The sequence below is a fragment of the Phodopus roborovskii genome, unplaced genomic scaffold, assembly GCF_943737965.1.
Source record: "Phodopus roborovskii unplaced genomic scaffold, PHOROB, whole genome shotgun sequence".
Classification (NCBI taxonomy): domain Eukaryota; kingdom Metazoa; phylum Chordata; class Mammalia; order Rodentia; family Cricetidae; genus Phodopus; species Phodopus roborovskii.
The window spans coordinates 6443777-6512283 of record NW_026126407.1 but is presented as its reverse complement, the minus strand read 5'-3'; the positions used below and the strand labels follow the sequence as shown (position 1 = coordinate 6512283).

Here is a 68507-nt window from a genome sequence, read left to right as displayed (position 1 = left end):
GCCAAGGACATTTGAAGGTTTGGGAGAGCGCCTGTTCCTTAGATCACTGGCCAGAGATGTCTGAAGCCTCCTCGCTAGGGTGGGGGTTAGGGGACAAAGCGACCCAACGCTGGGAAGTGTTTTGAAGACCTAATTATATCCGGGCTATACATCCGTGTTTACACTCTTGATAAGCCTATGATCTTGAACAAAGTCCTCCCATCTGCCCTGCTTAAGCTACGTTAGATGGGGTGAGCATTAAATATTGGAAGTATTATGCAAATGTAAGCTGGTAGTACAGGAAATGTTAGGATGTCTAGCCTGGTACATCACAAAGACAGGAGCCAGATCACCCTGTGGAACCACTTTTCCAGCAGGCCCTGGAACAATGAGGGAGTTGTAGCCTAGGGAAGGTTGCTTTACCAGTTCAACATTGTGAAACCCTCGATGGAGGAATCTCTCTCTGGCCCTGCTGAACTTTTATTACGTTTCGAAATTGCTTCAGGAATATATATATATATATAATTTGGTTTTATTTTTCATTAAAAAATGTAGCAGTGTTGGGGATGGAACTTTATTGTAGTTTTATTTAGTTTGCAAAAATATATTTGTATGAGAATATAATTTTTAGCAACAAAGAAATACTTAAAAATATGAATTTCAGGAGGAGGGTGGGGGATCAGTGAATTGGTTCAGCCAGTAGAGCACTTGCCCCCCAAGCATCATGCCTGAATTCATCCCAGAACCACATGGAAAGAGAGTCCTGACTCCCGAAAGTTGTCCTCTGACCTCCACACAGTTGGCACACACACATATATTATTGACTCATAAAATGATGGTTCTTAAAATTATTTAAGGCATGGGAATATACACAAATGTATTTTGTAAAGTAGACTGTATATTTCTGAGAGCAAAATGGGCTCGGTATTGTGAGACTAGCCTATAATCCCAGCACTTGGAAGATGGAGACTGGAGGACAAGGAGTTTAATTAAGGCTGGCTTCAATGACAAAGTGAGTTTGAGACCAGCCTAGGCTACAAGAGACCCTGTCTCAACAAAAAATCGATAACAAGGAATTATTTTTTCTTCATGTTCCCACATGCCTACAATGAACATATAGTATAATCAGAAATTTTATGTGACAGCCTTTATTATCAGAAAACATTAGCACATGCCCATGGATATCAATACTCTGGAAACGGAAGTAGAAAGATGGAAACTTGGAGGCCAACTGGACTGTGAGGTGAAACTCTGTCTCAAAAATCAAAACCAAAGGCTGGAGAGATAGCTTAGCAGTTGAAAGTGCATTCTGTTCTTCCAGAAGACCCAGGATCCAAGTTCAGTTCCCAGGACCCCCATTGATCAGCTCACAACCACATGAAACATCCTCTTCTATCCTCCAAGAACATCCACATACATGAGGCAGACACATACATATACATAACTTAAAAATAAAGGGGCTGGGCAGAGGGTGGCAGCGAATGCCTTTAATCCCAGCATGTGAGAGACAGAAGCAGGGGGATCTCTGTGAGTTTGAGGCCAGCCTGGCCTACAGAGTGAGTTCCAGGACAGCCAGAGCTACACAAAGAAACCCTGTCTTGAAGAAAAAAAAAACTAAAAAAATAAAGAGGCTGGAAAGATGGCTCAGCAGTTAAGAGCACTGGCTGCTCTCCCATAGGAGACTGATTTCAACTCCCAGCACTCACATGGTGGCTCACAATGGTCTGTAACTCCATTTCCAAGGAATCTAGCACCCTTTTATGGCCCCTTGGACACCATGCACAAATATACATGTAGGCAAAACACCCATTCACATAAAATTAAGAAATTTAAAAATAAAGCCAGGTGTTGGTGGCCCACACCTTTAATCCCAGCATGTGGGAGGCAGAGGCAGGTGGATCTCTGTGAGTTTGAGGCCAGCCTGATCTACAGAGCTAGTCGCTAGTCCCAGGACAGGTTCCAAAACAATACAGAGAAACCCTGTCTTGAAAAACAAAATAAAACAAAAAGAAAGATGAAAGGGGGTACAAGTGGGTAGAAAGAGAAAGGGAGGAAACCTCATGTACCATTCCTAAAAGAAAACTCAGTTTTATCTATTCTATTTTTCTATTGTAAATTAGATGTAATTTGCATACAGTAAAGTTAGCCCTCTTCGGTTTCCAGTACCATGAGCTTTGACAAATGTATATAGTCAGGCAAGCACACCACAATCCAGTTAGGACATTTCCATCACCCCCTACTTTTCTTCATATCCACTCTGTTAGAGTTTTGGCTTTTCCAGAATGTTATATAAATTCCTTTAAATGGAATCATACAGTATATCACCATTTGAGTCTTTCTTCTCTCACTTAGCATAATGAATTTGTGATTCATCCATGTTACTGCTTGTGTCATCAGTTTGTTTCTTGTTTTGTAGTACTCCATTGACGTGTTTATCTACTCACTGATTTAAAAACATTTGGGTTGTTTTCAGTTCTGAGGAGCTGTGAATAAAGCTGCTATAAACATTCCTGTCTACATTTCCGTGTAAGGTTTCCATTCACTTAGGTGTATACCTAAGAAGTATGATTGCTAAATGGTATGATCTATTTGTATTTACAATTATAAGGTATTATGTTCACATTCCTACCGACAATGTTTAAGAGTTTCGGATATTCAGACAGTTTCTTTTTAATGATGATAATAGCTAATGTTTCCTAACACTATATGTCAGGTACATACCAAGCATACTATATAGCTTGACTCTTAATCCACAGAGCAATTCTGAAGTTTGCAATTACCATAATCCCAATTTAACAGTTGAGGGAATGGAGACCTGGTTCAAACAAACAAAACAACTAGATCCTATGGCTAAGTGTTTCTGTCACTCATTCACTCATTCAGTAACTATATCCAACACCTGTTCCTACTGGTGACAGGCAGCTAGGCTGGGTGCTGAACTCAGCAAAGAACCAGATACACCAAATTTCTGCCACCACAGAGCTAACTGCTTGTAAGGAGATAGTATGGATCCAAAGCCAAACAAGGACAGGGCCCATTGAGAGATGTACTGAGAGATCATGAGTGTGGATGCCACTGGGGAAGCTTTCTCTTTGGAAGTGATTTTTAAGCTGAAGCAGTGTTGAAGGGAGGGGATGACAAGCAAAAGTAACTTGTGTGCAGAGCCTTGAGGAAGGAAGGACCTGGCTAGGATGTAGGATTTTGAAAGTCAAGGGCAGAGTGGTGTAAGTAGATGCTAGAGAAGTAGACGCTAGAGAACTGGGTGGAGCCAGATGCTTTAGTGGTGAGAGTTGTCATAAGGAAAAGGATAGCATTTGAAGGACTAGGGGCAGAGGAGTGGTAACATTAGGTTCACTACTGTCATCAACACTTGCCCTTCTGGTTTCCTTTCTCTGTTTTTGAGCTGCCTATATTGTTACAGAGAATCTAGAACCAAAGTAATCATGTCCAGTGGTAATTGCTGGTGGTCCTTTGTATCCATCGTCAGTGGTCACTATCTGCTACCACTCAAAACTGTTCTTCCTTCTGAAGCTCCCAACTCCAATAGTAATATTAAATGCAAGTTCAGCTTAGGGGGGTTGTATAGTACAAAAAAAAAAAAAGTAGGCTGTTTAAAAGAGTCCAGGTAGACACTAGTTTAAAAAGTGCATTGTGGTGGTGCATGCCTTTAATCCCAGCAGTTGGGAGGCATAGACAGGTGGATCTCTTTGAGTTCAAGGCCAACCTAGTCTACAGAATGAGTTCCAGGACAGGCTCCAAAGCTACAGAAACCCTGTCTTGGGGGGGGGGGGGGAGTCGGGCTTGATGGCTCAGCAGGAAAGACACTTGCCACTAAGCCTAATCACCAAGTCCCTGATACTCACATGGTAAAAGGAGAGAACCAATAATTCCCACAACTTTCCTCCATCTAATTCTTACATTTCTTCAAAGACAGACTGCATGCACACAATTTTCTGATGGCCTGCTAATCCACTGAATAGGCTCTTGACATGCAATTCAAGGAGCTCAAATTGCCATCTTGTGACCTACACTCACTAAATAAAAAAATATAACAAGAAAAGGGTTTTTTTTTTTTTTTTTTTTTTTTTTTTTTTTTAGTGCATTAGGATAAGCAATGACATGCCAAGTTGTTTATAATAAGCAGAGAGGGAAGTACCTTTGGCTGGAAAAAAAACAGATGATGTGCTTTTAATATAAATATAGTGTGGATGTTTATGGATAAGAGGGATTATTTTGTTTGTTTGTTTGAGACAGGGTTTCTTTGTATTGTTTTGGAGCCTGTCCTGAAACTAGCTTTGTAGACCAGGCTGGCCTTGAGAACTCAGAGATTCACTGGCCTCTGCCCTTCTGCCTCCTGAGTGCTGGGACTAAAGGCATGTGCCACCAACGCCTGGCTGATAAGAGGGATTTGTATATGAAAATGAGCTTGTAATAGTCTCTCAAATGAAACTGGCTTCTAAAAATAATTTCCTGTTATTTTGTGGCATGGGCTACAGGTGATACAAGGTATTATAGAGAACTTAATGCCATGACATCCCATACATAAGGCATGTGTTCATCCTCTAAGACTTTGAAGTAAAGGAGCTGGGGGTGTAGCTCAGTTGGTGGAGTGCTACCTAGCATGCACAAAAGTCAGTGTTTGGTTCCCAGCACAGCATACACTGGGTGTGCTGTAATCCCAGCATTTGAGAGGTGGAAGCAGGAGGCTAAAGGTCACTTTCAGCTACATATTGAATTTCAAGTCAGTCTTGAATACATAAGGCAGTAAATGAAGCAAGACTAAATCTGGAGGAACATACCCTTTGACAGATACCTGGAAGCTAGGCATGATGGCGCATACCTGTAACCTCCATCAGTACTTTGGGAGGTTCAGGTAGGAAGATGGCTATGTAAATTTCATCTGAATTATATAGTGAGATCCTATTTCAAAAGATAAAGATACAGGGAGTGGTCTAGCAGGTTGTGAGGGAACAGTGTGTGGTCCATCTCTGAGGAAACATAAGAGTGACATAGAAAGATAACAGAAATCCCTAAAGAGGGATCCCCATAATGTTTCTTGCTGTGCCAGTAGAAAGTAGTGTTAAGGATACAGGAAGTGGCTGGGTGTTGGTGGTGCAAACCTTTAGTCCCAGCACTCGGGAGGCAGAGGCAGGCGGATCTCTGGCCTAAAGAGCTAGTTCCAGGACAGGCTCCAAAGCAATACAGAGAAACGCTGTCTTGAAACCAAAACAGGATACAGGAAGTGATTTGGACAGCCTTTACTAAGTTACAGCCATTTCTGTCAGTTTTCTGTTTCTAATGATTACTGCTTTGAGGGAGCTGCACTCTATATATTGAGTAGATGCTGTGCAGACTGTGTTATTTTTATAAGATCAGGACAGGGTCTTGGGCTGGGAGATGGCTCAGTGAGTAAGAGCAAGCATGAGGAACTGAGTTCAAATCCCCAGCACCTGTGGAAAAAGCTGGGCATAGCTGTCATGCCAGTAACAACATGGTGTGGTTGGGCAGGCAGATTGAGGGCTTGATGGCCAGACAGCCTAGGTGAAATGCCAAGCTTCATTTCAGTGAGAGATCCTGTCTCAAGGTAAGAAGGCAGAAAGTGATAGAGCACCCAAAGTCCTCAGTTGGTCTCCATGTGCACTCATGCATAGTGCATACACATTCCAAACACATACAGAGAGAGGGAGAGTGAGCCCAAGTGTCTACCCTGGGGATTAAACACAGAACCTGGTGCATACCAGGCAACTACTCTGCCGTGGGGCTATGTCCAACCCTGTATTTACTTTTAATTTTAAGACAGGGTCTCATTAATTTGCCAGGCTAGCCTTGAACTTGTGGTCTTTCTACCTCAGCCCCTGGAGTATTTGGAATTACAGTCCTGTACCACTAGGCTTGACTAAGACTTGTTATTCCATTTCAGCTCCCTTCTCTATAACCTCCTAAAGGTTTGATCCCCAGAACTACAACAAACAAATACGTCACAGGATGTTGAAATTACCTCGTCTATGCCCACTAAATGTTAATAGCACCTCCTTCTCCTTGGGTAGATGGTACACATCTTTAATCCCAGAATGCAAGAGGAAGAGGCAGATGGATCTCTGTGAAGGTGTTGCCACCAGTAATGACTGAACCAAATGTGACTGTGCTTAAGAGCCCTGAGAACCATTTTGGAAATGGGGTGGGGTGTGGCCTTTGGTTATATCAGTGTTAGAAGGAGGTACTATTAGCATTTTGTTTTGTTTGAGACAGGGTCTCACCTATTGTTTAGTCTGGCCTTCAGCTTGATATGTAGCTCAGGCTGGCACAAATCAACAATCCTCCCACTTCCATCCCAGGAAACAGGCTTGTACCACCACATCCAGTTTTCTGAGACCATCGTATAGTAGAATATATTGAGCCAGGGTGGTGGCACACACCTTGAATCCCAGCATTCAGAAGGAAGAGGCTGGCAGAGCTCTGAGTTGTAGCTAGCTTGGTCTACAGAGCAAGTTCCAGAATAGCCAGGGTGCACAGAGAAACCATGGTTCAAAAAAAAAAAAAAAAAAAAAAAAAGAATAAGAATATACTGGAGTTTAGTTCTTATGCCAAATCTTATTCTCAATTGGTGCTTTAAATTTTCTTTTTTAATTTCTATGTGTATGGATGTTTTGCCTGCATGTCTGTATATGCATATAGTAGCAGAACAGGCCAGAAGGGGGCATCAGATACCCTAGAATTAAGAGTTACAGACTTTTGTGAGCCACCATGTGGGTGCTGGGTATTGAATTTAGGGTATTTTGGAAGAATAGCCAATGCTCTTAACCTCTGAGCCATCTCTCCAACCTTCTCTTGATGCTTCTTCTTTTTTTTTTTTTTAAGATAGGTCTTACTATGTATATCTGGCTGTCCTGAAACTCACAAAATAGACCTTGAACTCACAGAGATCCCCTTGCCTCTTCCTCCTGAGTGCTGGAATTAAAGGTGTGTGCCATCATACCCAGCTTACCACACCCAGTCAGTCTCTTGGTGCTTCTTTACCAGCTGTTTTAGTGTATGGCTTATCATGATAACTGGTTCTTTTCTGTCCCGCATTCTTGAATCTACTGTACTATCTTGGCATTTGTTTTGATTGACATTTGGATGGTTCCACATATTCCCTATATACTAGACACCAGTTTTGTTTTGGTTGGTACTTTGGCTCACTGTGCATGCCCATTCTTGCAAAGCAGACCATAATCTCCAGTTAACCTCATTAGCTCCCATTCCCACAGCCACAGCAGAGGCACTCAGTCATGCATATATGCAAGCTCCCAGACATTTTAAACTTAGCCTTCTCAGTGGCTACACTGGGATAACTTTCCACAATGCTATCATTTGCTCAATCAAATATATAGATAAGAATGAGTGATGGCCCCATTTGTACAAGTTGCACACTGAAAAGTAGAAAAACACTCACTTCATAAAGTTGATGTTAATGAGCACAATCACTGCAGTATAGCTACCAGTTATATCTTTTACAAAAACCACTTACAGGCTGGGCCGGTATCTCCACTGAGGAGGTAGCTCAGTGGTAGAGCACTTGCCTAGAATGCATGAGGCCCTGGGTTCTATCTCCCAATACCAAACAAACCAACAAGCCCTTAAATTTCTTACTAGTACTATGGCTATTTCAGGCCTTCTTTTCTGTTTCTTTGACTCTTTTTCTACCTGATCAGTTATTTAAAAGCAAACAAATGAACAACAAAAGCAATAAACAGAAAAATAAATAAACCACAGTATCTCATGCACCCTAGGCTGGCCTCAGACCCCTTGTGGAACTGAGGGTGACACTGGACTTCGGATCTTCCTACCTTTACCTCCTCCCAAGTGCTGTAATTACAGGGGTACACTTCCACATCTTGTTTTATGGGTGCTGGAGATGGGATCCAGACCTTTGTGGAGAATTAGGGAAACACCACCAGCAGAGCTATGTCTCCTGCCAAGCACCTGTTGGACTCTGATACATTCATTCCTTGAGCCATATCCAATTCCCAGCACCCCAAAAAGCCAACCATTGTGATGTAGGCCTGTAATCTGAGTAGAGGCAGGAAGATCAGAAGTCCTAGGATTTGAGGCCAGCCTAAGCTACATGAGACACCTTCTCAAAAAGAAAAGAGGCCATTCTCACATCCATCCTTAGTTTCAAAGCCTTACTATCAGAAAGCATGGACTTTGCTCCTTCATGACAGTTGCACAGTCTCAACAGCCTATAAAATCTTCACTTTGCTTTTTCTGAGTTTTTCTTTGTTCTGACTGCCTTTGCCTTGGCTTGCACACTTAGCATGTTGTGTTTAGAGTTTTGCAGCTTGTAGACAGATATGATAACACACTACACTATTCAATAGCAAATGGTTTGGAACCAATACAATAGACTGGGTGCAGACAGCATTTAGCACAGCTACATGTTTCCATGTATATTATTCCTTAGTCTTTACCATAGTGCTGGAGATGAGACGGGATAATAAAAAGAGGGGCCTGACACTGAGGTTGGCTATGTGCCTGTCTCTTTGGACTTCCTCTTTGGACTTCAGTATCCTGTTACAGTCTTCTTAGAAAAATCCGAACAATTGCTGCATAGGCACTTATGTGATGTTTTCACACTTCCAAAAATGAGACCCTCATGGCTGGCAAAAGCAAGTGATATGCATGTATCTGCTCTGGAAACACTAAAGTCTATTTTCTAACTAGATTTCAAAACACACATACACACACACCAAACAGTATTTTCCAACATTTTTCTGAGTTAACAATTAGCCCATCATTTTTAGGTGCTTATTAAGTTCTCCCGTTCTACTTATGTAATAAGCAGCAAGTCACTTTTATTGAAAAACTTCTTACGACATGGAAGTAAATGGAGAAAATGCAGATGTCCTCCTTCATCCACCACCACATGTATGCAGAAACCGCACCTGGGCAGCTTTCTGCAGAGGCAGCACTGTCAGCAGTTAGATGTTCTTCCTGTATGATTATACGCCACAGCACGCACCCATCACATTTTAACCACTATAATCACAAATTATATTGCATTGAATTTATTGTTCAGTAATTTGCCCTCATCCATTTTTCCCCTTAGTATATTCTGGAGATCCTTCTCTGTATAGTTGGCCTAGTCAGTCAATCACCTCTTCTCTCTCTCTTCCCCCCAGTGGAGAAGATGGAATCCAGGGTCTTATGTATGCTACACCAGAAGTATACCCTATCCACAGTTCTCTTTTTAATATTCATTCCATAGTGAGAACATACTGCAAAATATTTAAGTACTGCATTACTAGTTATTTAGTTTTAAAATATTTCGCTACTATGGAAATATTCTTTTTTTGTTTTGAGACAGGCCTTACTATGTACCCCAGGATAGCCTTAAAAATTCATGATTCTCCTGCATCAGCTTCCCAAGTACTGCTGGAATTATAAGTGCATGCCACTTGCCTGGCACAAATACCTTTTTAATACATATTTATCTTACATTAGCACTATAAAAGAATTCCTCTATCTTTTAATTCTTAGCATACCATATAGTATTGGTTATTTAAATATTATAACGTTTGCATCATCCTGTTTGTATTTCTGGATTTTATAATTTGGGTAATTATTTATAAAAATTTGAAAGATATTAGTGTGTGCGTAAGTGTGTGCATGTGTGTGTCTGTAGAGGAAGCAGTTGTGGGGGATGTTTCTTGCCCGTGGATGGAGATGGAATTCAGGTTGCCAGTCTTGATGGCAAGCATATTAAACAGCTGAGCCATCTCCCTGACCCCACTGTTTGATTTTTGATGTATACATATCTGTTTGTCCTATTCTCTGTCACATCTGGGTTTTATGCCTTCTTTGGGAAATTTTTCTCAAGCCTATAAATTATAAAAAATAATTTTTGAAATTTCTTCACCTGCCTTTACAGTATTTAATGTTTATAACACCTGAAATTTGTTTCTTGCCTAGTGTGTGGCGGTGTTATGTTTGTTTCTTAGAGCTGGCATAATGCACTGCCATGCTTGGGGAGCTTACAACAATAGACATTTTTTTACAGTTCTAGAGACCAGAACCTTGTAACAGCATGATGGAGGGTTGGTTCCATCTTGAAGGCTGTGAGGGAGACATCTTTCCATGTCTTCCTCCCCAGTTTGTGGTGGCCACCAGTAGTCCTGGGCCTCTGCTGCCCACAGACTCAGCATCCCTGTCTCATTCCACTTTCCCATCCCTGTCTCCTCTGTCTTTGTGAGTCCTGTCTAGGGTATGTTCCACTTTAATCTAGTATGACCTCATCTTAGTCCTTACCAGAGTCACCAATGAGTGCACATTTGGAGGCACATGAGTTATGATGGATTAGTCAGCTTGTAGGGCTGAGGCTTAGTGTACACAAGGCCCATGTTCAATCCCTGATACCACAAAAATGTGCTCATACCATAATTCCAGCACCTGAGAGGCCAAGGCAGGAGAATGGCCAGCCTAGGCTACAGAGTGACTATGTCCCAAACAAATAAATTCAACTTCTAATTTTAGAATCAGTAGTTCTTTAGTTTTCTTGCTAGTTCTGACATACTTGCCACAAAGGTAACCTCAGAATTAAACAGCACCAGGGAGCGGGGACGGCACCATCTTCCTTAGTGCCTGCTCTCTGGCCTTCACTGTACTGATACTACTGAAAACTTTGCACATCCTTCTAAGGCCTCTGCCAGACAGCTCCTTCACGTTTCCCGGCAATGCGAGTAAAGGTATTTCAGCATGGCTCATGACTCCCAGTTCTTTCTGTGGACTGATCGTTAATACTCTCTGAGACCCATCAGTGTGACCACATTCTCCCCCGCATGGTGGTCTTACTGCCGAGGATCTTCTGCTCTGTGTGACATTCCTCCCTAATTAAGATGTTTAGGTATTTATAACTAATCAGCTTTCTCAGCCCTGTTTCTAGTCCCAAGCCATTTACCTGGAGTCTTGCTAAAATATGACTTTTACCGTTGAAATTAGCTGTGTGTGGTAAAAGCTACAGACTTTGCCTTACAAAGAATGGGTTTTTCTTCATTAGATATCAAGTGCTGAAATAAATATACCATTTACCTCCTTCAGATTAGTGGGTTTCACCTGAATAAAGAACAAAGTATGTACTTAAAAAGAAGCTTGGGTTTCAGTAGACACTGTGATGCTCATTCAGTTGCTGGATGCTAGTAAGGATGGAACTCTGAATATTTTTAAGATTAAAGTTATCAGAGAACTCACCTTGATTCATTGGTCTGTGAGTAAATGTGGAAGCCAGTCTGTTCAGTGGAGTGGTGCCTTTAATTCCAGAGCTCAGCAGCTAAATAAGGAGAATCAAGAGTTTGGGGCCAGCCTAACTACATAGTGAATCAAACAGGGCTGGGGAGATAGTGCAGTTGATGGAGTGCTTGCTGTGCAGACAGGAAGACTTGAGTTTGAGCTCCAGAAGTCACATTTACAAAAAGAAAAAAGCCAGCCAGATGGTGGTGGTGCACACCTTTAATCCCAGCACTCAGGAGGCAGAAGCTAGCAGATCTCTGAGTTCAAGACCAGCCTGGGCTGTGGAACGAGTTCCAGAATAGGCTCCCAAGCTACACAGAAAAACCCTATCTCGAAAACTAAAAATAAACAAAACAACACGGAACCAAAAAAAGAAAAGAAAAAAGCCAGGCATCTGGTACACACTTATACTCTCAGCACTGGAGAGGTAGAGGTAGGCAGACACCTGGGGCTCTATGGCCAGCCAGCCTAGCCTAACAGCAAGCCCTGAATCCCTGTCAAAAAGACACTACCAGAGGGATGACCTCTGCCCCCATATATAAATAAAAAAAGAAATACTTTCTTAAAAAGTAAAAGACAAAACACACACACAAAAGAAACAAACAAACAGTAAGAAAACAGACAACACTTGGGAAATAAAGGCAGATGGATCTTGGAGAGTTTGAGGTTAACCTGGTCTACATAATAAGTTCCCAGACAAACAAGGAAACATAGTGAGACCTTATTTTAAAAACAACAAAAAAGGAAAGTGGAGGCAGTCTCTTCTCTTTGAAAGATAAGACAGAGTAATTAAATTAAAACTTCAAATTACTTATGATTTATTAAAATGAAGTTTGTGAGATTTTAACATTGGAACTACTTACAAGTATTAGTATTCTAATTTAAAGCATTTTAATGAAATTTGTATCAAATACAAACATTGGCTGACCATGGTAGCACATGCCTTTAATCCTATCACTTGATTTAAATCCCAGCACTCGAGAGGTAAAGGCAGGAAGATCTCTAAGAGTTTGCAATCAACCTGGTCTACATAGAGAGTTCCAGACCAGGCAGAGCAACATAGTGAAATTTTGTCTCAAAACATAAAATAAATAAAATGAAGGTGACTGCAGAGAATTCCATCAAAATATGGCATTATTATTTCTGATTATTATTATCTATTATGGGCATATTTTATTTGTTTAATACAATCCACTTTATAATCAGAAAACAGTACAAAAGTCATCCGACTTAAGCAAACAATCACCCTGTTGTGGAGTTCCCTGTGAGAATTGAAGACATCAAATCTTGGTTTTATTTCTTACTCAGAAGGCAGCTGAATTTGTGCACAAGGATTTTTTTGGCTTTCCTCTTTTCAAGGTAATTTCCCTAATAGCTCAATGTCCTTGAATAGTTTTAAAACATGAATTTAGAAGTACTTGCTTTTAGGTCACTGTGACCTACAATCTAATGCTTTTGCTTTTTACAAAAGAAACGTGTATGTGAATGTCCTCAAAAATAAATACACAAAGGCAGGCACTTTATAATCAATTCTTTGTGTAAATTACGATTTTACTGACAAGATCAGTATCACGGTGCACAAGAGCAAAGACTGTCCTGTGGTGTGCGGCTCTGGACACTGTTTGCAGAAACCATGTACTTGGGGTGTGACCATGCTTCCTAGAGAACTCAGTTTGCTTTTGTAAATAGACCAGGATAGAACCCAGGAAAGCTGAAGTCTGGAACTGGTTTAGGCTAGTTAAGACTAGTCAAAGGTATCTGTAATCTAACAGGTGCTTATTATGTTAGTCAGCTTTCTGTCACTATTAAAAAAAAAAAAAAAAAAAAAAAAAGCAAAACCCCAGAAAGGTCAAGGCAAATTTTAAAGGATTCAGGTTGGCTCACAGTTTCAGAGTTTCCATTCATGGTCAGTGGGCACCACTGTTTGGAGCTTGTGGAGAGGCAGGGAACACACAGCAGAACAAAGCTGGTCATTTGGGGGGAGGGGAATGCTGAGAGGGAGGGAAAGAGAGGAGAGAGAGAGCACGCTCAGATAAAATACACCCTTATGGTGACCTTAAACCTAAGCCCTGCCTCCTAAAGTTCCCATCACACCCAACACACCCAGCTTCCCATTAAGCTCTGAGTCCATCAATGGACTAATCCCTGGATGAGGTCAGAGCTGAAAGCCCCACCTCTCCACATTACTGCATGGGTACCATGCCTTCCACATAAGAGCTCTCATGGTATTCCACACTCAAACCAGAATATCTACAACAGAGAATTTAACAGCAGAGAGCTGCTTCAGGCAGCCAGGAACAATAACCCTTTGTTGTGACCAGCACATACTTTAACACGGAGTTTTGATTTGTGACTCACGTGATTGTCCAAGACACCCTGTGAAGCAGGTAGACACCCCCCCCCTCTATGTTATGGTGGAACTGAAGTGCTTTCTCCATGTCACACAGTTTATGAATTAGTTGCAAAGCCAGGGTAGGATTCAGGTTCTCTGCAATGAATTCTTCCTGGATAGTCACTCACTACCTGTGCAAACAACAGGCTGATCTGGTGTTTGTTGAGTACAGGGTACAGGAGAAACTATGAGAAGGTGATTAATTTCTTCCTAGCCACACCCTCAGCTCTAATGGCAAGTCACCTCCATTTCTGCCATGTGGCTTTTGTGGGTGTTCACCTAAAGGAAACAATGGTCCACCAAAGGCTGTCACCCTCTTCGTTTTTTGTAAGCCTCATTGCATCTTCCTTGATGTCTTCCATCCTTTTCTCTTGCTTAGCTATTGTATTGTCATTCTGTGGATCATTAACTCTGTGTCTGTTTGCCCTTGAGTTGGGGTAGATCTTGGTTTACTCCCCAAAACTATTTTTGTATCTCAATAAAAGATATATTTATTTTTACTTGTGTGTGTTTGTGCATGTGAGGGCAGGTGCCCTCAGAGGCCAAAAGAGCTGCAGCTGGAGTTGCAGATGGTGTGAGCTGCTCTATGTAGGACTGAACTCAGTCCTCGGCAAGAGCAGTGTGTGCTCTTAACCACTGAGCCATTTCTCCAGCCTAACTTGTATCTTCCTGTATCTTTATCGCCTGACCTCTTCCCATCAATTCATCCTCTGGTGCTCCTTTCTACAAAGAAATAGGATCCCAAACAAAATAACTGACTTCAAGATCCCATGTTCTCTATTAGGACTTTTAAAAGGATATATGAAGGTAGTGTAGCACACATCTTTAATCCCAGCACTCAGGAGGCAGAAACAGGTGGATCTCTAAGAGTTTGATGCCACAGAGTGAGTTCCAGGACAGCCAGGGCTACAAAACAAAACAACAACAACAACAAAAAAGTATATGAATGGATGAAGCCTCCAAGTTCTCATTCTGGATTTCAAAATATAGATGTTTGTGTGTGAATCTCAATAGTTTCCTTGTAGGAGCATTTTCCTGGACAGGAAGCTGATCTCTCTGACGATGGGGAGTAGCCCACACAGCACATTATGGTAGTCACCTGGGAATTTGCAAACAGTTCATAAGGAAACAGATATTTTCAGTTTATGTCTGGGAAGCAGTCATAGGGAGAATCTCTTCTGTATCCTGTCTGCCAATGATGTGCTAGCAGCCTAGGGGAATGGCCTAGAAGATCCAAAACGGAAGACCACACACTTCAGCGGTAGACTCCCCACATGGCCCTCCCAAACTAGATCTTTATGGATTTCCTGTTCAAAGAGTGAGACTCCCCCTCTCTCCTCTCTCTCCTCTCTCTCTCTCTCTCTCTCTCTCTCTCTCTCTGTGTGTGTGTGTGTGTGTGTGTGTGTGTGTGTCTGTGTGTGTCTGTGTCAGCCAGAAGACAACCTCAAATGTCATTCAAGTGCCTTTCAGCTTGCGTTTTTAAGATAGATTCTCCCATTGGTCCAGGGATCTCTGATTGTCCTGCAAGTCCCAGGGATCTGTCCTGCCTCTCCAGATCTGGGGCTTCAAGCTCACCAGCCTGCATAGTTGATGTCTGACAGGGGTTATGAGGGTAGGATTCAGGTCCTTAAAATTATGCAACAGGTGCTTTACATCTTACCAAACTGTGTCTCCAGCTCCATAGAGACTGTGAATGTGATAAAGGAGCTTTAACTTAGTATCCAAGTTTCAGCCTTGCTTTTTTGAAACAGAGTTTTGTATATGGCCCCAGGTCACCTGGAACTTGCTATGTATCTCAGGCTTGTCTTGAATTTACTGTAATCCTTCTGCCTCTGCTTCCCAAGAGCTAGGATTACAGGTGTGTACCATCACATCTGACCCAAATTTCACTCTGAAAACCCATACAAGCAGCAAATTGTAAGCTTCAGAAATCCTACCACTGTGGTGTGAAGCTGTTGAAATAACCCTAGAACTCAAATCCGAGGTCCAGGTTTTAACTGGAGTCCTTTCATTTCACAGGGTGGCAAGTCAGTTTCCCATCCACACTGAGGTTTCTTTGTGTACAAGAAGTAATTAATAATATGTTTTCTTTTTAGTGTTAATATTAGGGCTGGGGGCAAAACTCAGGGGCTAAGAGTGCTTGCTGTGCAAGATTGGTGACCTGAGTTTGAATCCCCAGTACCCACACAGAAAGCCAGGTGTGGCTATGGACACATCTAACCTCTGGGGCTGCTGGAGGTGGAAACGGGAGCCATCCTCACTCTAGATTCAATGAGAGATCTTGTCTCAAAGGAATACAGCAGACAGTGATAGAGCATGACTCTGTACTTCCTCTGGCTGCATGCCTATGTGTTATGTGGGCATGCATACACACACAGAAATACACTACACATGTGCACATTTTTAAAAGTAGCATTTGAGCCCATAAACTCCATATCCAACACTCAAACTTGTAAGTAAACAATGAGGAACAGTAGTTATGTAGTTATTACTCTGAAACCATATTGAGAAAGAGTATTACTCTCCATTATCAAGTTTGAAAGCAGTATAGTCATTAAGCACATTGACCTTGAAGGTAGCCAGTACTAAACTCAATCCCAGCTCTGCTGCCAGCAATGTGACCTGGAGTAATTTTTAAATTGCTCTAGTCTGACTCTCACTCCCTCTCCCCTCTCTCACACAGTAAGTGGTTTGAGGATTTAATTAATGCATACAAACTGTTTTGTGGTGCCTAGCATACAGTACAGTTCTCAACATACAGTTTAAAAATATCATTTATTGAACCCTTGAAAGGTGCCAGGCTTAATTTGGGATATAAAATAAAAAGACAGCTCTGGAGAGGTGGAAGCAGATAGATATCTCTTGAGTTTGAGCCCAGCCTGGTCTACATAGAGAGTTCCAGGCTAGTCAGGGCTACATTTTAGAAAGACCCTGTCTAAGGGGGGGGGGGAAGCCCATTAAAAAATAAATTTACAAATTTGCCTGGAAGAACACAGAAACCTTTGTGGAGGAGGAAATGTTTGACAAAGCTTGAAGTGGGCATGGAGTATAGCTCAGTGGTTGAGCACATGCCTGACAAGTGCAAGACTCTGGGTTAGATACACAACATGGGGGGAAAATCCTTTGAAGGATGAACAGCATTTTAAAATTGTTTATTTGTTCTCTTGTTTATAGCCCCTTCCCTTAGGGCTTGGTCTTTTGGTCCAGTTTTATAATTTTCCCTTTGATCACCGAAAGCCAAATTCAAATTAATTCTTGTTGACTTTATAGTGAATTGATCTAAACATTGTGGTGACTCCTTTGGGCACAATGTTGGAAACTGATTTTTCTTCTATTTCTATATATGAAACATCTGTTGTTTTGTATTCATTTCATGGAGGCATCTTAAGAGTTCAGTGGACAGCTAGCTCTGTGTGGAGGACGATCCTGACCAATGGACATTGTTGGCATACTTGTTACTTGTTGCTGATCTTTCTTAGCCAAGGCAGGGAGGACTTAGAACCACTTGTCACAGGAAGAGCTGGAGGTGACTAGAATGCATGGATAGGGAACAGAAAGTGGGATGCAGACAGATGTTTTTTGGAGAGAATAGAAAGTTTACAGACAGATGTTCTTTGTTTACATAAGAGTCTTATTTGTGAAGACACCCTGATCCCATTTATCATTTATGTTAGGTGTGAACTGGGGAAGCAGAGGTGCAGCCTGCCCAAAGTGAATGAAAGCCCCGATTCTCTTTGAGCTTGTTACTTTAATGTCAACTAAATTCACATTAGCAACATGTAGGGTGATATGAAGAGATGTCCTCTCCCAAATAATCACAACTCAGTAATAGTAAAAATAATAGTAAAAGGGGAAATTATCTTTTAAAGCTAAGAAAATCTCAGACTCATTAATCAATTATATATAAATTGAAACAAGCAAAAGCTATGGTTGCTATATTTTTACACCATTAGCTAATGGTGTAATGTTAATTTATTGGCATCTGGCAGAAACCATCTGCAACTTATTTTATAGAGGTCCCAGTATTACAACAATTAATAGTTGGAAAAGCCTTGAACGGCTTTGTATTCAGCTTCTTCCTCATTCCAAAACCAAGGAAATCGTGGCCCAGCTGAGAGAGGCTGAGCTCAGCTGTTCCTGCCAAACCTCTCTAACGAGACTTTGGATAGCATTTTTCATGCTGGTGATTTGAAGAGACCTGTAATACCTTTCTATTGTCCTAGGCATTCATGAATCCTAGCACTCACCTTCCCACCCGCTCCTTCCCACACATTCACACATTTAAGTTAGAAGCTACAAATCAAAGCAGTTTCTCTTCTAAGAGTCAGAGATACCTAAACGACTGAACTTGTCATGCGAGTTTCAAGATGCTAAGCGAAAGTGGAATCATCTAGCCCAAGAACTGTTAAATAAGGACACGGTATCATCTTCAGTACAGTTGACCCAAAGCCAAGAGGTCTACAAATATCACAGCAGGGATGGAGGGAACGCACAATTTCAAGCCTTCTTGGCGATTCCGGAGAAGCCACTCCCTGATGGGCAGGAAGGCCATTTAGGAAGGACTTCCTTTGGAAAGCATAAGGCCACAACCCATCCGATCCTCCGGCCAGAGAGGTGGGCTCCGTGGCGCGCATCGCGCCCGGGTGCACGTCCTGCAGGGAGGCCCCTGCACGCGCCCGTCGTGACAGACAGGGGACTCGGCAGACTCGCTGCTAGACCCCGCCCCAGCTTCGGCCCGCGCCTATCCCGGACCGCGCGTTGGTCACGCGGCGGAGCGCCGCGGGCTGGCGGCCAGTGCTGGCGGGGCCCGAGTGGCTGCGGCCGGGCGGGGCGGGCGGAGGTTAGAAATAGGGAGAGCGGGCCGCGCCACCGAGCCGCCAGCCTCAAACACGCTGCGCAGCGAGCGGCCGCACTCGCACCCGCACCCATGCTGCTGACGCTGGCCAGCGGCGCGCTCTTCTTCCCGGGGCTCTTTGCGCTCAGCACTTGGGCGCTGCGCCGCTCGCGGCCGGGATGGACCGACGACGACTGCCTGACGGTCGGCACCAGGTACCGCGGGCTGGGCCGCCCGCTCTGGCGGGGCGCTGCCCTCCGCTTCAGGCCTGCGGGCGGAAAGGGGGCGACAGGAAGCGTCCCTCGGTGCGGGGCGGGTCTGGTCGTGAAGGCCGCTCAGGGCATCGCGACGCCATGGTTGCACGGGAGGGGCAGGTTGGAGAGTGGGGCTTTGTGCTGTCCACAGTCCTGGAGTAAAAGTGCTTTCTTTGGTTTCTCTTCTGTGTCCCACCTCAGGCTGGTGTCCTCGGTGCAGGCAGTGCTGGCCACCGGGGCGGGGCTCATCATCATCTGCTCCTGCAGCAACGTGGTCTCAGACAGGTAATGTCCCATCCCAGGGGACATCTAAGTACAAATACACCGGCTGAGGGATCGCTCCCCCCACAACGTTTTCACATTTTAGTGGCTTTAAAGGCCTATTCTTTGTCATGCTATGATGTATGTGACTGCTTGGTGGGACAACCTGTGCACCTTAATTAATGCCTTCCTCTCGCTGCTTCCAACATCCCATCTTAGGAGAACCAAAGGGAATGCGGAAAAATGCTAGAGAGCAAGAGTCTCGGTGAAATGCTAGAGAGCAAGAGTCTCGGTGTGACTAAAGAGTGTCCTGTTAGAGGACAGTGTGGTCCGACTGTCCCTCTTTATAAGCAGGAGTATGGCTTTTGGTTCTTTTAAATGCCTTCACTGGGTTCTCCCTCTGGAACATTCTTTAGCATTGATAATAGCAGTGACTGCAGCCAGCCCCTTCTATTGACAGCAGAAGTCCACCTCCCTTTCCCTGCAGATGCCGCTCTTGCTTTTCTTTTGCTCAAGATAATGAGGTTTCTGGTGCCTTCAGAAAACTGACAAGTTTGTGCTCAAAGTCAGGCCAGAAAATGGACCTCTGTGGCGCTTCAGTGAGACAAATAAACTAAGACCAGAATGGGCTGTTTACATGGGTAGTGGTGTTGCTTTGTTTTATCTGTAGACCTGAGTAGCCGGGAACTTGTGGCAATCCTCCTCCACCTGTCTTCCAAGGGCAGAATAACAGATATATATACCACCACACCAAGATGTTTTTATTTATTATTCATCTTCCCAATTGGCTCTTTGAACCACTCTTTCTTCCAGAGAAGCTAAAGAGTGGCAGGCAGACATTCAGAGAAAGTTGGGTGGCCTTTCCTGATTTTCCACCCTGCAAAGTCTTGTTTCTCTGCTGGAAGAGGAATCAGAGAGGACAAGACTCTCATGGTGACCTGGGAGATACTTGGGTTTGATCATGCTGTCACCAGTCACCATTTCTCGGTTTTCCTCTCATGTCTCTTCTCTTGAGGTAGGGTCTCTTGTAGTTTGGATTGGCCTTGAACTCACTGAGATCTGCCTGCCTCTGCCTCCTCAGTGCTAGGATTTAAGATGTGGGGCACCATGACTCCTCTTGATAGTTTTTTGTTCTTGTTTTTTGAGACAGGTTTTCTCTGTATAACAGCCCTGACTGTCCTGGAACTCTCTCTGTACACCAGGCTGGCCTCAAACTCACAGAAATCCACCTGCCTCTGCCTCTCAAGTGTTGGGATTAAAGGCGTGTGCCACCACCACCTGGCTCTTGGTAGTTATTTTATTTGAAATTACTCTAAGAAGCAATGAGTCCATCAATGGGCATTAGAGTAGGTCTTGGATCTTTTGGCCCTGAATGAAGCTGGCAAGTCAGTTTGCCTACAAGTGTACTACATGTGCCATTATTATTTATTTACTTCTATTCCATTCTTTTTTAATTGAATTGTGCTGTGATAAACACAGAGCTAATTCAGGAACAGACTCTCACATGGCAGCCTCTCTAGATTCTGGGTGCTGCTCCTCGGGAAGTCACCTGAGACAAGGTGAAAAGTACAGATTGGATCCTAGACATGGATTTAGACTCTATGGGGAACAGAGTGCTTCACAAGCACTGCCTGTAGCCTGACTGTTAGGTAGTTTGAGAACTGTACAGTGAGTTTCCTCTTCTAACACAGTTGCTCAAAAATTTACTAAGTGAATCTAATCCTCCTCAGCATAGGACAGATTCCAATTTAAATGTTCCTTTATATGAAGTCTTTGTGTGATGTTGGTCAGTGCAGGCACAGTTCTTTCTGTGTATGCTAGAACAGTAAACCATCATTTTGGCTCATCAAATGTTTCACTCCTACTGGGCAAGTTAATAGGAACACAATATATGCCCCAAATCAGCCAATGAAGTGGACATTTTGTTTCCAGCCTCTCTTGGTATTTTGTAGCTGTGACGGTCCTTGAAGACTAGGCCCATTTCTAGACATACTTTAAGAAATGTTTAAAGTAAATTTATTTAGTTTGTGTGCACACATGTGCATATACAAACCATGTTGTACTTGTGGGGGTCAGAAAACAACTAGCAGGGATTCTCTCGTTCCACCATGTGGGTCCTAAGGATTGAACTTAGGGATCATCAGGCAAGCATCTTACCCACTAGGCCATCTAGCTGGTCCCAGACATTTTTATGAATGAATGGAACCCAGAGTTAACCATAGATAAGGAAATAACATGGCCAGGGTGCTTCCTACAAACTGTCTACAGTAGGGCATCCAGAAGCAAGAGAGAATGTGTAGATGTAGAAGTTAAACTGCGAAACTCCCAACTATTGAGCAACTGAGGAGTTAAACTGGAAAGGTTGGACTTGTGATTTAGAACACCTTCCAAACCAGTTCCTTGGTGGAGCTGCTGAATCATTTGGAAGTTTATCTCCATCAAAGTCAGTTTCTATCAAAATGTTCGAAGTCTACTGTAGATAAGTAGCTGAGCCAGGCAAATAGTTAAACTACTTGTGTATACAGGCAGAATGAATTCCTGCTTTTTATCCTTGAGCCTCATGAATTTGCTTTGTAATTTAGAGATACTCTCCTTAACAGTCTCTTCACTATATTCAAAGTAATAATAGCTGATTGAGAACAGAACTGAAGAGAGCCAGTAAGGACAGTACAGCCAGTAAGCTCTGGCTGTCCTGGAACTCACTCTGTAGGCCAGGCTGGCCTTTAACTCAGAGAGATCTGCCTGCCTCTACCTCCTAAGTGCTGGGATTAAAAGTGTGCACCACCACCACCTGGCTGACATCCATGGTTATTTTAAGAGGCTGTCCCTATGCTTTCTTTTAGGCACTGGCTTGCCAGAGAATATGTCTGGTTTTTGATTCCATACATGATCTATGACTGCTATGCCATGTACCTCTGCGAATGGTGCCGAACAAGAGACCAGAAACTCAGATGGGCCACCATTTTCCGAAACTTCCTGATTGAAAACCGCCTAATGGTCACACATCATGCAGTCATCCTGTTTGTCCTTGTACCTGTTTCACAGGTATGGCCTCTCAGGACAGCAGCCTCACTCAACCACTCCGTCACTAAACCAAGTGCCTTGTTCATTCCTTAAGAGTTGGAGAGCCCTCTTCTCTCTTGTACCATGGATGCCCTCTTGCTATACTTCATTGGGTTCTGTCTTTGATGGAAGTACTGGAAGAAAGCCATACCGCCTGAAATGTGACTCCTGGCCAGCATTGTTACTGTTTAAAAGATTTGTTTTTATTGTATGTATATGGGTATTTTTGCCTGCATGTATGTCCGTTACTACTTGCTTGCAGGGAGGCTACAAAGGCCAGAACTGTTGGATTCCTTGGAACTGGAGTTACTGATGGTTTGAGCTACCATATAGTTGATGTGAATTGAACCTGGGTCCTCTGGAAGTGCTCTTATCTCCTGAGCTATTTCCAGTCCTGATTTTTATTTTATTTCTTCAGTACCAGAAGTTAAACTAGCACCTCACTCATACTAGGAAAGCAGCCTACCACTCAACTGTACCCCAGCTCTATTTTTTGGAATAGTCTAAGTTGCTCAGGTTGGCCTTGAACTTATAGTCCCCCTATCTCAGCTTCCCATGTAGCTGGAATTATAGGCTGGTACCACCAATGGGCTTCAACATTATTTATTTTAGAGATTATTTATCTTACTTAAATGGATGTTTAAGTACCCGTGGAGGTCAGAAGTGGCATCAGATCCCTTGGAGCTAGAGATTCAGGTAGTTCTCAAATGCCTGACATGGATGCTAGGAACCAAACTCATCCTCTGGAAAAGTAGCAAGTGCTATTAATCACTGAGCCATCCTTCCAGCCCTGTTTGTTTAGTTTTTTGAGATAGGGTCTCATTATGGAGACCAGGCTATTCTTAGTCTTTCTATCTCTGAATACTGAGATTGAAAGCATGCACTACCACATCCATGCACTACCACATCCAGCATCCTATTTTCTTATTTGTGTGTGTGTGTCTATATATGTGTGTGTGTGTGTGTAGGCACACATGTGGAAGTTAAGCAATAACTTGGAAGAGTCAGTTCTCCTTCTACTATATGGGTCCTAAAAGTGGTATAGGGGGTCGTCAGGCTTCTAGGCTATTGCCTTTACCAGCCAAGCCATCTCTTTTGCTCCAAGTTTTCTTATCCCAGTGTTACTGAGCAAGTTGTTCCACTCGGTAGGCTGCTATTTTAGGAAGAAAAAAGAAGGTACTTCATTTGGTGAGTACTTTGTCTTCTAGCACATACTTGTTTTTTAGTTTGAACAGGCCCAATGCCTTTGACACACAGGCGCAGGCTCCAGAGTTCCTCCCTATTGTCACTAAAATCAGATGAAGCCTGCTATAGGACTCAGTGAGCCCATCTCCATTTGTCTTTAGATCCTCCCCAAGTAACTGCCAGGGAAGCAACAGGATATTAACTGGAAGGCCACTTGCTGTTAACATGTTCTCCTTTCAGGGTCCCATGGGTATCATTTCCCTATAGCCCTAGTTAGGATTTTCCTTCTGGGGGTTTCTTAGCCTCCACATCTCAGTCTCTTTTCTTCTCTCTGCAGAAACTCCGGGGAGAACTTGGAGACTTCTTTGTTGGCTGCATCTTCACAGCAGAACTGAGTACTCCATTTGTGTCGCTGGGCAGAGTTCTGATTCAGGTGTGTGAGTGAAAACAGCAGATGTGAGTGGGAGGGAACAGATCTTATGCTGCCTTTGGAGACTGGAGTCTGGAAAGATCTTACTGCTAGGACAGGAGACCTTTTCACATGTTATGTCATCATCCAAACCAGGTGGATGAGACTTTTGATCTGACCCAAGTTGCACGCACGCACCCACTACCCACCCAAATTGTTGCATTAGTTTCCTAATATAATCAATTGTTCTTATACATTTATAAGGATAATGGGGGTGGTGGCTTAGGTCAAACTCAGCATCATTTCTGGTAAAGTCATGAGGATGTATATGATGGCCGAGGAGACAGCTCAGTGGGCAAGACAGCTTGCTGCAGCAAAGCAGTGTTATCTCCCTCCACTTACTCAGGGTAACATCCATAATACTGGGCCAGAAGCAAGTGATCTATAAAGGTGAGCTCTGGGTTCAATAAGAGCCCCTGTCCCCAGAGAGTGAAAGGATGGCACCTAACATCTTCTGACCTCCAAAATCACATGCACAGGCCTATACACCTGCTTTTGTGTCTGTGTGTGTCTGTGTCCAAGTACCAATTTAGCACCATAGGCCTTGACTCCTACAAGAACCTGCTTGACTGTAGTGAGCCTGGGTTCTGTACCTGATGACCCATCCTCTTGATGACCTGGCATTCTCCTACCTTTTGTCTTGCAGCTAAAGCAGCAGCATACCCTCCTTTATAAAGTCAATGGAATCCTCACGCTGTCCACCTTTCTGTTCTGCCGGATCCTTCTTTTTCCCTTCATGTACTGGTCCTATGGCCAACACAAAGGACTAAGCCTGCTCCGAGTGCCATTTAATATTCCTTTGCACTGCAATGTGGCCAATGCCATCCTCATCTCTCCCCAGCTCTACTGGTTCTCACTGCTGTGCAAGAAGGCAGCCCGGCTCTTTGACACTGCCAAAGCCAAAAAGGATGGTTAATTACTCTCAGGAGTCAGGCACTCACACTAACTGCCTCCTCTACTCAGTATTCCAAGGACCAAATTGTGCCTGGGTTGCTTTTTTCTAGATATTGATAAGCCTCTGGATTTGAGGTATTCTTTTTAAGAATCCCCATTACCTCCCCCTTCTAACTGCTCCTTTTGCAAAAGCACTTTTTCCCCCCTGGAGATAACTTGGATACTGTCAAACCTCCACTGCAGCAAAGTAGCTTTAATGCAAGCCTGAGGAGCCTTCCTTGGGTCAAGCTATGACAAGAGCTCTGGGAGGTGAAGCACTGCTATCCCCACTCAGGGCAATATCCATAATACTGGGCCAGAAGCAAGTGACAGCTTGGTTCTTGAAGTAGTGTCATTTTCCCAACACTCAGAAAACCATTGTGAGTGTATAGTCTTTTACTGTTTACTAGACAGCCGCTGGTCCTCTCAACTGAGTATCAACAATGAACTCTCATCCTACTGACCTCTAGTCAGAAGGGCTCAATGACAATGGGCAAGAGGCAGGGCTGAGAACCTGAAGCACTTGAGTAGGTCAGGAGGCCAGCAGAGGCCAGCATCTCTGCAGGCTGACTTGGTATAAAGACCAATAGCACAAATGTGAGCTTGTTTTAAACAGTCACTAACACTATTCCCTTTTTAGCCTAGCCTCTCATACCCAGTGTTCTTTGTGTCCACACAGAAAGCTGGCCTAGAACTCCAAGGGCAAAGTGGAGTGATGGCTTCTGTAGTGGTTTACTGGGTCATCCTACTCTGACACTGCCCTTTTCATTCAAAATGGATACAGATGTCTGCACTCCGACCCTTGAGATCTCATCCAGGCCACCGCCTCTAGCGCTTCCTGGAGAGACCCATTTCTGTGTTAAAGTAGCCAGTTAGCCACAGAAGACTAGAGAACATGAGGGCAGCCACGCTGGCCAGAGCATGTCCTGTGGACCAGTGTGGTAGCTGTGTGCAGTGGTGTAGCACTGATCTCCCTCACAACAGGCTGGGTTTGAGAGGACCTGCTGGCACTTCTTTTAGGTGACAGCAAAAACACTACAGGTGCCTTATAATTCACTGTCCACGGACTTTTAAAGGACTGGAGGATTATGTCTCCAAGTTTTGAATTTCAGTCTTTAATAGGTGCCATTTAAAAAAAAAAAAAAAAAAAAAAAAACCCAAAAATGCTGTTTTGTCTTTTGTTTGTTAGTGTATCCATAAGTCATTCATATGGTAATTAAATTGCACTAAATTCTGTTTATTATTGGTTAAGTGCATTGGCACTGACTCCTTCCAACATCCTGAGACTCAGTTTAACTGAATGCTATGTGGGGTAGTTCCTAGTCTGATCATGGAATGTGACTGACTTCCAGGCAGGTCTTACTCATACCTTAGTCCAACATGTTGGTTCAAGTACCAAAGGATTCGCCGAAGTGCCCAGAGTTCAAGCTCAGTGTTCACGTATAGCTTCAGGTCTGTCTTCCTCTGGTGAATCCCAATTATAAGTTGGGAGGGCAGAAGCCTGCCTGTTGACCACAGAACAGTTAGTTTACTTTAGGTGGGAGAAAAGCAGTAAACCACTTTAAATGAGGTGATGGGACCTTTTCTCTCATCCCCTAAATGACACCTCCCTAAGCTAACAGGTTCTGCAGTTATGTAATACTACCCTAGAAACCTTACACTTTCATTTTATGTTTCTGCATGCATTGTTACCTCTGCCATTCATTCATCAAAACCAAGATGCCACTCCAGGCAGACAGTAATTACATCCCTCCTCCAGGGTGTCAGCTGTTCACCAGTGCTGGCTTAGCACTGTCCCTCCTGGGTATGCTGGTTACTACCCCTTAACAGTGTTTCTTTGTTCAACCCTCTGACAAAAGTACAGGCCTCTCTGGCACACAAGCCACAACCAGTGCCACATGAGCCCCTTTCCCACATGTGCCCTTTGTCGGGATAACCTTGGAAAAGGGATGAAATACTAAAATGTTTGCTAACAGCCCTGGCTGGCCTTGAATTTATGACCCTTCTACTTCAGCCACCCAAATGCTGAGATTATAGGTATGTACTGCTACCAACCCTAGCTAAAAGACTCCAAGAGGCCTCAGTGAAAAGAACATACAACCTTGTGTTTTATTTTATTTTTTCCTCTACTAGGTAGCTCCAGCTTTGGGCTTACTGCCAAATGTGGGTGGAGAATTTCAGTTACAAACATGTTCCTCCCCAGCTGGGCTTGTTTTTCTTTTTTTAACTTTCGGATCTCACTGTGTAGTCCAGGCTGCCACCCTCAGCCATCTCCAAAGGCTGATGTTACTGGTGTGCACTCCCACACCTGCCCCACTGGCTTGACTTGATCTTAAAGATTACCTAACCCTAACTTTGGAGCTTATTTAAGTCCAAACTTCTGAGAAAGGCTCAAGACAAGATGAAACTCAAAAGAGTTTTATTGTAGTAGTATGTGACAAGTCCCTAAGAAACTATTTTCTTTACAGTGCTCTTGTAATGTATCCCTTTCATCGTGTGTACTTTCTCCCATTAACGGTGACGTTTGTTCTCAGCTCTAGGCTCTGAAGAACACCATGTTGGAGGGATAGCTTTTTTCCCTGCCCTCCATGGGTCAGAAGTTGTTGATCTTCTGTAGCAGGGTTTGGCGCCTCTCCTCAGGGCTAATGTTCTTAGCAATAGACTTTAGGAAGCGCTGCTCATCAACCTTCTGGAGCAAGGAGCTGACAGAAGGGTTGGTCTTGCTTAGGGTTTCATAGCAAGTAAGGATTTCCAAGGCCAGCACATACAAGGGCTCACAGACCTCCTGGGGGAGCATGGCCATGATATGCAGAACATGACAGAACATCTGGGTATACACAAACAAGGTTTCCTGAGTCAGGTCCCCTTCTTGTCCCTGGGCCCAAGGGTCCACTGTCTGTATCAACCTGACTGCATCCAGTATACTGGTCAAATTGCCACAGAGGAGTTTGACCACATGGCTCCAACCGTCCATAGGAAGCCAGTTACAACAGCTCTGACTGCAGAGAAACTGGAAAGCTCTCAAGGAGAGAATGGAGAGTTGGAGCTCCTGAGCAAAGGGCCTCAGGTTGAGCAGAGGAACAAACTGAATATACTCTAGGCTGTAAGGGACATGAAGGAGCTGTTTCTCCAAAAGCTTCCTGGTCAGCTGTTGAAGATACTGCCATTCCTGGGGACTACACCAAGGCATGACTTGTACTAGGGCCACCAGAAAGCCCTTGCTAAACAATCTGACCTCCTCAGGATTGCCCACATCTACCACCAAAAGGGAGAGCATCTCTTCAGAGACACTGCGGGAAATGGAGCAGCACTCCATCCAGGCGAGAAGCCCTGTGCCAGGCCCATACCCTTCATGGGCCTGTGAGGTCCACTGGGTCTCAGAGAGCTTACATATCTCAAAAAGGGTGGCCGGCACCTCACACTTAAAGTGTCCTTCAAAGAAGTTCTTCAGTCTCAGGCCCACAGTCCAGTCTAGGTGGTCTAATTTGCGGTGGAGCCAGGACAGGGACTTGGCCCAGGTGTCTGGAGAGAAGGTCTCTACATTAGCCAGCACAATCTCACAGAGGAGCTCCAGAATATGGGTCACAAGATCCTTGCTGTCCAGAGTGAGACAGCGCTTCTCCCGGGGGAGCTGCCAAAACTTGCTGAAGCTGTCCAGGAGCCGGCACAAGCTGAAGAGCAGTGGGAATGGGGAGCAGGTTTGCAGCCAATACTCCTCCAAGCCTGCATTGGCTTCAAGGGTCTGGAGGAAGAGCTTCAGACTCAGGCCTACCTCCTCCATATCTAGCATCAAGAATGGCAAGACAAACTCCTTCAGCACCTCATCAGGCTCCAGAAGAGCAGCAACTGGAACCCCCTGTGGTTTCACAGGATTCATCAGGCAGCTCACCAGTTCCAGAAACTGCTTCTCTTCTTTGGGTGTAGAGAACTTTGTCCAGACAGTTTCTTTGAGGCAAGACACCATGAAACTGGTATGTGGCTTTGGCCCTTGTGTTTCTGTGAACTTCAGGGCAGGGAAGGCAGTGAGAATCTGAGCCAGGAACCTATGAGTGCCAAGATTGGTCACAGCTATGCTGCACATCTTCTTTACCACAACTTCTGGGTATAAGATCACCAGGCGGGCCACAGAGGACACTGCTTTAGCCAGGCCCTGTTCAGAGGTGCTCTGTGCCAGCTGGTTAAATGTTGTGTTGAGGTCTTCCTGAAAACTCTCCAAGTAAGCAGATAACCTGTCTGAGAGGCCCTTTGGCCCCCAACAATGTAGGACTCCAGAAAGGACTTTATTTTTGTCTGGTAGGGAGAGGTCTGCATAGCATTCCAAGGTCAAGCAGATCACCTGCTTGATCTGAGGCTGGGGGATAACCCTGTTAGAATTGATGACTTCTATCACTGTTTCCAGCAGACTCAAGACCAAGTCTGGTTCTCTGAAAAGAGACCTGTTGTTAACCAGGCAGGCAACCCATTCATCTGAAAAGGCCCACTTCTTCTCAGAAGCAAAAATGTAGCACATTTCCATGTACCGGTCCATCTTCTGCTCAATGATGGCCATGGCAATGGAGGCAGTGATGTCCTCGAGGCCCCTGTCATTCAGCACTCTGCTGGTTTTTCTCAGGAAGTCCCTGACACACTCAGCCAGTTCACAGACCACCTGCCTCTCCTCCTTCGACATGCTGGCAGTATCCAGGTAGAGCTTTAAGTTCTGGCTGAAGGAAGTCAGACTCTCACACAGCCGGTAGGTGTCATAATTTGTCCCCTGACTGCTGTTGAGCATGTCCTGCAGTTCTGCACCCCACTCCTGCAGCAGGTTGTACATAAGCTCAAACCCCATGAAAACAGTCTCGCTGGGGAGTTTGGTTAGTGAGGTGAGGCTCACGTCCCGCTCTGCCTCCTTTACTTTGTCAGCCAGGGCCTGTTGATGGTATGGGTTCCGGGTGTCTGAATTCCATACAGAGATCACTGTTGCTAGTTTGTCTAGGTACATGGTGGCAGATACCTCCTGGGGGTCATCCTCCATCAGTGCAAACACACTCAGCATGTCAGCCAAGTTAGCTAATGCACAACACTTCATCCCAAGGCACAGGATTCTCTTTTGGATTTGTTTCAGCCCATTAAGCAGCATGGCCAACAGTGGCATGGTGGGACCCACATCTGGGTCAGACTTAAACCTCTTTGGAGGATGGGAAAACTCATCTGAAGATGGCAAGTATTTATGGGCCATTGTCCTGAACTGGGAAAGCAAGGGGTCCTGCTGATCACCCTTGTGCTTCATCATTTCCCACCAGACATCCAGAAAGAAAGATACATCCTTGGAAGAAGTGTCAATAGTCATATGTTCCAGAAAGTTCTGTAGCTCTGAGCGGCAGATGGTGGTAGGAAGGGCCATTAGGAGCTGAATAAAGAGTCCAGACGCTTCTAGAGACTTAAGCAGCTCAAAAAGGACCGTGTGGTTGATGGTAGGGATCATGTTGCCCACTGAGAAGAACACATCTTCCTGCCACCGAGTATCAGTGTCAGAAGGGCTGACCGGGGAGGGCTGAAGAACCTTGGCCCAGATGATGATCAGTGCTTTCTTCTTCCAGGCAAATGGCTGGGAATGAGCTGTAGCTGAGGAGATCTCCTTTAAAGCCTCCACAATGGGCTGTCCCACATATTCCCAGTCAGACTTGGTCAACTGTTCCAGGGCTTTGGGGTGGAACAGCTGCTCAGCCATCAAAAAGCCCCCATGCAGAATAGTCATTTCCTCACAGATATTTAAGGGTCCTGCACAGAGAAGCCAAGAGTTAATGAAGTTTTCAGAATGGTAAGCAGTGGCTAAGAGAAAGAAACAGAGCCACTGGTTGCCTATCATCAAGGTTAATAAGATCTTGACATCAACAGGAGAGGAAGAAGGCATGGTTAGTAAGAGCTCCCGAAGGGATGGGGTCATACAGACTTGGCTGAAGAATAAAATCCAGTTTCCAAGATCTCTAGCCTGGCAATCAAAACAATGGTACCACTGGGAACAGGCCAAGAGGGATTCAGAACAGGCTTCTAAGTTTAAGTATTTTATATTTACTTTAATTATCTGGATCCTCTGGAGTTGGCGTTACAGGTGATTAAGAGCCACCTGGTATGACTGCTGGGAACTAAACTCCAGTCCTCTACAAGAACCTTATGTGTTCTTAACCACTGAGTTCTCTCCAGCCACCCAGGACGGGCTTAAAGGGAGGAATACAAGTTCAGTTTTGGTTACCTGGAGTCTGAGGTAGAATATTTAGTAATGTCTTTCAGAAATGAATGGCAATGAGTTAAGCAGAAAAGGCCTAATTTAAGTACAGACAGTGCCAACACAGACAAGTTTATAGAAACCAAGAAAGTGACTAAGATCCCTCCACAAAGTGTGAGGAAGAAAGCTGGTTGCTGAGGTTACAGTGGGAACAGCACTGGAGGACAGTGCCACAAAGTATGCATTAGAAGACATGACAAAGGTCAGTGACATGGCTCAGTGACGATCTACACCAAGCCTGATGACCTGAGTTTGACCCCTAGTCCTAATACAGCAAGAGAGAACCAACTCCTACAACTGTCTTCTGACCTCCAGTGATGGTACCCATTCATACACATACAGAATGTAATAATTACAAAACAAAACCTGAGCTCTGTGATGTGTGAAGACTCACATGGAAGGCCCAACACTAGGTGATGAGAAGCCTTTATTTCTTTGGAGGGGGGGTTGCTTATTGTTTTATTTCAGTTTTGTTGTTGAGACAGGGTCTCACTATGAACTGCCTGCCTTTGCTTCCTGAGTGCCAGGATTAAAGGCATGCCCCACACCTAGCTGAGCCTTTGCTTTTGAGCCTAGAGCCTTGCATATATATACCAGGCAAGCACTCTACCACTGAGCTGTATCCCCAGCCCTGCCTTCCTTCTTCCTAAACATACTCCTGCTAACAGGTTTCAACATTCGGGCCTCACAGGGAAAAAGTTCATCCAGCAGTTTCTTCCATTCAAAAAAGACATGCTACTAAGGTTCTGGCTCTGTGGCAGGAACCCGGAAAACATTCATTCACTGAGCTAAGAACTGATAGAGACATTTAAAGAAAGACAATATGGTAGGTAGTTTAAGTGGACAATGGATTTAAATCCTAGCCAGTCATCCAAAAACATGACTCTATACATTACTGTCTGTTTGCAAACACGAAACTGTTATCTTCAATGGTGTAACTATGAAAACCACATGACACACATCATACACTAATCATACTTTTGGAACTACTTTGGTACTACTACCTTCTCAAAACACCTTTCAGGGATTGGAGAATGGAAGGTTACTATCTCAAAAATAATCAGACCACAGAGAACCCGATTTAAATGTTCAATTGTTGGCAGGCCCAGTCTCCTCCAATGCAGAAACAAAAGGGCACAGGTCTTTATCAAAGTGTTTAATTTGGCCTAGAAACTAAAATAAAGAGTTTAACAACTGGGGACTGGAGAGATGGCTCAGCAGGTTAAGAGCACTGGCTGCTCTTCCAGAGAACCCGGGCTTGCAACCTTCTGTAACTCTAGTTCCAGGGGATCTGGAACCCTCACATCAATGTTAATAAAATAAAATTTTTTTATAATTTATTTTTTAAAAAAGGTGTAACAATTAACTGGTCACAGTCACTGTTCCTGACAACCCCCACCCATTCCCAGAGATGCCTAACCCTTCCTTCCCTCATGCTCAGTCCCCCATGCTCCAAGGAACACATCTTCCCATTCTCATAGGCCAGAGTCAACAACAAAAATACTAACTCCAGAGCCAGTTGTGGTGGCTCATGCTTCTAATCCTAGCACTAGGGAGGCAGATTTCTATGTGGCCAGCCAAGGTACATTGTGACACCCTGTCTCAAACCTCCCTTACCCCCAGGGGGGGAAAATCCTAACTCCAGGGAACTAATGAATCTCTTGGCCAGTAACTATTTACACATATACACACACCCCCATAAAAGGTTAAGGATCAGTACTCCTACTAAACCCAGGCCTGAAGGCAATGCACCCTGGCTTCCACAGCAGCAGAAGGCTAGAGCTAGATTGCTGTGGCAGGGTTCTTTCTGGCTCAGGTTGTTCTGCTTGCCCCCAACACCATTCCCTCAAGACTGTACATTGAATTTTATTGCATTTATCAACTTAGTCAAGCAGATGTCTGGCGACAAACATGAGACTTTTAGACACTGTGTACATGTGGCTCGACAAAGTCCCAGACTCAGTTAATAGCTAAGGGAAACTGAAAGGCTTATCAGTAGCTGGTGTTAGGAAGTGAATGCTTACTCTGGTAGACAATGGGCTTGATGGCATACATTTTCCCCCTTAGATAGGATCTTGTTATGCAGCCAGGACTGGCTTGAAACTGTATAGAGCAGGCTGGCCTAGAACTCTTGAGAGCCTCCTGTGCCTGCCTCTAGAGTGCTAGTTAGACATAAGCCTCCACACCCAGCTTTACACCTACAAAACCATTTGACCATCTTGAGAATTATCATTCCTGTTTTAGAGATGGAAACCTCGAGGCCCAGATACAATTTGTGCACAGTGTCTGAGTCAGCAGAGTCAAGCCATGGCAGAGCTCTTGACAGCCGCGGGGCATGAAACTACCTAAAGAGCTGGTTAGGGACAAAAACATTTCTCCATAGCTTATTATTTGCAAATCTTGGATTACCTCCCGGGACAGCCTCCCCGTCTTACCCTCTAAAGAGCACACCTAGCAGGGTGGGGAGGCTTGGCAGATAGCCACAGATTCCTATCAACGCCGCTCTTCCAGACCTCGCCTAAGAGACTCCAAACAGCATTCGAATTCAAAAAGTACCATCTCAGCTGCCTCAACCCTCGCCCGCAAGCGAGGGCTGCGAGGCACCGCTGTGCACAAATCCCCACAAGGCGCCCAGTTATGCACGTGGTCTCAAAGTAACTCCAAGCCTCTGGGAGGAAGGCAGTATCAGCATCTCTGCTTTGTGGACCAGACCTGCTAACAAACTTGTTCACTGACTAGGCAGTCACCCAATAAGGAAGAACGGCCCGGACGTCCGTCCCTCCCAGCCCGGCATTTCCGAAACATGTGCAGTAGCCCGGTACACTTTCAGGGGATCCAAGGCTACATTCGCCCGCCGTTTTCTAATGGGAAGAGACCAAGAGGCGGAGGAGGGACCGAGGAGGACCAACACGAGGCCGGGCTGCGGGCTGGAGACCGGCCTCGAGTCCCCCAGAACTCCTCAGAGCCCCCGGCCTCCAGAGTCGGCTCCGGAGAGCACCAGTGGAGGAGCACAGGGCCTCGGCCCACTCTGGAGGGGCTCTGCCGGACGCGGCCCGACACCTGGCCGGAGTAGGGAGACGCGAACCCACCTAGGTCCATGGCGGCGAAGCTGGCGGCCGGGCTAGACCGCCCCTCCTACCCCGAGGCCGCGAACGCGCCGTCCCGCCACGGCACAAAGGGCGGCGCCACAGGCGCGTCACAGGCCCCGCCCGCCCTCAGCTCGTCTGGGCTTCCGTGCGGTACTCCGCTGGCCGGCTGCCGCTCGGTGCGCACGCGTCCTCCGTCCTCCTCAACAGGCGCGCGGGTCAAGGCCGCCCAAGCCCACAGCGCCCCCTCTCGGCCCTAGGCTTCCCAGCAGTCTCCCTCAGGTACGTAGACAGGCTCCTTGCTGAATCACAGTTCTCTTGGGGCCAGGAGATCCAATCCCTTAGTCCAGACCCCTCACCCAGGAACCGCGGGCAGTCCCCGCCCACGATTCACCCCCACCGAATGGCCTTCCCCGGGCTGCCCACTAACCAGCAGCGGATCCACGGGGCTCCCCGTCCAGCCTCAGAGACACACAGAAATGCCCAAATGCTTTTCAGGCTGTACTGTCTTCTTTCTACAGGCAACAGCAGCGTCACTTTTCAGCTCTCATATAAAGGTGCCTTTATAACTCTGAAGGACAGTTGCGCAGCACAGGGCCAATCGAATGGATTCCTGGTCTGCAACTTGTACTTTTTCAAACACACACACAAACGTCCTGTGTCCTTCCCACACATTATGTCTTTGTCCTTTCTTTCCAGGGCCTAATAATCATCTGCTTTGCTTATTCCCAACTCTCTTCTAGTACCAGGTATCCCTTGGAACAGAGAGGTACACACAGCACCCAATGAGCCAAGTGGAGTTTGAAATGGCTTGTGCTTCGCTCAAGCAGCTGAAGGGTCCCGTGAGCGATCAGGAGAAACTGCTGGTGTACAGCTTCTACAAACAGGCCACCCTGGGCGACTGTAACATCCCTGTCCCTCCAGCCACAGATGTGAAAGCAAAGGCCAAATGGGAGGCATGGAATGTGAACAAAGGGATGTCCAAGATGGATGCCATGAGGATCTATATTGCCAAAGTGGAAGAGCTGAAGAAAAACGAGGCTGGCTAAGGACATTTTGGCAGACAGGAGGAATTAGCGATAGCGCCACTGGTAGGGAATGGGTTTAAGAACTTGTGATGGCTGAAACATACTGAAAGGGTAGCAAGGTTAGCGGAGACATCAATAAATCACTTGAACCGCACGGGAGTGGAGTATGTTGCAAGAGAGCAACTCTGTGAGGGTCCTGGAAAGGAGTCCAAATGTGTAAAAGCATCTCTGCTGGGTAAAACTCCATTAGTCATGCTTTGTGTGGGTTGACTGGCATCAATAGCCTTCCTAGTCCCACAGACTATGTGGATGGATTTTTGGCAGAAGAGGGGGTAGGGGTGTATCATGCTATGAAAATGACCGAGGTTGGAAGTGGAGGCAGGGCCTTGGATCTGTATCAAGGGCTGTCAACTCACAAAGAGCCCAACAGTACAGAGGGGGAAGGGGCTCTACCTTCTTAAGAGCTTAAGTCAGTGAAGCCCTCATCTAAAACCCAGGCCCAGTGAAGTTAGTATTCTGATGGAGCTCAAACTTTCAGTGCACAGTGGTGAGATAACTCAAGCATCACAGCAGCTGAGCAACAATGGAGTAAGATGGTTTCAGAATCTTAGCATCCAAAAGACTTAGCAACCTAAATGTTCTTAGACTTGCTCTTCTTAACCTAGGTTTCTGCTTGGGGCCCTGACAACATGTATATAGGCACACATGTGGCTCATATAAGTGCCAAGGTACTCTTTGTCAATCATTTCATCAACATCAGTGTGCTACCATGGTGTCTGGAAAGCTGGCATATAAAGTGCTAGATAGAGTTCTTGAAGGACTCTACAATAGCATGGCATTTCCCAATACTTTCCTCAAAACTTGTCTTCCATCTGAGATAAAGCCTGAGGCTCTGGGTTTAATCCCTAGCAAATCTATTCATATAATGTAGTATGAATTCTCAGCTATCGGTGTGAAAGCTGAAGGATCAGAGAAGGATAGTGGCCAGCCCCTAGAGTTCTTACCTCCACCAATGCTAAGACCAAAGCGGCAATTCTGTCCTTAGACTGTTTCCTCAGACTGACTGCCCTGCCTTATATTTGTTGTGCCCACCAAGAGACCACCCCCCCCCAAAGCTTCAAGGAGCCAGTGCTGCCTGAATGCAAACACAAGAATGTGTTTATTTCAAAAAACCAGCTAGCTGGAACCTCATTCTGTTGGAAGAATAGACGTCCCAAACTACAAATGCAAGGCATTTTTAAAGAGCAAAGAACAGGAAGGGGGTCGTTAGACCCCTAATCTCATGTCATAAGGTTTCCATAGGTATAGAGATTTCTTAGTGACTAAGGTTACAAAGTTTCCATACAAGGTAACTGCAAGACAAAGGGTATTTATATTTAGCAAAGGAGCCTTAACTGTTGGTCTGCTCAGGCAGGGTTGATTAACACATCCTAGGGTCTGGGGGATTTACAACAGGTTCACAGGTTTCTTAAAAGACAATAGGGTGGGGAGCTCAGGCTCCCCTCTTGTGGGACCTGCTCATGACTTCCTGTCTTTATAGCCTAGAGTCAGGAATCCCTTGCTTAGTTGGGGTCTTTATTTTTCTCATCACAATATTCATCTTTCCACCCAGCCATATCCCTATCTCCACCTCCTTGGTGCTGGGATTAAAGGTGTGAGCCATCACCATTTGACTGTTTCCCTATTAGACTGAATGGATCAAGTTCATGTAGCCCAGCGTAGCCTTGAACTAATGAGATCCATCTGCCTCTGTCTCCTGAGGGCTGGGATTAAAGGTGTTGCCACCAATGCCTAGCCTCTATGGCTAGTGTGGCTAGCTCTGCACTGTGACCTTCAAGCAAGCATTGTTAAATCATAAACAAATATCACCACACTATAATAGAAGTTTCTAAAGGTGTTTTATTGTTGTTATCAATTATTCTGGTTTTGGGGATAGGGCCCGGATGGTCTGGAATTCACTGTGTGAGCCTCAATTGAGAGATCCATCTGCTTCTTCCTACCAAGTGTGATTACAAGCATGAACCACCACGATGGCTATAAAGTATATTTTTTTAATCATTATTTTCATTTATTATTAACATGTGTGTACTATGTTTAGGTGTGGCAGGAGTGGGTGTGCTAAGTTTGTATGTGGAGGTCAGAACACAACTTTATGGAGTTGGTTCTCTCTTTTGACCTTTACATAGGTTCACAGGAGCAAAGTCAGGTTACCAGACTTTTGTAGTAGATGCCACCAATACCTACAGAGCTATCTTTTGGGCCCTAAAGTTTGTTGGTTTGTTTTGGGGTTTGTGTGTTTTTGAGACAGTGTAATAGCCCTAGCTGGCCTTGAACTCACAGAGATCCACCTGCCTCTGCCTACCAAGTGCTGGGATTAAAGCTGTGCACCACTGTCACAAGATGGCTGCACTCCATCTTGGCTTTAGAGCAGAGAGTTCAAAACTGTCCTCAGCAAGTCATTAGACCTAAAGGTCAAAGATGTGGCTATAATAGGGTGTTTGTCTGCCTTATTCTAAATGACAACAGACCTGAATCTGAGGTTGACTACCTACTTCTGATCCTCAAAGCTAGGGAACAAGAAATTTAATTTAAGGTGTGGTTACTGAACCCTTAGAATAAGGAGGAAGAAAAGTCTGTTCCCCTTTTTGGTTAAGGTATATAAACAAGAGTGGTGAAAAATAAACTACTGACAATTTAGTATTAACTGAATCTGCCCTCCTGATTTTATTCTTTGTCTTTATCATTTATAGCTAGCCTTTCCCTCACCCACACACCCCCACCCACTCAGGTATGAACTTGGGGCTGCTTGGCTGGTTCCCTTTGAGCCCCACAAAGACAGCTTCCGACATATGGTGCAACAACATTGAGGCTGCAGCAACAGATGCCGCTGACACACTACCAAGACAAGGCAACACATTTTTAAATAGTCCTCCTTTCCATCCTTTCTAAACAATGCATTCAATAAAACTGAATAATGACTGAAACCAACTTCTATATCAGCCCAAACAAAATCACCAGAAAATATTTTTCAGGCTGAAGAGATAACGTAATCAATTTTAATGAAGACTAAAACCATTTTATAAAGAAAGTAGTACATAACCAGTCACACAGAAATGTGACTCATTGAACACCTGTAACTAAAAAAAAAAAAAAGTGGCACCAGAGAAAAAGATGCCATGTGACAGCTCACATGAAGTTGTTTTTGTTGTTTTAAATCAGGAAAAGGAATGGGAAAGGGGGGAGGAAGGGAGACCGACTTCTGAGGACAGGAGCTGCCGAAGAGAAAATGGGAGGTAGGATGGGGTGGGGGAGGACAGTATAGACAGGCAGGGAAGCAGAGGGGGACAGGGAGGTGGGCAGGGCCCTTTTAAAAGGGAACATAGTAGTGAATGTGCACAGGTGGTGCTCTTAGTGGCTGCAGCTGAGGGTGTATCCTGTCAGAACCCCAAGGGCAGGCCAGTACAGATGCCTGAATACTAACAAACATTTCCTGTTTTCTCTAGTTATTCAAAATGTAAAAGGTGAGGGCATTACCCAGATCTTTTTTATCCAAAGGGTATTTTTTCTTAATCTTTATGTGTATGGGTGTTTTGCCTGCATATGTCTGTGTACCATGTATATTCAGTGCCTTCAGAGGCATTAATTAAGAGTTTTGAATCCCCCAGGACTAGAATTACAGACAGCAACCATCTGGATGCTGGGATCAAATTCAGGTCCTCTGGTAGAACAATCAGTGCTCTTAACCACTGAATCATCTCTTCAGTCTCAGGATAAAATTTAAAACAAAACAAAAACATCAAGCCTGAAATAATGGCACACATCTATAATCCCAGCACTAGAGGCCAAGGTAGGAGAATCAAAAATGCAAAGCCACTAGGTAGGGTAGCCATGTCTTTGATTCCAGCAGGAGGCAGAGGCAGGTGGGTCTCTGAGTTTGAGGCCAATCTAGTTGACATAGTCCTTGGCCAGCCAAGGCTACAAAGTGATGCTCTGTCTCAAGGAAAAAAGAAAGTTAAAAACTTCCTTGAGTTCTACAGTGAAGTAACACACCACTCTGTGCTATCAGGCAAGACTGTCTTAGAAAGTCAGAGGAAACAGTTTCTTTAAACGTCAAGGCTTTCTATAGTAGGATCCATCAGGTCCTGGAAACATGAGCTCTCTAAGCAGTTGGTTTGGCTTCTTTTGACTTGTGTTTGAGAAAGGATCTCTCTGTAGTCTGTAAGGAGCAGGTTTTTCCACCAGCCGCTGGTCTTGTCCCAGCCCTAAATAACACACTAAGACTCTGTATTAGATATAATGCTGTTGGCCAGGTACTTGTTTTTTATCGGCTAGCTCTGTCTTAAGTATTAACCCATTTCTATTAATCTAGTATTTCCACGTCGCCTCATCTTACTGGGGAGTGAGGCCAGCGTCTGGTTTCCCAGTCTCTCCATCTTGACTCCTCCTTCTTCTTTCCTCCTTGTCTCCTAGTCCCTCCTCTCTTGTTTTCCTATTGGCCAACAGTGCTTTATTCATTAACCAGTATGAGAAACATATTTACAGAATGACATCTCCCATCTGTAGTCCTGACTGATCTTGAACTCACAGAGATCCTCTGGTCTCTGCCTCCCAAGTGCTGAGACTAAAGGCATGTGCCACCATGCTCAGCTGATTTGGGCTTCATTTGAACATCCGTTCCAATATTATCTACATGATTCACAGCTAATCAAATTTCCCTACACCCCCAACCAAGGGTAATGTTACATAGAGTTGTCTCAGTCTGGACTATAATTTGTTACCAAATTTAATACAATTATACATAGGAGTTTACCTCTACCAAGAGTGGTAAAAATATTTCATTTCTAAAACAACAGAGCTTTAAAGAGTGAAACTACCACACAAGCCTCCTTGTCCATGCTGGCCACAACCAAGTGGTGGGAGTATTTATGGCCTGCAGTCGTAGGTGCTGTCCCCACATGCCGTCCATTAACCCGAGGCCTTTGGTTTATTTCTTGTGGCAAACCACTCATCACTTTTGTCTGCTGCCATTGCCTATAGAAACAGATGAACAGACATTACTCCAAGTCTGCATTTTCCACCGTGATATTAGCACTAAAGTGAGTTCACCTGTGCAGAGAATGTTTACTGTAACAGGAGAGCTGGTGAGTACCAAGCAGTTACTTGGCAATTCTCACATGCAGCTGACAATAAGGACTGGCTGTTGAGAGAGCAGGACTGTGTGTGTGACTTCTGGGCCCTGGGGAGAACAGGAATCTTCAATGCTTGTGAGATTGGTCTGAAAACAAGGCTAAATCAATGTATCTCAGTGGTGGAGTACTTTCCTCCAGTTTAAGCCCCAGTACTACCACCAAAAAGTGTTTGCCACGACAGGCATGGTGGAGCTCACCTTTAGTCCCAGAACTTGGGAAGCAGACACAAGGGGATTTCTGAGATCAAGGCCAGCCTGATCTATATAGAGCAAGTTCCAGGATAGCCAGGGCTACACAGAGAAACCCTGTCATAACTCATTCTAATTGATCTCAATAATAAAAAACCCGGAGTCAGATATTAGGGGGTGAAAGCTGAAAGATCAGAGAAGCAGAGCAGCCAGACACTAGTATTACCTCCATGAAATCTCAGACAAAAAGAGGTTGAGCTGTTCCCTCTCCACCCAGCCATATTACTTCCTGTCTCCACCTTCCTAGTGCTGGGATTAAAGATGCATGCTACCATTGCCTGACTTCTATGGTTAACTAGTGACTAGCTCCATCCTCTGACCTTCAGGCAAGCTTTATTTGTTAAAGCACAAACAAAATGTCACCCCACCCTGTCTTGAAAAATAAGTTTGCCTCTACAATTCATTTAGCTATTTGGTAAGAAAACTTTTATTTAGTCAAAAAGCAAGTTGGGGCTGGGTTGTGGTGGCCCACACTTTTAATACCAGTGCTCAGGAAGCAGAGACAGGTGGATCTGTGAGTTTGAGGCCAGCTGGTCTACAAATCAATTTCTAGGATGCCAGAGCTGTTACACAGAGAAACAAACAAAAAAGCAAATATAACAATACTTTATTTTTAAAGTGAGTTTTGGGAGCTGAATAGATGACTCAGCACTTATGCATATGTACTGCTCTTGCAGAGGGCCTGAGTTCAGGTCTTAGCATCAATGTCAAGTGGCTCCCAGCCACCTGTAACCCTAACTTCAGAGGAACTAACACTGTTTCCTGTACCACAAGGGCACCTGCACACATGCCATATACTCACACACTCACACACACACACACACACACACACACACACACACAGAGAGAGAGAGAGAGAGAGAGAGAGAGAGAGGATAATAAAAACAAATCTTTTTAAATTGAGTTTTTATAATGCACTAGGTACTATACCAGGTTTGACAGTGACAATTTAGCTTTGGGGATTATACTGAACAGTGATGGAATCACACAGAAAGTTACTTTTCAAAAGAAAGTATTTATGCTTTGAGGTATTTACTGTAAAAGACCCATAAAGTCCTATCAGATTAAAAGATAAGGAATAACTAAATGATTGGAGAAATAGTGTGTCAGAAATACTCATCTACACCAGGAGGAAATGACAAGATAATGTTTACATTAGGAAACATTACAAAAAATACCCAAGAGCTGAAAAAGATGTTTCTGTTTTAGCAGTCATAAAGAATGGAGGAAAGAACAATTAACTCTGATATGGAGAAACCACGAAAACCTCTCTGTTTTGAAGGACCAGCTTAAGAAAAGTCAAAAGCAGGGTGGTGGTGGCAGCACATACCTTTAATCCCCGCACTCGGGAGGCAGAGGCCAGCTTGACCTACAGAGTGAGTTCCAGGACAAAAAGCACTTTGGGTGGAGATAAGAGTACTTTTGTTACTATAAGCAGTGCAGTGAGACCAGAATAGGGAGATAAAGACAAGTCAGAGAGTAGCTAAGGGCCAGACAGGCAGCAAGCTCAGTCAGTAAAGACTATCTGGGAGGCAACAGGGAGCTAGGAGATTAGGTTAAAATTCACTGGATTTTAAAAGTCGTGTCAATAGATATCTCAGAAGTAGAACTCAGCTCTTGGTGAATAATGGCTAAACAAAGAGAAAATCAAAATACTTGAGAAGAAACCATGTCAAAGTGGCTGCGTCTAGAAATCTAAAACTGGCAAGATGGCTCTTCAAGTAAAGATACTTGCTGCCAAACCTGCAACCTGAGTTTGAGCCCCAGGATTCACACAGTAGTTGGAGGGAGAGAACTGACTCCCACAAGCTCTCTCTGACCTTCATCAATGTACAAGTAAAGCAAAAAGGTTAAAAGCAAAACAAAACACAGCTCTGAAAAGGTTAGCTTGAACAATTGGGATATTAAGAGATATCATTCTTTCAATTTATTTCGTTTTTGAGGAAGAATCTATGTAGCCCTGGCTGTCCTGGAACTTGCTATGTAGACCAGGCTGCCTTTGGATTCACAGAGATCCTACTATCTCTGCCTCCCAAGTGCTGGGATTACACCCAGCAAGGTATCTTTTGCCTACAGGAAGAACCAGGGTACAGAGAAAGGAAAGAATTGATTATAAAATCCTGAAAGACCTCCATCCAAGTCCCTGTCTCCCATTTACTAAGTACTTGATACCCATGAATAAATAATTATTCTGAGCCTTAGTTTCCTTACAGGTTGTAACTTAGAGAATCTAGAGTTAGAGAATATACTCACAGAATTTAAGAACATGTCAAAGCATACCAGGTATAGTGGGTGCACACCTTTAATCTCAGTACTGCAGAGGCAGGCAGTTCTCTGAGTTCAAGGCCAGTCTGGTCTACATAGAACAAGCCTGAGGCTTATCACAACTGACTCCATAATAGAAGTACCATTCTGACTGTAAAACTCAGCACGCAGACAGCACCGACTACCAACACTAAGACAAAGGCCTAATCCATCAAAATCCATAGTTCTGGGAAAGTCTCTAAACGTCTCATCCTTGCTTCTTGTTGGCTTCTGTAGTTCTGCTTCTGGCTAATTGTTGTTGACTGCAGCATGTCAAACCATAACGTGTGTGTGTGTGTGTGTGTGTGTGTTTAAAAGCTCGCCCTGAGAAAGGCTACACTGGGTACTACATTAGCATCCTGAACACCCAGTGTAGTTGCCAGCAGGTTAGTAAAGACTTTCTATTGGCATAAATCCGTATCTGAGTAGTCTTCTCTTGTGAATACCCCACAACAATAGTGAGTTTCCAGATAGCCAGGGCTACATAATGAGAACCTGTCTCTAAATAAATAAATAAATAAATAAATAAATAAATAAATAAATAAAATAAAAGAACATGTCAACCCTAGGCATAATAACTCATACCTGCAATCCCACTACTTGTGAAGTCAAGGCATTGTGTCAGAACAATCTAGTAACCACAGTGAGTTCTAAGTCAGCCTGGGCTACAAAGTAAGACCCTGTCTAAAGAAACAAGCCAAAAGAGATAGGGAGATAACTCAATGGGTAACATCACTTGCTCTGCAAACATGAGAACCTGAATTCAAATACCCCAGTTAAAGGCATAGCTTCACTTTGCTGTTTCCACAGCACTGAGAAGCAGAGATAGGTGGATCATGAGAACTTGCTGGCTGACAGAAATTACAAACTTCTAGTTCAGTGACAGAACCTGTCTCAAGGAAATAAAGTGGAGAGTGACAGAAAAAGACTCTCAGTGCCTGCTGTGGCTTCTCACATGCACGCAAGCAAATGGAACATGCAAAGAGAAAGACAAGGGGGGGAGAGTTTAGCTAGGCATGTCACATATACTATAATTTCAGCAGGGATCAGAATCAAGAATTACAGCTCATCCTCAGCTACTTATCAAGTTGGAGGCCAGACTCATTGACATAGAGTTCTAGGCCTGGCAGAGCTGCATAGAGAGACACTGCCTCAAAACACAATATATAACAAAACAAAAACTTTGAGAAGTGGGTGGGGGAAGATGAATTAGTGGTTAAAGTGTATTCTCCATGTAAGCTTGAGAACAAGAGTTCAAATCCACAGGACCCATGAAAAAGCTGGGTGCACTAGTCAATGGTGGTTCATGCCTTTAATCCCAGCACTCAGGAGGCAGAGGCGAGAGGATCTCTGTGAATTCAAGGCAAAGTGAATTCCAGGAAAGCTAGAACTACACAGTGGGGGAAAAAAAGAGGAAGAAAATGAGAATAGAAAAAGCTGTCTAGAGTAATGTGACTATACTCTAGACTCTAGTTCCCTTAACCAGTTTCTTTGGTTTCTTAAGCCAAGAACTTTGACCATTTCACTTAAAAGATGTACTTTTTTTTTTTTTTTTGAGACAGGGTTTCTCTGTATTGCTTTGGATCCTGTCCTGGAACTAGCTCTGTAAACCAGGCTGGCCTCAAACTCACAGAGCTCCACCTGCCTCTGCCTCTGCCTCCCAAGTGCTGGGATTAATGGTATGCTATCAACGCCTGGCTAAAAGATGTGCTTTAGCTGCTCCCCTTTTTTTCAAATACATTTATTTATTTTTTGGGTGTATGTAGGTTGTAGGTACACACATGCCGCAATGCAGGGGTAGATTAGAGGACAATTTGCGGGAGTCCATTCTCCCCTTCCATTATGTGGGTCCCAGGGATTTAACTCAGGTATGTCAGGCTTGGTAGCAAGTACCTTTATCCACTGAGCCGTCTCACCAGCCCACACCTATTCTTTGTCATAGTCAAACTGCTATTTTTGCCATTTGGACCCATTACTATGTAAAATAAAGGTTTTGAATCCAACTACTGAGATCCTGAGAGTTAATGTAATGACAAGTAACTAAGTTACAAAGGGCTGTATATTCAGTTGTACACACAGTGTGGATACACTGCCCAAAGAGATGATCCCTGTCCCAAGTGGACAGAGCAAGAGAACAAGAGACTTCAACATGCCATTCAAAGCCCAGTGCAATCTTAAATGCATGGTTACTCATTTAATACTTTCAGATATGGTTGACTGCACATAACAAACTGTGAAAAGAGACACTGGCTAAGAGAGATTTACTTTGGTATAATTACTCTTGTCAGCTGTCCGGCACTTTCCTGTACAGTAAAAGCAATTCTCCTAGGTATTGACCTTAGAGACATGGAACACAGATGCAAAAAGATTTAAACAAAAATGCTCACAGCACTCTTCCTTAAGAGATAAAAGTCTAGAAATGCTGGGTACCATGAGAATGGATAAACAAGTTGTTATCTGATTAAAGCAATACAAAAGATGATACATGCAATTACATGATGGAATCTCAAAATGTTATTTTGAGAGAAAGTAAACAACCTTAGAGAAATACCTACTAAATGGATTCATTTGTTTGAAATCCAAGAATAAACAAAACTGATCTACTGTGCCAGAAATCAGAACGGCAGTGTCAGGGAGATATGAAGAAGACAGGGTCTCAGTTCCAGTCAGGGGAGGGGGAAGCTGTCAGTGCATGAAAGAGCAAAGGAGAACAGCACATTTGCCAACCAAGAGCTTGCTCCACATTCTACTTTCCTTCATGATTAAGCTTCAAACGGTATCTTCTACATATGTCCTATTTTAATTCACAATAACTTGTTATTCTACAATTATCATCCATAAAGCACACCACAGTCCTAAGAAATGAGGAGTTTTCTTTATCGCCTTTTTAAGATAAATTTCTAAAGGAACTTTTAGAAGTTCAGAGAATTTTAATAAATTGTTTAAAGGCTAGTTATATAATTTAATAATGATAAAACTGAGATCAATTGATTCCTTAAATCACTCAATTAGGTATCAGAAGTGAGTGAGGCCCAGTGGTTAGGCCTACAGTCCTATCTACATGGAAGATGAAGCTGGAAGGTTCCTTGAGCCCAGGAACTCGAGGTCAACTGGGACAAGAGAGTCCCTGTCTCAAAAGTCCAAAGTATTCAGAGAACTTCTGCTTCACACTAGATCTATGTTAAAAGTCAGAGTACAACAATGGGCTACTGTTTTCCTGATGAAACATCAGGTTTTATAGGAACAGAAGCTGCTGCATTTGGCAAGATGAGATCACCAACAATGTCAAGATGAACACTATTTGCTGCCAAGATCTAACACAGAACAGATGAAGTATGCATTTCAGACAAGGCATGGAAACTGCAGACAGACCCTTGAAACAGAAATCTAATTAAAGAAAACTGTTGATACAGTCCTAAAACAGGAGGCTGAGGCAGGAGGACCACTAGTTTGTAGTCAGTTTGAAGACACAGATTTACATCTCAAAAACAGAGAAACAAACATCTGGAGATGGAATATGGAATTGAAAGGGTTTGGCCTTGGTGTTTTGTTTATTATGTATCTGTGTGCCTGACTGTTATGTATGTTTACCATGTGCATACAAGAGTACTTGGAGGTCAGAAGAGGATGTCAGATTCCTTGGAACTGAAGTCATAAACAGTTGTGAACTACCAAGTAGGTACTGGGAACTGAAATTATGTCACCTCGAAAAGCAGTAAGCTTTCTTAACTACTAACCCATGTCTCCAGCCACTGCTTTTTGTCTGTATGAGACACAAGGTCTCACTATGTAGCCCTGGTTGGCTTGGTACTTGCTATGTAGACCAGCTGGCCTTGAATTCAGAGATTCCCTACCTCTGCCTCCTGAGCCTGCCTCTGCCTCCCAAGAAAAGTTTTTTTAAAGATGAGAGCTACTGGACTTTTTTGGTGTGATAATTAGAACAAGTAGGAAGGAAGATGAGTATGATGTCAAATGGAACCCACATAACCAACTGGCCAAGGAAGCAAAGGGGGATAGAACCAGGTACTTTCATCCACTGAGCTGAATAATAGTGTCCACAGCAATAGTGAATTCCTTCCTGAGGCACTGGGAAGATGGAAATGCTAAGTCCTACAAGGGGTAATGTAAGTAACATTGAAGACATTGGTCTTTGATTAAAAGTCATTGAAACGGGGAAAGGATATGCTTGACAGCACCTGGACCCTGTACATCCTTTATATTATACTGCTTTGGCCTACAATGATATCAATGTAGAATAAGACTCACATCATCCAGTAACTTGCTGCCTTTTGGATCCCTTTTAGAAAGTTCTCGAAAAGCTTCATCCCCAACAAAGCAAATTTCATGCCCATCCTATGCCAAAAGAGAAAAGCAATGTGAAAAAAAAAAATCTTTGAAGAAATCCCAGGACAGCCTGTCCCCTTGCTAAGTGATACTTACAGGGTCAGCCAGGATGACTACTTGCACTGTCGCTTTCCCTGGGGTATCCAGACTTACTAATGGCGTCAGGATTGATTGGTTCTCCCTTTTCATCAAATCTTCTAAATCTGGCAACTTGTAAAACACAAAAAGAGCAAGTGAGCAAGGGTCACATAACACTTCTATGGCATGATCCTCATTTGACCATGGCATCACTGGGCACATTATCTCAGTGGTTCTTAAAAGAATGGTTAAGCATGACAACAAAGCCACAATCAGAATCAACTCATAGAAAGGAAGATGATGGGAGATGTCATTCTGTATATGTTTCTCATACTGGTTAATAATAAAGCACTGTTGGCCAATAGGAAAGGAAGATAGGAGGGACTAGGAGACAAGGAGGAAATAGGAAGTAGGAAGGAGGAGTCAAGATGGAGAGTCTGAAGAAAGCAGTATGCCGCCGGCTCCCCGTTAAGAGAAATACATAGATCAACAGAAATGGGTTAATAATTAAGGCAGAGCTAGCCGATAAGAAACAAGTAACCGGGCCAACAGCATTATATCAAATACAGAGTCTCTGTATGTTAATTGGGGCTGGCGCGACGGCAGGACAAGACCAGGAGGCGGGAGGAAAAACCGTACTCCTTACAGATGGCGCCCACGTGGTTAATAAGAACTTCCACTTAAAATTTAACAAAAGCTTAAAAAAGGGTTTTAGAAACAAAAGAACAGAGACAAGCAAGGTTTCTTGGTAGCAGCATTTTTCTCAGTTGAACTCTGCTTTGCTAGAGACAAGCAGATATTCGCGAGGCTCCTTTAAGGGAAGATTCCTGACTCAGCATAAGCGACAAAAAAACCACACAGCTTTTAAATAACTCTGCTAACAATTTATTGGTGTGTATGAGAGATGGCAATGGCAATGACCACATCTCCAAGCCGGCAGCATGCTTTCTGGGTGGCAGCGAAGACCAAGGCGGTGAGCACAGCTTTCCGTGCTGGCGGTAAAAGTACCCGCCACCATCTTTGGTAAACCGCGGCTGACACAGCTATGACTTTCATTTCAGCAATGTTGTTATTTACCAGATAAAAGACTTGTGGCCAGACGAAGATAAAGATTTACAGTAAAGACAGATTCATATTAAAAAAAAACCTCTAAAGGTTTACAGTGTGTTTTAAAATATAGGTAGACATGAAAAAAAAATGGTTTTAAAGAGACAAAGAGGAAATGGGTGTGGTGTCACACACCTTTAATCCCAGCACTCTGGAGACAGAGGCAAGCAGATCTCTGTGATTTGCAAAGTAAACCTGGTATGCAGAGTAAATTCCAGGACAGATAAGAGTTACACAGTGAAACCCTATGTCAAAAAAAAAAAAAAAAAAAAAAAAAAAAAAAAAATAAAATAAACAGAGTAATAATAAAGCCATGTAAAGATGAAAAGCTCAGAGAGAATCTGGTTACTGTATGCTATTGTGTTGTCTCTGCATTGTTTGACTGCTGAGAAAATAACAACAACTGATAAAGGAAATGCTGCTGGATTAATTCAATTTATATATTTTAAAAATGCTTTGACTCCAACATTTAAGTTCAAGGACAAGTTACTGGGAAAAAGGATTTCTATTTTTGTTTCCACAGAAAATGAAAAGCTGTGGATGCCTTCCAGACTAATGTGGTTTGATCAAGCCAGACCTCCTGAAACAGAGTTCCTGGTGATCCAACATTCAAAACAGCTTAAACAAGACAGACTTGCAGACTACAGCCAGGATATCTGTGTCTTCTTAGGATCCCCATGACAGTGCCCCCTGTCAGCAGAAAGTAGTTTGGAAAGAACGACGCCCAAATTCCCAAATATTGTTTATAAATGTTTGTTTTCATTTAAATGGACTTGGTTATAAATGGGTAATGATCACAGCCAATTCTTTTTAAAGGTAAAAAGGGGATTATGGTATAGATATGAATACTTTGTTTTGAATTGTATCATTTATTGATACAATTTAAGGTCAATTTTGTGATTAAGTATATTTCTCCTCTTGTTTAGATGTTGTGTTTATATAGCTCATTTAGAAATGTAATGTATAATGTAGTACAGATTATAGATAATTACCTATGATAGTCAAAGCTTAGAGTCAAGTTAGTTAGGTTTTCAAGATACACAAAGATGTATTTGAGATAAAAATTCTTCAAACCTTTCAAAGACCTACAGAATATGGCATTTAAAATGGTTTAGGGTTTTTCTTGACAATGAGACATAATTGCTCTTGGCAATACCACCTGCACCAGAAAGATGAACATTAAAGAAACTCGTTATGGAGTTTACTTCCAATATGGCAAGACTAGCCATTTGGACAAGATACTGCTCTTGTCTGGACTGTTTAACTTTATGCTGTATAAACTGGACATGCAGGACCCACAGAAAAGTAAATGCTGACTCAAGATGGACACTGCTACAGAGTTCCTGCTTCATGAAATAGTCTGCCAGACATTCTACAGGACACAGAAAAAAGTGACTGACAAACTGCCAGATATCGTGGTAAATAAGGATCAGGATAAACAAATAGGCTGAATAGATGTTTATTCAGGGAGAAATAACTTACAACCTAGACAGATGAACACCAGGAAATTCAACCCGATCCTCTCCTGTCCGAGTCACACCAGAAAGAGAGCGCCTTTCCTGGCCCCCTCCGACCTCCTTCCACAGGTCACTCCGCCCATGGCTCCACCACCAATGGGCGTGGTCAGTGCCACAGATGGACTATCTCACTACAAAGGTTCTTAGCTGGGTTGAAATCAGTGACAGAGCTTAAACAAAAGGCCAGGTTTGGAGAGATGGAGCGAGCACTACTCTTTTTCCAAACAGGATTTCTCTGTATAACAGCCTTGGCTGTCCTGGAACTCACTCTGTAGTTCAAGCTGGCCTCAAACTCACAAAGATCTACCTGCTTCTGTCTCTGCCTCCCAAGTGCTGGGATTAAAGGCATTAGCCACCACCAAACAGCTGAGTACTATTCTTGAAGGGAACCCAAGTTCAGTTCCCAGCAACAATGTCAGGGGCTTCATAAACGCTGGTAACTCTAGCTCCTGTGGGAATCCAATGTGGGCACCTGCATTCATGCACACACATAAATACACACACACACACACACACACTGTAAAAGGGGGAAAAAAAGAGCCAGAGACATGGCTCTATGGAGTCTGGTTCTTCACATCCCCTTCAAGGGCTCACAACTTCCTGTAAGTCCAAGTCTGGGGAATCTGACAATCACATGCACACAGACACACATGCATACACATAATAAATTTTTAAAAAGATACAATTAGGTTATCAAACAGTACCTCTTTCTGAGGACAAGAAAAGGCAATTCTTCCAAAGGCTGCTGCATGATCAACTGCACCTTTGATACCCTGTAGCTCCAGCTTACACTGAAGAAAAATAAGAAAGTGGGTTAACTTTTTCTGACAGGTTACACATGTGTGTATATAAAAGCTCTACCATGCTTGGTAAGGCACTTGCCATGCAAGTGTGAGGACCTCAGTCCAGACCCTAGCACCCACATAAAGCTGGATGTTGTAGCACTGGTATGTGATCAAGACAGGAAAAAGCCCAAAGCCTACAGGTAAGCTACCATCAACAAAAACTGAGGCAGTATCTGAGGGGTAAAGTTAGGCTTTGTTTTCTTCTGTTCATCTGGACAAACACTGATTCACTGTGAAGAAACCATGGGGCCACTGTCAAGTTAACCTGATTTATGAACCAAGCTCAAAGCAGCAGCAAGCTGTTCCCCTGCAAGGTCACTCACCTGGTTATCAGCATAGCCCAGCAAAGCCCTCTGATTCTCCTCATCCTGCTCATAAATGTTCATTCCCAGGAGATTAGACCAGTAATTCAAGGACTTCTGAATATCAGTCACTGCTAGAGTTACTTTTAATACAGGATCTGCAAGGTAAGAAAACGGATGAATGAAGTCACTTCAGTGGCATGAGATAAAAAGGCCCAAACAGGCTAAAGTATATGTAAGAATTTAGTTTAGGAGGCTGGAGGGGAGTGTATGCCTAGCATAAAAGGCTTTCTATTTGATTTCCAGAAACTCTCTTCTTAGATAAAGAATTTAGTTTATAAGGAAAGGATTTTAAATAAATATGAAAAGAAACATGATCCAAATAAATGACAGTAAGGTAATCATTTGGTGGGGATAAGTTACGTTTGAATTAAATAGCAAAATGTATTTCTGTTGGGTTAAAGGATTCAATTTAAAGAATAAACTAAGAAGATACAAATAATTTGTTTTTCATTAATTAATTTTTATTGTCTTGACAAAATAGTAATGTTAACTGTTTTATTGCAGAGAAAGAAATTAAAATGAAATATTTTGATAGAGTGTAAATCAGAAAATTTGTGGGAAAAGATTTGACGGAATGTACTAAAAGTTTTGAAAATGTACTGAAAAAAGCAAGTCCGTTCTTAGCAACTCAGAAAGTTTCCTGGCTGTGAGAAGGGCTTTTTATCACAAAGGCATTCAACAGTGTTGCCCAGAACAATGAAACACTAGGAACAACAAATAACCCAATTACAGAGGCTGTTTATTTTCTGTAATGAAATGCTGCCATGGAATTCCTGCAATGGCTTATGCAAGGTACATTTATATATGTATATATATGTATTTATTGTTTTTGATAAAAAGATCTTACTTTACAATTCTACAATGTTCATTGTAGTTATCTTTGGACATGTGATACCATTTCTTCCTCCATCCTTATCGTCCTCCTCCCTGTTTCCTCCTCCTCTTGTATACATACAATGAATACTTACCTTCTATTCTAGAGTAAAAAAAAAAATCTGAACACACACACGTAATTTAAAAATCAAAAACAAAAATACCACCAAACACCAAGAGTATAATGGAAACATGTCATATTGTAAGTTGATTTTCTGATTCCCAACTCTGCCGCTAGTACCAGAGGTTGTACTCAGGTCCTTGAACATTAGACAAGTACTGTATCACTCAGTGGCAGCACCAGCTGTGTGAAGCAATTCTCCTTTTCTTTCTTTCTTCTTCCCTTCCCTTTCTTTTTTATTCATTGCAATATAGGGACTTTACCTAGGGCTTCATACATGCTAGGCAAGCACTCTATCAGTGAAACTTTTTTTGTCCACTTATTTTGCAACTGGCTCTCAATAAATTGCCCAGGTTGGCCTTGTTCTATAACCCAAGTAGGCCTTAAGACCCTACCTTAGCCTACAGCCCTCCAATTAGCTGTGATTATAGGTCTGTGTCACAGGGAATGGCCATGCCAACTTCCTATAGAACTATTCACAACTACATTTGATTCATCTGGACATGACAAACTGTATTTTCCCTTGGTTTTCATCACCTCCACCCCATCTGTAGGCTATCAACGCCCATACTAACGGTGGTGCTTCTCATAGGGTCACTTCCAGGCAGACTCAATTCCCCACTGTATGTAAAATTATTAAATTCAAATTCAGTGATAGAATGCTAAGATCCTAGGTTTACTTCCTAGAACTAAGCAAATAGCACAAACTCTCCCCAGAGCCAGAAGAGCTGCAGGATAGGCACAGGTGCAGTCTAAACGAATCAGCAGGAAATTAATGCCTCAGAGGTCTTAGCAAGGTAAAGGACAAAAGCATCTTTGGAACGTGGAACTCACTATTACTTAAGTCCAGGCTAAGTACCTCTTATTTGAAAAGCTTGGGACCAAAAGTAATTCAGAATGTGGAAAACTTGCATGGACTTTCCTGGTTGAGCATCCATAATCTGGAAGTCAAAACACTAGAATCTCAAGTTTACAGAGCACAGTGGCATAAGCCTGAGACTCCAGCACTTGGGAGGTTGAGGCAGTAGGATCTCTGAGTTCTAGGTTAGCCTGAACTGTGTGTTAAGACACAAGTTTTGTTGCTGTTTTTGAGACAGGGTTTCTTTGTGTAGCCCCAGCTATCGCAGAACTGAGAGATCTGCCTTCCTCTGCCTCCCAGTCCTAAGACACGGTCTTAAACAAGCAAAAATTCAAAACGACTATTTTGGAATTTTGGAATAGGGATATTCAACCTATATTAAGCAGACAGAGTATATTAAATCTGAACAGAGAGTAATCTGGTAGATTCCAGACAAGGTTTGCTCTAAGGCTCCTTCCTAAAGTGAATATGGAAGCATGGAGCCTCACCTTGCTCCCAGCATCTCATACTAGTTCTGGAACCAGCTCTAACAGCACGAGAGGACAACATGGAGAGGAAACCTGGGGTCTTGAGATGGCTGATCTGCTGAATTAACTAACCTCAGTCTTTCTACCTACTCTGTGAACTTAAAATACCTTCTATTGTTCAAACTAATTTGAGGTGGGTTTGCTGTTATTTGCTGCTGATAATGTATCCTAAAAAGTACATTATCTGCAGAACAGAATCAGTCTAGATTCTCTGTTGCTCTGTACTAATATATACATAATGTATACATAACTTCCCAAAATACAGGTAAGAACACTGGCTTGGAAAGACACATCCTATCAATATAGAAAAACTACAGTACAGAAAGAATTCTGCCCCAGCACCCTCCCATCGTCATCAAATGTGCCCATAGCCAGGCTTTTGCCTGGCCTAGTATAATACCTGACTGAGGTAGACTTCCATCTTGTAAATAGAACTTATATCCTCCAGGGGCCTCAGTTTCAAAAACTCCTTCTGCAACTTTTCTGAGTGGCCACTCCAGCTTCCTGGCATTGCTGACAGCCTGGCTGGAAGCAAGTGTGATTCCCTGTAACAAATAATACCCACATATATCATTACAACAGAGCTTTTACAGGACAAGATAAAGGACCAAAACCCTAGAACCAAAACAACCTAGTATTTAATTGGCATTTTCTTACAGTGATTTTAAAGAGGGTTTTAGATGTTTTCTTCAATTTATTCAGATTCAGACATTTATAAATGACAGCAAAGAAATTCAAATGTCAGCATTATGTGATACATTTAAAACCAAAGAATCTCCTCAGTTTTCAACCTAAGCGGAAAAATCTTGATCTTCCTTGGACTGGCCAGCTAAGCATTTGAGACAACTTGGATTTAGTTATTCACTTATGAGGCTGACCTTGAACCTGGAGCTTTGTTTATTCTAGGTAAGTGCTCTACCACTGAACTGTTATCAACAGCCCAATTTTGGATTTGAAACACAAACACTTTAAATATGAAGGAACTTTAATCAAAGTCTCAATAGCATATTAATTCTGCCTTCTGGGAAAGCCTTCCTAATTTACCCTGGACTACTGTAACTGCCTTTGTTCTGTCAATCAATCCTCCACTCTGTAGCCAGAGTAAACTCATTAAAAAGCATCCTACAACTTCTCAAGCAACCCACAGGCTTTGTCTTCCCTTGAGGGCACTTAAAAGACCCAGCATTATGCACTTTCCCCCTTTTTGAGGCAGGCCATGACTATGTAGCCCTGGCTGGCCTCAAGAACACATAATCCTCCTGTCTCAGTCTTCTACGTGCTGGGATTATAGTCATGTGCTACCATACCCAGCTATCATGTCCTTCTTACCCAACTCCTACCACCTTCCTCTCACCCTCTCTATTCCAGTCATTTCTTGTGTTTTCTTAAGCCAGGTGTTGTTCGAGGCCTCTGAACATTTCTTCTCTCCACCTAGAATGCTCCTCTCTCCACACACCTTACTCCTTCCCTCCTCTGAACTCCTGCTCCATTGTCATCTCCTCACTAACAACCTCAACTTCAAATTTAAAAAGCCAACTAGGGCTGGAGAGATGGCTCAGCAGTTAAGAGTACTGGCTGCTCTTGCAGAGGACCAGGGTTCAGTTCCTAGCACCCAGTTGGCAGCTCACACCCATCCCTAATTCCAGTGTAAGTAGATCCAACACCCTTTTCTGACCTCTTCAGACAGTGCATGCACATGGTACACATACATACATACATACACACACACACACACACATATACAGGCAAAACACTTCCACTTTTTTTTGTGGGGGTGGGGGGGTTGAGGCAGGGTTTCTCTGTGTAGCTTTGGAGCCTGTCCTGGAACTCACTCTGTAGACCAGGCTGGCCTCAAACTCACAGAGATCCACCTGCCTCTGCCTCCCAAGTGCTGGGATTAAAGGTGTGTTCCACCACCGCCCAGCCACTTCCATTTTTTTTTTTAAGATTTATTCTTATTAGTTTTAATTACATTATAGATGTATATGTCTGTATGATTGTGCATATAAACACAAGTACCAGAGGAGGCTGAGGGTTTCTAGTTCCCCTAGAAGCTAGAGTTACAGGCGGTTATAAGCTGCCTGACATCCATTTTTTTTTAAGCCAATTTTGTTTCTAACCTGAACCATTTTAACCTTCTCTGCTTCATCCAGGTATGCACTGGGATGGAGTGATATTTACCATGAAGTCGTTGCCCAGCTTGTAGTCTCCAATGCCATAATTATATGTCAGTTCTGCAACAAAATGATCATCCTCAGGCCCAAATCCCACCATTGTTTTACTCCATTTGCCATCATAAGGCCTTAAAGAAAGAAAGAAAGAAAATGAACCTAGTGACCACAGGAAAAATCTGTTGCCTACTGTTGGACACAGAGAGGAGGCCAGTCCCTTTGGGTCCCATACATTCTAAACAAGGATGAGATGACCTGTGAAGGTGCTGGCAGCAGCTGTGGACAATGAGTGCCCAAGCACCACAACCACACATCACACACCATCCACTTGGCATTTACTTAAGGGAAACATTAGTTCCCTTTAAGAAAATGTAGGGAAAAATCCTACAGGCAGCTCTCTAGTCTAACCTCAAGACAACAACTTTGCATATCAGTAAGCATGCAAATCCCACGGACCTTGGAAGCTTTCAACTTGCCATGGATACTAAGCTCAGGGGACCCTTACCCACTGCTTTTACTTATTTGTGCTTATAGTAAAATATGAAAAATATCTGTGTCTGTCAAGACTCCTGGCATAGTGCACCTTAAGCCTTGGGATTCCCTGCCGAGTAGGCCTTGTATTCATGAGCAACTTTGGAATGCCTGGGTTTACCATAATGAGCATACTAAAGGTGAGGCTGGATAGCCCAAGGATTTGCCTGGTTTCTAAAAAAGACCTAAAGATTAGAATATTCATCCACACACACACACACACACACACACACACACACACACACACACACACACACCCACCTTTGAGAAGGGGAGGGGTGGAGGGTAAACACTACCAATCTGTATAAAATTTATTCAACATTTGATAAGTTTGTGGATTGAAGCCACAGAGTTACTGGGATCATGGGAGCAATTGGAAGTGCCATCCCTCTTTTCTTGCAGACCTTTCTGTATACACCCTCTTCAGCCTGGCTCTTCCTGATTTGTAACCTTTATAAGCCAGTAAATGTAGGTAGTGTTTCCTAAGTTCAGGAGGAGGGCTACTACAATTTGTAGCTGGTCTCATATGCTTCCAGAGAGACAAGAAAATGAGTTAAACAGTCAGACAACTGGCAGGACTCTGGAGCACTGGAGAACTGCTTAGTGTACCTGAAGTGTTGTGTGACATGCCGAGAAACAAAGGGTAAGTCCCCATTGCTGTTCCATAGCTTCTCTTATTTCTTGCCTCCTTTTAAAAATTTAAAATTTCATAACTTATCCCACTGTTTATGGTCAACTTTGAGAAAGTGTGTTCTACTTGGGAGTTATTCAGAATCTAAGTTTTAAGACTCAAGATGTCATACCCATTACATGCAGCTTTGCAGCCTTCTTCAAATTCCTCATGGCGTAGAACCTAGTAAAGAAAGTAGACTAAATTGTAAAGTTTTACTTTTTTGGAGTGCCGGGAAACTCAGGGACTTTGTTAGACAAGTGCTCTACAGCTAAGCAACACTCCTAGCCCTTGATTTTTAAAGATCAAGTCTCACTGTGTAGCCCAGTCCATTTCAAACTATAATCCTCCTGCTTCAGCTACCCACAAGCTGGGGTTTCAGGTATACTAGTATTGTACATGGCACACTTATTTATTTATTTGGTTCTTTGAGATAGGGTTTCTCTGTGTAGCTTGGAGCCTGTCTTGGAACTCGCTCTGTTGACTAGGCTGGCCTGTACATGGCACATTTATACAAACTAAAAGGGAAGGGAAGAACATAAACATTATCATTTGCCAGCTTTACTAAGAGAAACAAACAGAACTTCCAGGCTAGAGGTAAGGAGGACATCTTAAGATGGGCATGGTGGCACATGCCTTTAATGCCAGCACTCAGGAGCCACAAGTAGATGAATCTCTGGGAGTCCAAGGTCAGCCTGGTCTACAGGATAAATGCCAGGGCAGCCAAGGATACACAGTGAGATCCTGCCCCCCTCCAAAAGAGTTGTACTCTCAAACAGGTATGAAATCTCCATGGGGTAGGAAGCCACCTGTGGTAGAAAAGTGTATTCAACACTAGAAGTCTGACTGTAGTGTGTAATGCTGAGCAAGCTGTTTTAGGTTCAGACTCAGACTGAGTGTGAGAATAACTATGCTGGTGAATAATCTGTTTAAGTATCAAAGGCAGAACCTAGAATACAGAAGGCTCTCAATGCCTTAGTTTCTGCTGCTCATCCAATTTTTCCCCTAAGACACTGTCTCACTATGTAACACAATTTAACTTACTGTGTAGTGTAGGCTGGCCTAGAGCTTCCCCACTGCTGGGATTGCAGGAATGGGCCACGACATTCAGCTGATTTTCATTTTGGATTCTTACAGCCCCTGTTGAAGTTCTATTACTTCCCTCGAAGATGACAAAAATCAACTGTATTAGCTGGGCATGGTGGCACACCTGTAACTCCAGCACTGTGGAGGCATTAAGGTTGCCCCCACAAACCAACAAAACTTACTGATTTCTTTCCTTAATACTACCATTAAAAATACACCACTAAAGCACAGCTCTGAAGGCATCAAAGCTTCCCCTTACTTTAGCATAAATCTCGAATTCCTTTGCATGCATTAACATTCAAGACAATACTAGAAACAATTTCAGCCTATGTGTTCTTGCATCCCATCTCTTCATCTAGTTAAATGCACATAAAAGAATGCCATTTCCCAATTATCTCCACATCACCTATCAAGGTCTTCTCAGTAACTTCCCTCTAACCTTGGTATGTGGAAACCCTACTTTCCAAGGTCAGCTTGAACGCAAGGTCCCTATTAATTATTTCCTGAAAACCCAGGCTGACAAATCTCTCCTTTTGTATGTTTAGCATAATAATAGCTACTACTTTAGAGAACACAACTATCTATGAGTCAAGTACCACCTACACAATAACATGTTTAATCCTCATACAACCTTTTGATCAACAAAAAAAAAGTGAACAATGGCATCTTGTATCGCTAAATTCTGACTCCCATGACTGTTAGTCAAATCTACAGATGATTGTGAGCTACCCAACACCAGTGTTGGGCAGCCACTTAAGATTCTCTGGAAGAACAGTAATGACTCATACAGGCCGAGCCATCTCTCCAGCCCCTACACAGCAGATATTTTTATGACTGATTAATTCGTGTGGGCTGATTAGTTTGTGTAACTCCCTTGGCAGTCCTTACCTTCTGTAACATCTCTACACTAAGCTGGATTCTTGTTGCTACAAAGTATTCTGCACTGGTGTGTTCCCTACTTCCCTGACTTAAGAAGGGCTCCTCGATACATCTCCACTACATTTTCAGCTAAGTGACCCTTTTAGAATTGCAGCATCTCAAAACTGTTTCCAGGTACTAGGAAGGAGACTAGATTCTGACCTCATACTTAATCTGGGCTGTCCCAGATTAAGAACCTGATAGATGTTCACGTACAAGCTGTGCCATAGTGGAGCATATGCTTAGCATGCACATAGGTTCCATTCCCAGCCCTGACAGAAGCCAAACTTTTCATGAAATTGCTGGTCACGCCCAAACTTTTCCAACCAGAAGAGACCGACCGCTCTGTCGTGAACTGGAAGGGACTTGTATGTTTTGCCTGGCAATGCTCCTTCAGGATAGACTACAAGCTCCCCAAGCCACAAGTGTAGCAAATATTTGTGAAGGTCTGTAGGCGACGGAACGTGTGTAGACAAGACAGCTAGTAGATCGGTGCCCTTTCAAAGGCTTCCCAACCCGAAAACCGGGGCTCGCAAAAGTCGAAAAACCCGCAACGAGGACCCGGAGTCTCTCGGGCCTGGCGACTGAAGTGGCCGCGCGCGCATCGCGTTCTCCCTCCCAGGTGCGACTCGCGCCAGCCCCGCTCAGCCCCGGTCTGCACCTGCATCCCCAGGACATCTCGAAAGAAATGCACCGTCTGGAAGCGGTTCCCCACTTTGAATACGAAGTGCAGAGCTCGACGAGTGGCCATGACTCCCACCAGAGTCGGAGCCACAAGCAGGTCGCCACTCCTCCCGCAAACCCAGGAAGAACGCGGAGTGACGTCACTAGCACTCGACGGCGCGCTCGCGTGAGGTAGCGCGCGGCACAGCAAAGATGGCCGCCCCAGCGAAAGGCATGTCTAGTTCCCTGAGACCGTTGCTGAGGGTGGTCCAGACAAGGGACCTCGACGCGCGGCGCTGGGTCCGGGCGTTGCGGCGCAGCCCGGTGAGAGTGCTGCTTCCCTCCGGACAAGTGGAGGAACGGAAGCGTGCTCCTGACCAGCAGCCTCGCAAAGCGGTCCCTGAGGCCAGTTCTCAGAAGCAGCGACATAAACACCCTCTGGAGACATCCCGGTCCCAGACACCTCACACCTGGGAAGAAACAGGGCTTCGCTATGATAAGGCCTTTCCCGGGGACAGGAGGCTAAGGTGATGTGTTCCTGAGGGTTATTGACTATTCCTGTTTCTCTTCCTGTTCCACAGCGGAGCCGCTGCCTCTTATGTTTCTACTGTGCAAGGGAGAGGGAGGGAGGGAGAAGTACCTTATTTGACTTTCGTGCCTCCGCCAAGCTCTGCCTGTCTGTTTAACTACATGCGTCCTAGTTTAGACAATTAATCCCCCTTCTCTGTTTGTATCCACAGCAGTGTCATGACAATAGTTAAGTCCAGGCCTTTTCGGGAAAAGCAAGGGAAGATCCTACTGGAAGGTCGCAGGCTGATTGCAGATGCTCTCAAGGCTGGAGCTGTGCCAAAAGTGTTCTTTTTTAGCCGTCTGGAGTACGTCAAGGAGTTGCCAGTGGATAAGCTGAAAGGTGTCAGCCTCATTAAGGTGAAATTTGAAGATATCAAGGATTGGTCCGATCTAGTAACACCACAAGGAATAATGGGTCAGTGATTTACAGTGTATCAATATCTAGAATTTCTTTTTCATACGAGCATAATATCCTAGACTTAATTGCTCATACTTATCTTTTGTTTTGTTTTCTTTTTTGTTTTTCGAGACACGGTTTCTCTGTGGCTTTGGAGCCTGCCCTGGAACTCACTCTGTAGACCAGGCTGGCCTCGAACTCACAGGGATCCGCCTGCCTCTGCCTCCTGGGTACTGGGATTAAAGGTGTGCGTCACCAGCACCCAGCTTTCTCACTGGTTTTTACTGTGGTACTTTTTGCTTATTTTTGACGTCGTGTCATTTAGTCCAGGCTGGTTTAAAACTCCGTGTGTGGCTGAGGATAACTTTGAACCACTGGTGCTGCTGCTTTCACCTCCTTCCTGCCGGGATTACATTTCTAAATCCTGTACATTGGTGTCTTCCCTGCATATATGTCTGTGTGGGTGCCAGGTCCTAGATTTATAGACAGGTGAGCTACATGTGGGTGCTGGCACAGGAAGAACAGTCAGTACTCTTCACCACTGAGCCGTGTCTCGGCCGTTTACTTGTTTTATGGATTGTTAAAAGTACATTTTATGCCAGGCAGTAGTAGCTCACTCCTTTAATCCCAGCACTTGGGAGGCAGAGGCAGGAGGATCTCTGTGAGTTCGAGGCCAGCCTGGTCTCAACCACCCCCCCCTATAAAAAACCAAACAAACAAAAAAACCCTACGTTTTATGTGCTGGCCTTGGTGGTGCACTTGGGAGGCAGAGGTAGGTGGATCTCTGTGAGTTTGAGGCCAGCCAGGTCCACAGAGTGAGTTTCAGGAGATCCAGAGCTACATAGTGAAACCCTATCTCAAAAAACATTTTACTTATTTTTGTGTCTATGTGCATGGGTCAGTTTTTTTCTCTCCATTATATGAGTCCTGGGCATCCATCTCCAGTCATCAGGCATGACAGCAGGTACCTTTACCTACTAAGCCATCCCGTAGAATTACTACAAGTTCATCTTCAGCTTCTTGCCCAGTTTCTCTCCCCACCTCCAGATACTGCCCTGAACACTATGCTTTCAGATACAGTGCAGACAGAGATCATTAAATGAGAGACTTTTTCATCAAGGAAGCCACTCAGGGTTTTCTTTTTTCTATGTGTTAGAGAGAGGGTAGAGGGGTCACTAGGTAAGTGATTCTCCTCTATGTTCTGACCTCAGCAGGAGACTGCACAAATGGCTCGGTCCTGAGAATCCCACAGCTCCGTCAGTATGCAGCCCCTGCACTGCCTCCTAGGCAGAACTTCTCTGGGCTGGACTGTTTAGAAGAATTATTACTTCTTTCAAAGCTACTAAGGAAAAAAAAAATAGAGTCATTACTTTAATAAATTTATTTCCTGGGAATAATTTTAAGACAATGCAATAAAGGACAGCTATGTGGCTAATGTTTAAATGTTTAGGTTAAGGCTACAAAGTAAGTAAAACAAAACCCTAGTGAGAAAATGGAGAAAGGTTACAGCATCAAGACAGTTTGGGAAAAAGGAAATGTAAAGGGGTCACAAGTAGTCAGGTGAGTGTAAAATGTTCACCTCCTTAGTAATCAGGAAATGCAAATTAAAATAATGAAATGCTATTTTTTCCCATCAAAGTGGCAAAAGTTGACAGTAAGCTTGACTTCCGTTAAGCAGGCTTTGAGTGAGGAGGCAGATATTTATCCTTCTAGATAAGGAGAGTACCATAGCCTGTGAAGAGTGCAATTCTGGGTCATTTATTAACATTAAAAGTATATATGCACTGTCCATGTCACTTGTCCCAGAGAAGTTTTGAGACATTTGCAGAGAGAGTCCTCAGAGGATACTCCCTGTAGCACTTTTTTTTGAAATGGAGAGAATTTTGAATTGTCAACATAGAAAGAGATAAACTTTGACACATCGTATTACAAAATATTGCAACATTTAGAAAAATACAGTAGCTGCAAATATGCTGACATGGTAGAGTTTTTAAAGATTATATTGAGTAAGATGAGCAGGTTCAAAATGAGGGTTTTTTTATTTGCTTATAGATGATAGGTTATATAGATGCCAGTTTTTAATTTTAAAATGTTATATGTATGAGTATGTATGTATGTATGTATGTATGTGTGTGTGTGTACCATGTATTTGCCTGGGCCTACTGAGGTCAAAAGAGTGTCAGATCTGAGACTGGACTTGTGAGCCACTGTGTGGGTGCTGGGAGTTTAACTCAAGTTCTCAAGAGCAGCAAGCATTCTTAACTACTGAGCCAACTCTCCAGCCCCTATTTGTCAGTTTAATGTTTGGTTTGGGGTTCTGTGTTTGTTGCTCTAGAAATGCTAGAGATCAACTCCAAAGGTATTCTCATGCTAGGCAAGTGCTATGTCACTAAGGACATCCCACTTTTGTGTGTGACAGTGTTGTTATGTAGATTACGCTGGCCTTAAACTCTCAGGTCTCCTACTTCCAGCCATTTGTCACAGTGGTTTTTGTCAGTGTTGAAAAGGTATGGTAAATGACTCAATGTGATGTAAGTGGGTGCATAGAGTTCAGAAAAGAGACAGTTGAGAAGCAGGTCGACTAGGGTGGGGTTAGCACTGGCAGAAATTTTGTTTGAAATTTTGCAGTAATGATGTATTCCTGTCTTCACTAGGTAATTGTGAATACATAAGAAAGATAAATAAACAAAAGTCAAACCATTCTCATGGCCACTCCAGACAAGCAGATCTCTTGTGTTGTTTCCTCAGGGATTTTTGCCAAACCTGACCCTGTTAAGATGATATATCCAGAGACTCAGCTTCACCATTCACTGCCCTTAGTGTTGATTTGTGACAATCTCCGTGACCCTGGGAACTTGGGGACAATTCTGAGATCTGCAGCTGGAGCAGGCTGCAGTAAAGTCTTACTCACCAAAGGTAAGAACCCTTTTTTTTTTTTTTTTTTTAAGGTTTATTTTATTTTTAATTGTGTACTCATGTGTCTGTGTGTGGTGCACAAGATCCCCTGGGCCATAGTTACAGGCAGACAGGCAGTTGTGAGCTTTCCACTTGGGTTCTGGGAGCACCTCCCACCCCCAGTTTGTAAGGTTCTATGTAGGAGCAGTGTGCACTCTTCACCATTTTTCTCCAGCCTGGTAAAAACACCTCTTCCCTGGTAGTGTTGCTAGCTGTTTTTATGGCTCTGGCTTTTTGAGCTGCATGCCCATAAGCAATATGTAACTCTCAATCCCCTAATTTGTAAAGTGGAAATAATAAGAATCTTCCTCATGGTTGGTTTTTGTTTGTTTCCTAAGATTACTTGAAATGATACAAATAGGATTCAGTAAATGTTTTACTGAATTATTTTGAAACCTGTTGAGCTGTTTCAGAATTTTAAGTCATTGGGGGGAAAATAGATTAAATTTTATGAATGTACATTAATTGTTTATATGCCAAATTTAAAACTCAATTTTAGATCCTGTGTTTATGTTGAGTTCTCAAAATGTTGGGCATATGAATCTTCTGTAGTCAGATTTTTCTTTGGGCATCCAACTCACAAATAACAACAAAGAGATGTATTATTACTTATGAAATCTTGGCCTTAGCTCGGCTTGTACCACTAGCTTTTATAAATTAACCCATTTATTTTATTTTTATTATTTTTTTATTACATACCAATCCCAGTTCCCCCTCCCTCCCATCCTCCTGCTCCTCCCACCTTTCTCCTAATCCAGAAAGGATAAGGCATCCCATGGGGAGTTCCATCACCATGTTGAGAGAGGACCAAGGCCCTTCCCCCTGTGTCTAGGTTGAGCAAAGTATCTCTCCATAAGAGATGGGCTCCAGAAAACCAGTTAATGCACTAGAGATAGATCCTGGTCCCAGTGTCAGTGGTCCCACAAACTGCTCAAGCCATCCACTGTCACATGTGTTCAGGGGGTGCTAGTTAGGATCTATGCAGATTCCCCAGCTGTCAGTCTAGCTCGGGTCAGCTCTTTCTGTGAGTTTCCCCACCATGGCCTTGACCCTTTTGATCCTATTATATCGCTCCTTCCTCTTTAACTGGACTCCAGGAGCTTGGCCCAGTGGTTAGTTGTAGATCTCTGCATCTGCTTCTATCAGTTACTGGATGAAGTTGCTATGATGACAGTTATAGTAGTCCTTAATCTGTTTCCAGGGGAAGGCCAGCCACTATTGCTTAGAGTTTTATCTGGAGTTATCCTTATGTATTCCTGGGAATTTCCCTATGCCAAGTTTCTCACTAATCCCATAATGGCTCCCTCTAATAAGATATTTCTTTCCTTGCTCTCCCTGTCCTTCCCCCAACTGGACCATCCTGTTCCCTCATGTTCTCCTCCCTATTCCCCTTCCCTCCTCCTTTTTTTCCACTCCCCCACTCCCTTTCACACTCCCAATTTACACAGGAGCTCTTGTCTATTTTCCCTTCCTAGGCAGATGCATGTATGTCTCTCTTGGGGTCATCTTTGTTACCTTGCTTCTCTGGGGGTGTGGACTATGGGTTGGTTATCCTTTAACTCATTTATTTTAACCTACATCTGTCACTTGTCTCGTTACCTTATCTCTCAATGCTACACATGTTCCTTCCTACACATCTGGCTAACGGATCTACCTTCTTTTTCCCAGAGTTCTTGCTCTGCCCACCTGTACCTCCTGCCCAGCTCTTAACAGTTCATTTTTTTATTACACCAACCATAGCAGTACATTTTCACACAGTATACAAATATCCTACAATAGCCTTCCTAACCCTTGAGATCTGAATCCTGCGGAAGAAAAGCTGTCACCAGAGTGATTATGTATCCTGGTGTCTTTCTTAGTCTTGGGGAAGTGTAGTTACACAAGCCACACACAAATTAGCCTTATTACATGTGTGTCTTTTCTCACCAGAAGGGGATTAATAGGCTTGGTTCTAAACATACCTGGCTAGCAGTTGAGGCATGTCAAAAATGCCTGTTATTCCCTGGGAATGGAGGTAGGGAGCATATCACTCATCAGAAACACCCAAGCTACTATTAAATATAAACTAATAGTGCAGCCACTGCTGAGACTTGCCTAAATTGCTACTTTCAACTCTTCTCTGACTCAGTCTGTCCAAGTACAGTTCTCTGCCAGTGTGAGACCTAGTTGCTGGTGTCCCATTTTCAGTTCCCCGCTCCCTCCATTGTTGAGTGCTCTGGTAGCAGTTGTGGTTTTGGAAATGTGTTCATATAGCCTATAGTTTTCACTTGTTACCATTGACTGTTATAAAGGATTTAGGGAAAGAATAGGACATAGTTGTGATGCCCAGTGTCAAGGATATGAAGAGGATGGAACTCTCTCATCTTTTCCTTACTGGGTGACGGGGTGAAACTAGACAGCTGTTCTCACAAATCTAGGCCCATCTAGTCCCTTCCTTCATCTTTGCCTATAGCCCAGCTCCTATCTCTGATTCCCTGCATTGCATGGCAAAGCCCATAGGTGGGGATAAGTCTAGGCGAGGGTACATTCTCTGGTTGTACCTCCTCTCAGAGTTAGTCTGACTGATCCTATCCTAAGTTTGATGAGTTAGTTTTTAAAATTTCCTTGTGACATGGTGAGATGCCCTCCTTCAGCTTGCCTATGGTGAGAATAGGCACGAGGGGGGGGGGGTCAGTATCTGCTGGGCAGCCAATGCAGAGGAGCCCTTACTGGATGTGACTATGTCAGAATAGGTTCCTCTGTCCTCCCTGCAATATGGGGGAGGGCCTGAGGCAGGGACAGGGTTCCCACCTAATTTGGGTTCCTGCTTCCTCCTGAACTACTGCTTGAACCTCCTGCCCCATTGTTAGTGGAGGGAGACTGCTCTTGTCCAAATTGAACATTGAAATCAAATGTTTTTTTCTAAAACAAACAAAACAAACAAACAAACAAAAAACAGTCCGATTTGTCCGTGGTTTCGCTTCAGTGGCTAAAATCCTACACTCCTCAGTCCAGTACACTCTGCTTCCATTATGCCGGCCCTGTCTGGCTCCTGCCCCATATTCCACCCCACCCTGCTTATCAGAGACATGCTTGCTCACTCCCTGTCTTTGTCCTCTGCCTGGTCCTCTCTCCAGCAAGATCCTCTTGTGTTGTAGGAGCCAGTGTCACGGGCTCCTAGATGTTTAGTTTTTGTATTTCTGGAAAGCCAGGCTTTGTATAGGGGTCTTTTGCCCCATTCATGCTTTTTCATCAGTTACCACTGATATTGCAGTCACCTGATTCAGTGTTTTTCCAGTACCATCGCCTAGTTGACATCTTGAGTTCCCAGAGATCTGTGGTGATAGTTTAATCCCCATCGAGATGAACAAAATCTGTTTCCAGTACTAGCAGCAGTCAGTCTTCTAGTCCCTTTGCTGGTCAGTGTCATCGGATGGGAGGTTGGCTGGGCATTGGTGGCGCACGCCTTTGATCCCAGCGCTCGGGATGCAGAGGCAAACAGTTCTCTGTGAGTTCAAGACCAGCCTGGTCTACAGAGCTAGTTTCAGGACAGACTCCAAAACAATACAGAGAAACCCCATCTCAAAAAACCAAAGAAAGAAAGGGACTTACTTCAGGGTTCCCTTGGTAGTCTAGGAAGGTTTGTAAAGTCAGTTGTATCTTCTGTTTTCCAGGCTGTGTGGATGCCTGGGAGCCTAAAGTGCTTCGGGCAGGCATGGGGGCACATTTCCAGGTGCCCATTGTGAACAATCTGGAATGGGCAACAGTGCCCAATCACTTGCCCCCTGACACCCGAGTCTACGTGGCAGACAACTGTGGTCTGTATGCTCAGGCTCAGATGCCTGATAAAACTAGTGACTGGGTATGTGATCGACGATTCCTCAAGTTTCACAAGTGTGAAGAAGAGGACCTGGACTCTAAAACCAGGAAAGACTGGCTTCCCGAACTTGAGGTCCAGAGTTATGATTTGGACTGGACGGAAGCACCAGCAGCTGTGGTGATAGGTGGGGAGACACATGGAGTGAGCCTGGAATCTCTGCAATTGGCTGAGAGTACTGGTGGCAAGAGACTACTGATCCCCGTTGTACCTGGAGTAGACAGCCTGAATTCAGCCATGGCTGCAAGCATCCTGCTCTTCGAAGGAAAAAGACAGCTAAGGATAAAGGTGGAAGACTTGGGCAGTGACAGGAGTTACCACTGAAGGAACACAGAAATCCTGACTTGGAGGGTGCCTCTAGCTCCTGCTACGCTGGAATGATGTTAGGAGACTGGCCAAGGTGATAACAGGGGCCAGGTGGTAGGCATTGCCACCATTATGTGGTTACTGGAATGATAAGAATTTCTATTAGTTTCTACTGCTCCTCATTAAAAAGCAAAAGTCAGAGTTCTTTTTTATTTTTCATATATGAGTGTATGTCTGCATGTATGTGCACTGTGGGTATGCCTGGTACATGGCAGAGGTCAGAAGAGATGTCAGATCCCCTGGAACTGGAGTTATGGATGGTCATGAACCACCATGTGCATGCTAAGACCCAAACCTGTGTCCTCTGGAAGAGCAACAGATACTATTAACCGCTGAGCCAACTCTCCAGCCACATCAAAATTCTTCCTAAGGTCTCCCATTTCCACTAGTTTTTAAGTTGTAACTTTTCTGAGGTTGAATGATGGTCCCCATGGCTTTGTATGCATCTGTTTTTTATTGTTGTTGTTGTTTTTTTTTTTTTTTTTTTAACTCATTGACTAGGGGGCTGGAAAGATAGCTGGGGTTAAGAGCAATGACTGCTCTTCCAGAAGACCGGTGTTCAATTCCTAGCACCCACAGCAGCTCACAACTGTCTGACTATAACTCCAAGATCTGACCCCACACACACACACACACAGATAGACATGCAGGCAAAACACCAGTGTATATAAGAATAAATAAATTGTTTTTTAAAATCATCCACTAGGCTTAGGGTTGTATCTTAGTGAATGAGCACTATCCCAGAATGCATGAAGCCCCAAATTTTACCTATACTACTGGGATCAAAAATAATTGGCCATGCTGGATGCTGGTGGCAAATGCCTTTAATCCCAGCACTTGGGAGGCAGAGAAGACAGATCTCTGAATTGGAGGCCAGCCTGATTACAGAGTGAGTTCCAGGACAGCCAAGGCAACAAACCCTGTCTTGGC

General features: G+C 43.7%; 5 protein-coding genes across 7 annotated transcripts; 3 read left to right on the top strand and 2 right to left on the bottom strand.

Moving 5' to 3' along the window:
- The first annotated feature begins 18459 nt into the window (after positions 1-18459).
- Tlcd3a (TLC domain containing 3A) lies at positions 18460-25761 on the top strand. The gene is made up of 5 exons (XM_051179979.1): positions 18460-18688; positions 18929-19012; positions 21832-22033; positions 23574-23669; positions 24352-25761. The coding sequence occupies exons 1-5, from the start codon at positions 18567-18569 to the stop codon at positions 24619-24621; spliced, it is 774 nt and encodes a 257-aa protein (XP_051035936.1). The 5' UTR covers positions 18460-18566; the 3' UTR covers positions 24622-25761.
- Positions 25762-26555: 794 nt separating this feature from the next.
- Gemin4 (gem nuclear organelle associated protein 4) lies at positions 26556-34171 on the bottom strand. Its single transcript, XM_051179959.1, has 2 exons — positions 33993-34171; positions 26556-30398 (listed from the first exon to the last, which is right to left on the bottom strand). The coding sequence occupies exons 1-2, from the start codon at positions 34000-34002 to the stop codon at positions 27232-27234; spliced, it is 3177 nt and encodes a 1058-aa protein (XP_051035916.1). The 5' UTR covers positions 34003-34171; the 3' UTR covers positions 26556-27231.
- Positions 34172-34752: 581 nt separating this feature from the next.
- Positions 34753-35171, top strand: LOC127218896 (diazepam-binding inhibitor-like 5). Its single transcript, XM_051179976.1, has one exon. The coding sequence runs from the start codon at positions 34775-34777 to the stop codon at positions 35036-35038; it is 264 nt and encodes an 87-aa protein (XP_051035933.1). The 5' UTR covers positions 34753-34774; the 3' UTR covers positions 35039-35171.
- Positions 35172-39777: 4606 nt separating this feature from the next.
- Glod4 (glyoxalase domain containing 4) lies at positions 39778-59641 on the bottom strand. Of its 3 annotated transcripts, none has more exons than XM_051179969.1 (9): positions 59432-59637; positions 56900-56949; positions 55576-55696; positions 53795-53939; positions 50973-51109; positions 50509-50595; positions 47199-47312; positions 47025-47111; positions 39778-40048 (listed from the first exon to the last, which is right to left on the bottom strand). In XM_051179969.1, the coding sequence occupies exons 1-9, from the start codon at positions 59519-59521 to the stop codon at positions 39983-39985; spliced, it is 897 nt and encodes a 298-aa protein (XP_051035926.1). In that variant the 5' UTR covers positions 59522-59637; the 3' UTR covers positions 39778-39982. The 3 variants fall into 3 exon arrangements, with proteins under 3 accessions (XP_051035926.1, XP_051035925.1, XP_051035927.1); XM_051179968.1 differs by lacking the exon at positions 39778-40048 and adding an exon at positions 43810-43909 and having other exon boundaries at positions 59432-59641; XM_051179970.1 differs by lacking the exon at positions 39778-40048 and adding an exon at positions 43861-43905 and having other exon boundaries at positions 59432-59640.
- Mrm3 (mitochondrial rRNA methyltransferase 3) lies at positions 59632-67718 on the top strand. The gene is made up of 4 exons (XM_051179967.1): positions 59632-59960; positions 60174-60418; positions 63149-63316; positions 67009-67718. The coding sequence occupies exons 1-4, from the start codon at positions 59647-59649 to the stop codon at positions 67533-67535; spliced, it is 1254 nt and encodes a 417-aa protein (XP_051035924.1). The 5' UTR covers positions 59632-59646; the 3' UTR covers positions 67536-67718.
- The last annotated feature ends 789 nt before the right edge of the window (positions 67719-68507 follow it).

Excerpts from the sequence above, each read along its gene's own strand:
- Tlcd3a (XM_051179979.1), top strand. The coding sequence starts at position 18,567 with ATGCTGCTGACGCTGGCCAGCGGCGCGCTCTTCTTCCCGGGGCTCTTT. Across the intron at positions 22,034-23,573 it reads TCCTTGTACCTGTTTCACAG|AAACTCCGGGGAGAACTTGG; the intron begins GTATGGCCTCTC and ends TTCTCTCTGCAG. Across the intron at positions 23,670-24,351 it reads TGGGCAGAGTTCTGATTCAG|CTAAAGCAGCAGCATACCCT; the intron begins GTGTGTGAGTGA and ends TTTGTCTTGCAG.
- LOC127218896 (XM_051179976.1), top strand. The coding sequence starts at position 34,775 with ATGAGCCAAGTGGAGTTTGAAATGGCTTGTGCTTCGCTCAAGCAGCTG.
- Glod4 (XM_051179968.1), bottom strand. The coding sequence starts at position 59,521 with ATGGCCACTCGTCGAGCTCTGCACTTCGTATTCAAAGTGGGGAACCGC. Across the intron at positions 50,596-50,972 it reads TGGGCTATGCTGATAACCAG|TGTAAGCTGGAGCTACAGGG; the intron begins GTGAGTGACCTT and ends ATTTTTCTTCAG. Across the intron at positions 47,112-47,198 it reads TAGTCATCCTGGCTGACCCT|GATGGGCATGAAATTTGCTT; the intron begins GTAAGTATCACT and ends CTTTTGGCATAG.
- Mrm3 (XM_051179967.1), top strand. The coding sequence starts at position 59,647 with ATGGCCGCCCCAGCGAAAGGCATGTCTAGTTCCCTGAGACCGTTGCTG. Across the intron at positions 60,419-63,148 it reads AACACCACAAGGAATAATGG|GGATTTTTGCCAAACCTGAC; the intron begins GTCAGTGATTTA and ends TTGTTTCCTCAG. Across the intron at positions 63,317-67,008 it reads TAAAGTCTTACTCACCAAAG|GCTGTGTGGATGCCTGGGAG; the intron begins GTAAGAACCCTT and ends TCTGTTTTCCAG.